Source organism: Lynx canadensis, chromosome D3, assembly GCF_007474595.2.
Source record: "Lynx canadensis isolate LIC74 chromosome D3, mLynCan4.pri.v2, whole genome shotgun sequence".
Classification (NCBI taxonomy): Eukaryota; Metazoa; Chordata; class Mammalia; order Carnivora; family Felidae; genus Lynx; species Lynx canadensis.
In genome coordinates, this window is record NC_044314.2 from 60436335 (window position 1) to 60507666 (window position 71332).

A 71332-nucleotide genomic window follows, 5' to 3' on the forward strand; every position below is an offset into this window, starting at 1 on the left:
ACACTCTTTCCACATTTAGCCAGGCCATTGACAAATTTGTCTTAACCTTCATTTCCTGCTTATCCAGAGCCTAATGGTCAGCCCGAGGGTGGCCAAAGTTCAGGGTCTTCTCAGGTCTTTCCTGAACACGTATCTAGTCCTGGGCATGGCTTTCTAAATTCCTTGGTACATGCAGGAGCTTTTTAAAGCCCTTGTTTCCCCATGGTGTCTCTTTCCGAGACTTTACTTTCTTTGGCTTTTTGGTCTGTCTGCTGCTTGCCCGTTGGTGGGTGGCTTCTGCTCATGTGTTTTCCTTTAAATGCATTTGACAGGGGCGCCTGGGTGGCGCAGTCGGTTAAGCGTCCGACTTCAGCTCAGGTCATGATCTCACGGTCTGTGAGTTCGAGCCCCGCGTCAGGCTCTGGGCTGATGGCTCAGAGCCTGGAGCCTGCTTCCGATTCTGTGTCTCCCTCTCTCTCTGCCCCTCGCCCGTTCATGCTCTGTCTCTCTCTGTCCCAAAAATAAAATAAAACGTTGAAAAAAAAAAAATAAATAAATGCATTTGACAAATGTTACCTAGGCATCCCTGAGGAAGCTCTAAGGTAGGAAAATAAAGGTTATTCACCACCCTCCACCACCCCCACCCTGGCACTGATGCTCAGGGAGCAAGCAGACAGATCAGTACCTGCAAACACACTTCTCTGATAACAAGGCCCACACTGCTCCCGCTGGTTGGCGCAAGGTACATCAGGGACTCATGGCTGCTGCCATGCTGGGGCATGGATGGTCATGGGCAGGTAAGTAAAAATACCCCCATTATTTCTTATTGAATTTCAGTGGCTTCCTTCTTCTTTAATCATTCCCCAGTTGTTGCAAGTTTTTAAATTATATTCCAGAGATCCAAAAAGTTTATTCCGACAGGTTTGGCTAGCTTAATTGTTGCTTTAGTGAGGGAAGGTAGTTTTAGACTTCTCTACACTACCATTTTTCAGTCATTCAATAATGGTTTAACCTAAACTTTTCGACAACGGTTACTTCTGTTTCATATGTAATAGCACAATTTATGCCGATCCCAGAAGGACTTTGCCAAAAGTCCAAAATCTTGCCACACCTCTGAATCAAATTTTCTTTATGTATTTTCTTGACGGACATTGACTTAGGATCGATTCCATATTTTTTAATATCCCTGATTGCCTCAAGGTAAAATCTATCCATTTATTGACCATGTCTTAAAAACTCAAGCCTTCCTTTCTTCTAAGACATTTTAGGATCTGGTTCACTGAAATAATATATTGTTTGAAAACAACAAGCTGGAGACGAATACTGCTTTATTATGTTCTATCTCTCAGAAAAGACTCAAGAATAACTGTTGGCAATGGGAACTTGGCTCTTTATAGTTTTCGTATTATTTTTGGCACATTTTGTGTGACTTGTGACTTCACAGCCTTGCCCCACAATCTGTGATTCTATCTATAGTCTTATTGCCAGGTACTCTGGCAAAATGAAAATAGCTCTCACGCAAAATTCTACCGCGCATACGAATATCTATTAACAAGTATAAATACGGTTATTCAACCTGTTCTTGTAAGGTCTGTGAAGTCCCGGCATCTTCCTCCATGCAAATGACATATCCTAACTGCTTTATTACTAGCAGCTGTTCCACAACACAGTGGTACATGCAGCTTAGCTAATCTTAGATGGCATGACTTAAATCAATTATCCTGGAGTTCACTTATTTTTATATGGCCACCATTATGTAAGCCAATCTCCAAGCTCTGCCCTTACACCATTTAAGCAACAGCAAATATATTGCAACAAATAGAGAATGTTATACACAACGAAACTTCGAATCTATCTAGTCCCACCACATATCCCATGCAGTGAGCCCCTCGATCCTGTAACTGCTCGGGACGTCCAGTGTTAGCTCAAACACTTTCAGAAACATCGCTCAAATCTCCCAAGGCTTCCCATTCCATTCTAAACACTTGAAATTCTTTTTTTTTTTATTCTTTTTTATATTGATTCATTTATGAGAGACAGCACAAGCGGGTAGGGGCAGAGACAGGGAGACACAGAATTGAAGCAGGCTCCAGGCTCTGAGCTGTCAGCACAGAGCCCGACGCGGGGCTCGAACTCACAAGCTGTGAGATCATGACCTGAGCCGAAGTCGGACACTTAACCGACTGAGCCACCCAGGCGCCCCTAAACACTTGAAATTCTTAAAAACTTTCTCATATTGAGTTAAAACAAATTTGCTCCTACCCATGGCCTTAGTTTTGTCAGAATAAACTATACTCTTCCTTCACTTGATACGCTTCCAAATAACTATTCTTTCCAATTCTGTTCTCTGGTAGTTTCTTCACACTTTCCTAATAGACTTGGATACAGTGCTAAAAATCACTTCTTTATTCTTTCTCTTTCAGTTGGCGTCAGTCTCACAAATTAACATTTCTCTTAAAATACTGAAAAGACTGTCATAGATATTTAGATGAATAGACCGATGAAACTAATATTAGTACCCATGTTTCCCCTATTCTAAGCCAGTTCTGGTGGTTATCAGTAAGTTACAGTTTTAAATATAAGACTTGCATTCATTTTTGGCATTGGTGTCCTTCAAGATTTAGAAGCTAGAGTTGTCTCTTTCGAGTTGTAGAGTGTAGAAATGTAAGGACTCAATTGCTCTGGGAATTTGAGAAGATTCCAAGTTGTTTCATACAGAAATGATGGATGTCTACATTTGTTCTGTCTCTCTAGAAGCTCTGCCAGTGCAACTCCAGCATCACCTCCTCTGGTCTGGCATCTGACATATGCACTATATGTCATATTTCATGAAGACAATGGCTAAAATATTTTACCTTTGACAGACTCCATGCTTATCAAAGCTCACAAACAACACTTAATTATGGTGGAAGAACGAGATGAGTGTGTGGGCCAAGACACTATCCCCGGAAGGCAGGACCCCTGAGTTCTGTTTCCATAAAGGATCAAGAAGTTTTAATGGGTCAAGAATTTGGTGTATTTTCAGGGGAAGACAAAACAGGGAACATCACCTTGGCCTGATAGCGACTGGTTGTATTTGAAGCAGGGGAGGGGTTATAAAGTTATATTTTGCCTATCTTAGTGCTTTATTATTTGTGCTTTTGAAGCTTTGATCTTACTGCATTACTTTAGTATGGTTAAATTGTTGGAGTTCCTTAATGTGCAATCAATGCTTCTTCATTTACTTATTCATATCCCACTGTATTCCCAAATGATTCAAGGCAGCTTACGAAATACCTACAATTCAACAAGACCAAATGAATATAAAAATAGCTGAGTGCATCTGAAGCAAACAGAATGTAGGGCTACAAAACAAGAACAATCCGGACGTGACAGGGTATTCTCAGGAGGTGCTGGCAAACCTCAGCTCCTCACTTAGAGGGGAGCCATATTGAATGCCAGGCTTCTAGATGCCAAAGAGGCAACATGACTTAAAGTCTCAAGTGACTTAAACAAGTTAATTGCTCAGGAAAAAAGAACAACTATTTCTGAAAGCAGAGATTCTTCTTTGGAAAACTTACTCAATAAGAAGAATCCACTTGTTTATTCCTCAGTCTAGTCATTTCCATTGAGGAATTTGAAAGCTAGACCATCTTGGTACCTAGTGAGCTGGCTACCTTTTTGTGTATTTTTTAGAAGGTGAAGTAAGGATGCCTGTGTTGCATACCCCAGGTCTACACACCATTTAGTCCCAGTATGGAAGCTTTCGCTTAATTTGAAGCCCTGGGTCCGTCTGAAATTAGCCTTCTCTGGTGCAGGGATCTTTAGGAAACATACTTCTCTTATTTGTGTGTACCTTTGATGTATGTGGCTTTCATGTTCAATTACTGTGTTAAACACAGTGGTCTTCCTTTTCAGGGCTTTGTGTAGCAAACGTTGACTTTCATCCTTCGGTTAAATCTAATTAAGAAAATCAACTGAAGGAACTTCCCTAAAAGTGAGATGTTATTGTGTGCTATGAAAGGCAGATTGTCCTCTGTTACCCCAGTCATAAACACGAGGCTGCATTCCCATCAAAGGGTCATAATTATCTGTCCCCAGAGCGGTCCCATAATTATGGCATTCTATTGTCAGGTGTCAATGAAGGCCCGAACACGCAGTCTGCATGCAGAGTACCTTCTGCTGAATAGTTGACATGACAGTCTTGGTTAAGCTTATCCAACTTTAAAACCCTAAATGGCTCTACCTCTTTATAGCAAAACCATTTATTGTGTGGCCTCCACGTGGAAGGGCCCTTGCGTTTTTATACATCCAAGGGTGTTCTTGGAAAAACTTTGGGAGGGTGGCGTGGGAGTAAGTGGCAACACAGAGTTCTGCTTACTTCCCCACAGCTGGAGGGGCTCAGTGAGGCCAGCCAGTGGGTCTTCTCTCTCCACCAGCCCTAATCGCATCAACCTTGCCCTCCTTCACCCCAGTTTTCTCACCGAACGATTGGCAGTTACGGAGTCCTTTTGTCCATCCCTCCTGCCTAGATAGTCTACCCCAGACCAATTGCATCAGACCTGGTGGTATCTCTTTGTGAAGAGTCAGCTGGATCTCAGAGCCATGGCATGGCATCCAAAACACTAAGGATGGAATTTTTCTTCACTTGATCACAAACCATTCTCTTGTCTTACCCGTAGGTGATGGGTCTTCCAGAGCTGAGTTCCTCAGATGCCCACTGTCCACCCTCTCTTATCTTGCTTTCTTCAATTCTCCTTTATCTTCTTGCAGAGGGTTATTTTTTAAGTCCTCAATCCAGGCCAATCTCTTCTCAAAGAAAACCCTGCTATCGCTAAGACAGGGATGTGTGTGTGTGTGTGTGTGTGTGTGTGTGTCTATATGTGTGTGTTTCTGTGTTTCTCTCTCTCTCTCTCTCTTTCTCTCTCTGTGTATGCATCTATGGGTGTGTGAATCTGTATGTGTGTGTCTGTGTGTCTGTGTTTTGCATCACAAAGCTTTTCCTTTGTCTTATAAAACAGTGTCCTAGGCTTTAATCAGCGGTGCTTTTCTTGGCTGGGTCACAGCTGCCCCCAAACAGCAGGAGAAGGAGTGGTCTCTAAGTGAGTTCAAAACCAGTTAAAAAGGAGCCTCCTTCATATCCTCCTCACCGTCTTCACTGGCATGAACTGGGGCAGGTTTCATCACCAGAAGCAAGCATTGCACCACAAGATAAGCTTTTATTTTGAGAGAGAGAGAAAGAGAGTGTGTGTATGTGTGTGAGTGAGGGAGAGGCAGAGAGAGAGGGAGAGAGAGAGAGAGAGAATCCCAACACGGGATCCTGACACCGGGCTCAATGCACAAACATGAGATCATAACCTGAGCCGAAATTCAAGAGTCAGACACTTAACCAGCTGAGTCCGCCCAGGCGCCCCTGAGCACTATTTTTTTTTTAACTGTAGCGTCCAACCCTTCCCTGGAATTTCTTCCGACTCTAAGAGTAACCCAAATTAGACTCTTTCCCTCCTTCCATTCCCTTCTACCCATAAGAGCATTTCCTCTGCTGGGGGGCACCTGGGTGGCTCAGTCAGTTAACGTCTGACTTCTGCTCGGGTCATGATTTCACAGTTCATGAGTTCAAGCCCCACATTGGGCTCTCTGCTGCCAGTCTGTAGTGCAGAGCCCACTTCGAATCCTGTCCCCCCTCTCTCTGCCCCTCCCCACTTGCGCTCTCCCAAAAATAAATACTAAAAAAAAAAAAGAGTTTCCTCTGTTCATCTTCATATAATTGTAATATCCACATATAAGTAATTGATCATTTTAAAGCCAATCATCTTAAAGAATAACTTTCAAATGGAAAAATACCAGAGTAACCGGAATGTGTCTTTCCCTTGAATTCTTCTATTATTACTTCTCAACCTTTTCTGCCAACTTTGCAGTATTTGAGAAGTAACCTGTGACATGCCGATGAAGCATCATGTATTCGGTCGATAGGTACTCAGTGCCTGGCTGCTCAGAGGTCCATATCCCACCCAAAGTTTAGCTGGGCTCATGGGCACCAGGGCCTGTCTCTGTGAGCTGCAGGGTGCTCTCTTCCCTAGAATCTTGTCTCCTTAACTTTTTCCTGAGCCGTTTGAGATTACGCCCATGCTCATCCCTCTCTCCTCTCCCACACCCGCCCCCTGGCAGGCTCTATCTCCTCCGCAGCTACTTGTAATTTTAAAAATATGTTATTTAGGGGGCACCTGGGTGGCACAGTTGGTTAAGCATCCGACTTCAGCTCAGGTCATGATCTCGCGGTCCGCGAGTTCGAGCCCCACGTTGGGCTCTGGGCTGTCAGCTCAGAGCCTGGAACTTGCTTCGGATTCTGTGTCTCCCTCTCTCTCTGCCCCTCCCCCCCTCATACTCTGTCTCTGTCTCTCAAAAATAAATAAACATTTTTTAAAAATGTTAAATGTTATTTAGTATCTGACACTTTTGCTACAGAGTGAGTTCCTCCAGGGTAGGGACGGTGCCTGACTGGCGCACGCTGTTTCCATATCAGCGGACCTTAGTACTTTGCAAACATGTTCTAGATGAATAAGTGAACATTGAATGTACCGTCTGGTTTCCCCACCAACCATAAAGCCTCGCTTTATTAAAAACTTCCCCAGAAAGAATTCAGGTCACAGAATGCTACAAAATTTGAAAATAAACAAACTTCATCATAGCTCTGGCAATACAATTAGCAGACCTCTAGCTTCAGAAACGATCTTTTGATTCAATTCAGTATGTTTAGTTCTGTATAAAACATACCGACTTTTTTTCCTAAGATGAATGTTATTCTAATTATCTATCTAAAACTATTGTCAAGAGCAACTTAATTATAAGTGCTCCTCTATGCAAAGACATCCAATGCTTGCCTAAGACAGAAAGAGAACCTTTATTCCAGAGGCAGAGAAAAGAATCTTGTCTGGGAAAATTACACACAGATAGTCCCAGCAACAATTGTGAAGATCTATGTCTTTTCCGTTCAATGCCTGGCAAGCAAGGCAGCTGAAGCTGGTCTCTGGGAGCCAAGAGCACCAACTTGGCTGACCTTGACCGGGACCCAGTCCAAGGCAGGGCACTGCCTGTAATGTAAGGGCTTCCAATGACAACCGATAAGTCTTGATACGTTCAACAAGGAAAACTTACTAAATGTATCCCTTTTTACAAATTTGTATTTTTAATAAATAAGGTATAGAAGACGATAATTCAGGAGCAGCTGGGTGGCTCAGTCGGTGGAGCGTCCGACCCATGACTTAGCTCGGGTCATGATCTCACAGTTCGTGGGTTCGAGTCCCACATTGATCGGGCTCTGTGCTTGATGACGCCGAGCCTGCTTGGGATTCTCTCTCTCCCTCTCTCTCTCTGCTCCTCCCCCACTAGTACTCTCTTTGTAAAAATAAATAAACATTTAAAAAAGAGTATAGGGGTGCCTGGGTGGTTCAGTTGGTTGAGCGTTCGACCTCAGCCTAGGTCATGATCTCATTCTTCCTGAGTTTCAGCCCCGTGTCAGGCTCTGTGCTGACAGCTCAGAGCCTGGAGCCTGTTTCAGATTCTGTGTCTCCCTCTCTCTCTCTGCCCATCCCCCACCCATGCTCTGTTTCTCTCTCTCTCTCTTTCTCAAAATAAATAAACATTAAAAAAATTTTAAAAAAGAGTATAATTCAGTTAGAAGGTTGATTTGAGAGCTGATTTGAATATCAAAGACTTACTCTGTAGTTTAAACCGTAAGTTGCCTGCTGGTCGATGCTTACTCAAAAGTGAAACCCATAAAATCAAAGTTCGACAATGGTAAAAGAGGACAGCTCTAAACGGTTGGCTCTGAAAATGAAGCTTTAGCAGGGCTACAAGATCTATTTGTTCAAGTGGATTGCTGCTATCTCTTCCCCCTGCTCCGAAGGGGAATCTTCTCTCGTTCCTCTGCAGGACCGGCACTGGCCCCTAGAAATGGAGAGACTTGGAGCAAATCACAGCTAATGTAAAAATGCTTCCTAGAACCACTCACAACCACCCTGCATTCTTATAACGGTCTGTCCGGGTGTGCAGACTCCCAGGGTTAAACCCGGAACCCACTAGGTGGAAATCACCAGCCCCCTTGTCTTTCTGTCCCCACTCTGATACTTGGTGGGTGGCAGAAAGCCAAACAAAGGCAAGAGAAGCCACACAGGGAGTGTCCTTCAAAGGTAATGAGGCCAGTGGGGAGAACAGAAGTGAGCCGGGGCTGTGTGCCAGGTCAACAGAAGAAATCGGGGTCAAGCCTGTGGGAATACTGGAGATGTGTGCTACAGCTCCAAAGGAAGAACTGAAAACATGAGCTCGTGTGACAAGAGAGACCGGAAACATGAGAAATAGAAGCTTGGTTTCTAAATGGGGACAGGGGAGGTCACAGTGGCCTGCGTGAGGGCCCTAAGGCAGAGTTGCATTCCTTGGGGAACAGAGGCGTTTGGAAGCATCAGTACGAGAAGTGAGGTGCCTGGTCCTCGTCTGCTGGGGAACACGAGTGCCTTCGCTGAAAGTCTCAGTTTTGCTTTTTGACTTTTCGATTTTAGCGAATCCTGCCTTTTTCCAAGCGGTTCCAAAGCACCGATGGGGACAGCACCTCACTCAGTTATTTGTTCCAATCCCGGTGATCTGAACCAACCTTGAGATTCCCAGGTTGAGGATCCAGGGGCGGATTGTGAGAAGTACAAAGTCCTCAAGCAAGAGATCCTCACCTCACCTCCCACCGAGTCATCTGCTTCTGCCACCTTTGGGCTGTGACCTCCCCACCTTCAGCCCCCAGTCCTCCCCACGTCCCCTCCTGTCTGGGGATGGGCAAAGCACTGGCCCTGAGCATCAGTCAGAGGCGGGTGGGGCAAACGCAGGGCCTGTGCCAGGAAAGCTGGCTCCCAGCCCTGGATTTGCTACATTTTCTTCTGTGTGAAGAGGAACTACTGAAGTCGTTGAAACAGGGAGTGGTATTGTCACACCGTGACCTGGGCTTCAAGAAGGCTGCCGGGAGGATGATGGCTTCTACAGAAGTCAGAGCGATGGCAGGATGACTGGCCGGTAAGAACAGGTTGGCCAGTCGTCCAGGCCAGAGAAAGGGCCAGTGGCAGCAGGGATGGGAATGTAGGCTCATGTGGGACAGATTAGGAATCAGCACACACCCTTCTTTGGGATTCTGAGTTCTAGAAGTTCACTGCACTAAGAATACTTCATAGGGGGGCCTGGGTGGCTCAGTGAGTTAAGTGTCAGACTTTCGCTCAGGTCATGATCTCACGGCTTGTGGGTTTGAGCCCTGCATCTGGCTGTGTGCCGACAGCTCAGAGCCCGGAGGCTGCTTCGGATTCTGTGTCTCCCTCTCTCTGTGCCCCTCCCCTGCTCACGCTCTGCCTTTCTCTCTCTCAAAAATGAATAAATATTAAAACAATTTTTTTTAATTAAAAAAAAAGAATACTTTCTATCCTAACATACTACCGCCTTGATTATCCCAGGAGGTCTAGTGTCATCACTGGGAGGATCCCCTAAATACCTGTGACCAAAAGATAAGGTCACTTGGAGGCCATGGGGAGGGCGAGTGCTTGAGAGACTCTCAGCCTGGCTGGCAAGCTCTCAACTCCTCCACGGACCTGGGCATGAGCAGCTGCATTTCAAGACAATCTCTTAGGGCCACCGTACCTTCTTTAAGCCCAGTTGGTTCGGTTGCCTACCGAAGTTTGGTCAAAGAGATTTACAGGAGAAAAGCACAAGGCAGGCACAGAGCTGCTCTTGCATATGCCGTAGCGTCCCTGGAATGTGGGGACAGCATGTCCTGCTCCCGGACGGAGCTCATGTTTACCAGAAGTGCCAGCAAAGACTGGACTCAGTGGCTCTCCTTGCGCCTGACTTGCTTAGACCGCGGAGGATTTGCAGTCCCGAAGCCCGTGGACTTCCAGACGAGTCAGCTGCGAGGGCTCTCAATGTCCTCTGTGAGCTCAGAGAGGATTTTCTGCCACCAGTCTTAAAAACTGTCCTTTGGAAAGGAAAATACAACCAGCAGTAATGATGAGGGCACTGTCTACCAAGCGCTCAGCCTGTGTCCGTTCTGGGCTAGGTGGCTTGGAGGTATTTTTGGTTAAACCGACAACAGCTTCGCAAGATAGCCTCAGTGTGCTTATCTGCTGCTGCTAGCAAACGATCCCGGAGCTCGGTGGCTACAACAACGATTGTTATTTATGTGTCTCATGATAGTGTAAAAAGGCATTTAGATAGGTACGGTCGGAGGACCTCACCTCTGCCTCGCGACGTGGGGGCCCCCGGCTGGGGTGGCCCACCGGGCTGGGAGCCGCCGCAGAGCTGGGGGCTGGCTGGGCATCTCCCCCTCCACGCGCACACAGACCATCTCCTGGTAAATTCAGGGGTCTACCCATCATGGTGGCCTCGGGGTGGTTGTGTTCAGGGCTCCAAGAATGGCAGGAAAGTAGTTGCTGCCTGGAACAGCACTGCCGCCTCCACGTCCTACGGGCCAAAGCGGCCGAAGCACACCTCCCCACCCTGGGTTCAAGGGAGGAGGGGACACAGACTCCACCTCCCAGTGGGAGGAGCGCCAGAGATTTGACTGCCATTTTGAATCCAACAACGCTATTATTATGCTTATTTCATAGAAGAGGAGACTGAGGTTCAAAGAAGTGAAATAATTACATCCTACGAGGAACACAGCTGAGACTGGCAGTGGGACTGCCTCGAAGCCTTTTCTTTTTCCAGTACCAGCTCTGTTCTGTCAACATGTGAACATTTGGTGAGCAGCAAAGAACTCTTCCGACTCGAATCTAGAAGAAAGCATAAGAACTCCCTTCGCCACCGCCACCTTTCACCCTCTGTCACTAGCTGTAGGCCCCCCGGTCCCAACATACAGCTGTAGAATCTAAAGTTTCCTTCAGTTTGAGAGGTGTTCGAGGTAAAAGACGAGGAAAAATTACCAATGAGCAAATCACCAATTGAAATGAGAACTACCTGGCGCGGGATAGGTTTCTCTCCACAGAGGACAGAAATATATTTACATTATGAAATACACTGGAATCCAATGGGAACCCCTTGTTATTATTAGATTTCCTCTTGAGAAGGATTCATAAGTGAAAACATAACTTGCTATTTTAGTATTTTGTTTTTCGGGGAAGAAAAAACCCTTTGCAAAAACAAATTTAAAAGGAAAACCTTATCCATTTCAAGCACTTGTTTATTTTTCTTATTTGCCATGCTAAAACCGTCTTCTTTCAACCTCTGATTTTGTTGGGAGCTGGGAGATGAGGTTTTGTTTTGTTTTGTTTTTTATCTTCTTCTTCTTCTTTTTTTCTCCCCCCCCCCCCCCCCCCAAATCTGGAAGGTCTCCTTTTCTAATGTGGGCATGACTAAAAAGCCTTACCAGAGTCTATTTCTGAGCCCACGCCTTCCTCTGGCAATGGCCGTGGCCCTAGAGCTCCCCCCAGCGGGAAGAACGGGAACCGCGAGCAGAGGGGAGCTTGGTGCGGGCTGTGTAGGTTCACCGGGATTGCAGGGGCCCTACTGATCCCTGTGAACATGATTCGTCTCTGGAACTTTTACGTCTCTTTACTGGAATGTGTCCCACCATAGTGTTATTCTATCTTCACAGCGACACGAGAATCTCGAGAAAAAGGCTGCTTTTGCAACTCTAGTGCACTTTGTGGGCTTGAAATTTTCATGTTTGAGTAAGCTTTCCATCATAGACTACAGGCACTTTTTTTTTGTTTGCCTTCTTTATACTATTTGTTCATTTCTAATCACACAAGCAGAAGGAAGCTGCCTGTATGTGATCAAGAGGCATATTCCTGAAGATTTGCAACCAAATCCAACTTTGCCTGGCTTTAGATGGGACTCGACGGAGGAGGGGTGTGTTGGCTCATTCACTCAGCAGTTGGTCTTCTGCACTCCGATGGGGCCTTGGCATTGCGGGTCCCTTGTGTTCCCTGGAATAGGCCAGGAACACACCCTGCCACACCAACGTGCTGCTTTGCTTTATCTCTCTATTAGCCACGCTCCTTGACCGGAGAGCCCACTGGCTCAAGCCATCGTGCCTGCGTGTCTTCATTCAGCTGTCACCTGCCCACTCAGGTAACTGCTCCCACCCTTGTGCGTGCACTGCTCCAGCTCTCCTCCTGCTTTATTTTCCAAGAAGCACAGATCCCACCTAGCATTCCAGCTGGTCGCCCAGGCCCCCACCCGCACCCTTCCCTCCCCAGCATATAAACTCTGAGAGCACCAGGCAAGTCTGCCGTCTGTTGTGTCCACAGCTGTACCCCCCAGGGCCTGGAACAGTGCCTGGCACACAGAAGCCAGTCCACAAATATCTCTTGAATGAATGCCTAACGAGTAAACAGCATAGGGGCGCCTGGGTGGCTCAGTCTGTTAAGCGTCCAACTCTCGATTTCAGCTCAGGTCACGATCTCAGGATTTGTGAGGTGGACCCCTGTGCCCGGCTCTGCACTGAGTGTGGCACCTGCTTGGGATTCTCTCTCTCCCTCGCTCTCTGCCCCTCCCCCACTCAAGCATGTGCTTTCACTCTCTCTCAAAAATAAACTTTGAAAAATGTTTTAATGTTTGTTGATTTTTGAGGGACCGTAAGAGACAGAGCGTGAACGGGGGAGGGGCAGAGAGCTATGGAGACATAGAATCTGAAGCAGGCTCCAGGCTCTGAGCTGTCAGCACAGAGACGAATGCGGGCTTAAACCGTGAGATCGTGACCTGAGCCAAAGTGTGACGCTTAACCAACTGAGCCACTCAGGCCCCCTCAAAAATAAATTTAAACAGGGGCGCCTGGGTGGCGCAGTCGGTTAAGCGTCCGACTTCAGCCAGGTCACGATCTCGCGGTCCGTGAGTTCGAGCCCCGCGTCAGGCTCTGGGCTGATGGCTCGGAGCCTGGAGCCTGTTTCCGATTCTGTGTCTCCCTCTCTCTCTGCCCCTCCCCCGTTCATGCTCTGTCTCTCTCTGTCCCAAAAATAAATAAACGTTGAAAAAAAAATTAAAAAAATAAAAAATAAAAATAAATTTAAACAAAAGGGTCAATAGCATGAACTCAGTCTACAACTCTTTGTTCCTGACAGGTTCAAATTGTGCAATTCTTGAGGAATTTTTAATGTGGAAGATGCATGCTATTTGTAAAATTTCATTGATAAAGTCAATGTTGTGTTACTTCAAATTTGTCTAATTTATATTTGCACAAAATGTAGCCACACGAATGTATTCTTTTGCAACAGTATTAAATTATTACAATTGAAGGCTAAAGTCATCTTTACAGGTATATCTTTGGGATGTAGTTTTAAAAAGAACATTTTCAGGATGAAATTAGGTTGTCTGCAAGCAGGCTAATAAAATATACAGTAGGACTCTACTAAGCCGATTTGGTAAATTGGTTTCAACTTTCATTCAAAGATAACTATCAGAGTAAGTTCTACATCTTTTCTCTTCTTACAAGTATTATTTATCAAAACAATTGTGTTGGTTAAAGGGGATTTTAAAAATCTGTTACTAAGCCCATTAATGCTGCAGATGTTTCTAGCTTTACTGTGCTCTGAACTCTTGGGAAACGCTGCCTAACTTTGTGTACAAAATAGTGAGAGGTATCACTTTTATGTGGAAAGTTCAGTTATGAAGGCAGCGTGTTGCCGGAGTCTGGCTCTGTACCAAAAGTAGCAAATCACTGCTGTTTGGATGGCCCGCGGCTCTAAACGCCTGTGCGAGTGGCGCCACCGTGTGTCTACTAGGGAGAAGTACAAGACCACCTCAAGGAGGCAATGAACTGGGAAAGTCTCTGTAAGGTCCACTTACCGCATCTGGCAGGGATGTTTCCTTCTCAGCCATTTGGCAACTTCTGTCAGTCGTATCTAATAAACTCCCCAATTTTTCAATGACTAGTGAAATTTCCAAACACTAACAGATATGTAGTAAAACGTGCTCCGATTTTTTTTTCTTCAGAAATATTTGAACATCTATAATTGATCCATGCGCCTAAGTGGGTGTATTGTGTGAGTTGTTATTAAACGACTACAAAACAGGTTCCATTTTTCAGTCCACTAGAGTGGCTCGGGTATAGATTTTGGAGTCTCATGGTTCTGGGTTCAAGTTCTGCCTTCCCATTTACTGATTGTGTGATCTTAGGCAAGTTACTTCGCTTCTCTGAGCCTCAGTTTCCTCATATGTGAAATGGGATCGTTATCGTGCTTCTGAGGTGGTGCACATGAAATGCTTTGTAGGGTTTCGGGCAGATTTTAGTTGTCCTATTGAGCTGTTTGTCTCTCAGCTGCCAGGGACTGCCAGGGTGGGGGTCTTGGCGGCTGGCCTCCATCCGGAGCCTGCAGGGTCAGGCAATCCGGACAGAATCCACTGTCAGCACTGCCAACACCCACCTCCTCCCCACTGAGGCAGGGGCGACTGTGGCATCGTGGCTACGTGGGAAGCTATGCTCTGGCTGAGGCCACACTGGTCTGCCGTCTTGTGCCGAGGTAAGAGGAACAGCACATAGGGTGTGTCTTTTTCCATTCTCACACCCTTGCCCTCTTGTTCTGTTTCTGGAATTCTTCTGAAGATATTAAGGCATTAACAATGATGCTTGCAACAGTTTCCTATCTATAAATCCATCTAGAAATCGCCCTGGGGAGGAGCCACACCAAGGCTCTGGAGGAAGCAGCGTCTAAACGTCCTAACTCGTCTTTCTCTTCTTCCGCAGGAACGAGAGAATTGCAGAAGAGCGCTGAGTGAGCTCTGTTCTCCGTGCCGCCCTGTACTGGGTCTTGCAGAAGTCAGGGGCCCTGTCCCCCAAAGCTCACAAGTGAAGGGCAAAGGCAGATACTGCAAACCCTCAGACAATGCCAGATGGAGGCCCTGCGGCCACAGGGACAGGGAACAATTCACCAGTTAACCCCAGGTGTGCACATTGTGTGCCTCTTAAGGGTCAGGCATTGTTCTAAACACCAGCAAACAGACAGTACAAAGAAAGCCAGCCACACAAGGCTTAACTTCCACCAGGAGAGGTGAACAATAAACAAAATCTTCATAAAACAAGAAAATGACATCGGGTAGGGAGATAACAGATGGTCTGGGGGGAACGTAGGGCAATGCTGAGGATTAAAGTGTGGGTTTCTTATTTTTCTTTTTTAAATTTTTTTTAATGTTTATTTATTTCCGAGGCAGAGAGACACAGAGCATGAGTGGGGGAGGGGCAGAGAGAGAGGGAGACACAGAATCCGAAGCAGGCTCCAGGCTCTGAGCTGTCAGCACAGAGCTCGATGCGGGGCTTGAACTCACAAACCGTGAGATCATGACCTGAGCTGAAGTCGGTCGCTCAACCGACTGAGCCACCCAGGTGCCCCAAAGGTGTGGGTTTTTGAGTCAAAATAGTCAGAGTTCATCAAGCAACCTCTCTCCCAAGCAGTGACAAAGACCCTTCATTTCCCTGAACATTCAGCTGAGGAAGGTGGGTCCAAGAATCCGGCTTTCTGGCAGCAGAGGAGACGAGGGGAGGGAGGTTTGTGCACATGAGGAGCCCAGGGATCGGGCATGGGCATGAAGAACTCTCCCAAGACCACAGCCCAAGACCGCAGCCCGCCATTAGAGAGCCGGGGGTAACAAGCTCTACCTCAGCTTGTTCACCCTTTAATGGAAATCACTGTAGTCAGATCCAAAACCAGGACAGCATGTGGGAAGGTAAATTTTTGTGGAGGCAAGATAAAGAAGGAATTTTTAGAATAAGAGGAAAGGATGACTTTGATGGGTCACTTGAACCAGCAGCCAGCCTGGGGAATGAGTGGGACATTGAGCATCTGAAATTTTTTTTTTTTAACGTTTTATTTATTTTTGAGACAGGGAGAGACAGAGCATGAACAGGGGAGGGTCAGAGAGAGGGAGACACAGAATCCGAAACAGGCTCCAGGCTCTGAGCTGTCAGCACAGAGCCCGACGCGGGGCTTGAACTCACGGACCTCGAGATCATGACCTGAGCCGAAGTCGGCCGCTTAACCGACTGAGCCACCCAGGCGCCACCAAGGGACTTGGAGCATCTGAAGGGGTTCGGGAGAGGAGGCGAGAGATGCCCCGGAAGGAAGCGAGGCAGCAGGTGAGTCGAAGGCAAAGGCCACGATGGCAACCTTTGCTTGGGTGCTGGAAGCAGCTGCTGTGATATCAAGAATTATTTTCATGGGGTACACCACCAGATTTAGCTTGAAAGACTACACTCTTTCGCCTTTCCTCAGTTGGTCCAATCTTTTCGTTTTTTGGCTCACCCAAGCTGGCTTCCCTAATATCCCTCCCTCAAGCCCTATTTCAACCCTAATGTAGGAAAGGATTGGTGGAGGTGGGGAGGGGGGGGAAGAAGAAGGTAGAATATTTGTGTACCCCCATTTACTGTCCCTGTTCTCCCTCCTCTTGCTCCCTTTCCTGTGAAGGAGAGTTAGCATGCACTTACACACCTTCCCTAGTCAAAGGTCTTTGGGAACATAGAACCCTCAGATGCCATGGGGATGTCCTAGCCTTCTTTCTTTTTTCCATTCTTTGTCGCTACTTAACAAAAGTAGGTTTAATATTTGTGTCCTCTCATAGACCACAAGTTCCATGTGGGCAGGCATTATGTCTTGATAGGGTTTAGAACAGGCTACCCCTAAATATGGCACCTTGGCTTAGTGAAAACTTTAAGATGAAGAAATTCGAGAAACAGAAGGTGCAGGATGTCTCTCTGACCTCGCCCTTCTCTGCCGAAGCAGGCCATAAGACCCTGCAGGAGAGGGAAAAGTTTTTCTCAACTCTCTTGGAATCTCTGGCTGGGTCTGCAAATTAAACAAAGATTAACAGGAGAAAAGCCTACAGGTATATTTCATGTAAGTTTTACATGGCATGGGAGCCTTCATAAGGAAACAAAGACCCCAAGATCCAGACCTGTGTACTTTTATCCTAGGTTCAGTGAAGAGTGGAAATATGACAGGTTAAGGAGCAGAAATAAGGGTATTAAAGTGGTAGACGCTTAGCAAAGCCTGTTTGTTCAGCTTCTTCTCCTCCGTCTTTGGAGATAAGGATGTTGTTTTCCTCCAGGTGTAGGGAGGCAGCTCTCACGTGAGGGTTTTATGACCTGTTTTCAGAGCAGAAGGGCGGTGGGCAGAGGAATTCAGAGTGATCTTCCTGCTTTTACTGTTTTCTCAAACTTCCTCAGCTTAAAACATTCAATACGCCAAGGTGACATATTTTGAGGATCATGTCCTGAACCCATCAGCCCTCCTATGAGATGTGCCCTCCTTATACCTGGAAAAGAGGACCTTCCTTATCTCAGAAGATGCAGGGATGCTGAGGGGACCCTGAATGATTAGTCCTTGCTAAGCTTCCCTCTGTTTACTACCCCTCACTCATACCCTTTGTCCTATTACGTTTTCCCGCAACTTTCCTTTCCTTCATCAACTCTAGCATCACATTCAGGTGTACCCACTTTTGCACATCTTCATTTCCTTGGGAAGGCTCTTGTGTCCTGTGAAACTTCCGTTAAGCAGATCTGTATGCTTTCCTCCTGTTGATCTGTCTTTCCAGTCTAATTTACAGTGCCCCAGTTGGAGACTCTAAGTTGGGTAGAGGAAGATATTTCTTTCTCCCCTATGTTCCCTTGCTTACAGTTGTATCCTGTGGGTGTGGGCACGGTGCCTTGTGCAGAGTGGGTGCTCAGAAAATGTTTAATAAATGAATGTGTGAACAAGGGAGAATGAGGAGAAGCCTTTTGGTGCAGAAAAACTTCTGGGACAGTCAAATGGTTTTAGAGGTTGATAATGCTGGGTGGATGTTAAGTCTAATTTCCCTTAAAAATGTAAGACTTTCCTGTTTTCTGATAAAGGCCCCAGTTCTCTTATACTGAACCAGTCATTCCGGAGCTGTGGTGAACTGGAAGTCAAGGTCACAATATTTTGCAACTCCTTTATTTCCCCACCTTTTGAATCTGGACTTGCCTTGTGACTTGCTTTAACCAATGAAAGCTGCGGAGGTGATTTTGAGTTGGTCCCAGAAGGCCTAGATTTCCACTTCCGCCCCCCTTGGAATGCTGTGCCTTCATATAGGGAAGCCCAGGCTAGATAATGGGATGATGGCGGGAAGCCCCATGTGTGGGTGGTACTTATACCCAAGAAACTAAGTGAGGAAGTGAGGATAGATGAGAGGGGTTCACTGGAGAAAAGGCGGACTATTCGGGAACTGATACAGATAATTGGCAGATGGGCTGATGAGGCCAATGCAAGATCTTTCTTCAATTTCTATTTCCTATTACACAAGAAGTTAAGAGTTGGCAGGCAGGCAGGATGATTGTGTTGGAATTTTGAGGAGAAAGAGGGTGTCAACAGCCATCCAAGTGAGTGGGTGAGTAATTTGACAGGAAAATAAAGAACAATTGCTTAGCAGCACCAAAGATCTCCTTGATGCTTATGATCATTAGAATGAGTAATGTTGGCAAGCTGGTTTGTTTTTTTTTTCTCCAGCCACATTTCCTTGCTCAAGAGCAGTTCCAGAGTAGGTAGAGAGTTGGGGGTTTTCTAGACAAGGAGAGAGGAGAAAGGGACGGCCACGGAGGTTGAGGTTTAGTTACCAAAGAGTAGCTAAAATGATAGAACACAGAATCTACGCTGGGTAAAGAGGGGGAAATGAGTAAGAGTAGAAGGATAGGAAAAGGTGAGCGTTCTGTTGAAGGTGAAAAATTCCTGGCACGAGGAAAGGTGATGTGGAATGGCAGGAGGAGGTTAAGTGGAGGTTAAGTACGCAGTTACGAGTAATTAGTAAGGTCAAGAGTATGATCCTGGGAATGGGTGGATGAGTTGGTGGGGTTAGAAACTGAGAGGCTGCCTAGGCATTGCAGGAATCGTCTTTGTGGATATTGAAATCACCGTGAGTTAGCAATTGAGCCAAGGGTGTTACTGGCTATTATTTCTGCTTGAACATTGCAAGCGATCCTAACTCCGTTTCATTCAGAGCGCTCACCGTAGTTTGTAGCGGCTGGGTGATTATTTGACAGTAACCAGGACGGACAGTCTGTTTTGCTTATTGACTGACGTATAGTTGGCGCTCAAAAGGCAGGATGAGTGAATGAATACTCTTTCAGCTATGGGACAAATGTAGTAAATTATAGCACCAACGTATTTTCACATGAAGAGAAAAACAAGGCTCCGCGAGGGCGGGGGTTTTTGTCTGTTGTACCCCCTGCTGATTTCCCGGTGCTTGGAACAGTGCCCGGCACATATTAGATGTTCAATAAATAATCATCGAACGAACGCCGGAACGAAACAACCACCGTCAGTGCCCACGGCGCCTGCGCTAGAAGCGCAAGGCTCACGCGAACCGTAGCACTCTGCGCCTGCGCGTTGTGTGCCTACGCTGCCGCTAAACGCCCCGCCCCCAGCCTGCTTTGCCGCATTAGGTTTGAGCCCTACAGGCCCCTGTAGCAGCCGGGCTGCCGCGTCGTCCCGGCTTTCCCCTCGGCGTTCCCACGCCTCCTCAGCCGGGCTCTCGCCCTCCACGTCAGGGCCCGGACCTTCGAGATGGCGGCTCAGAAGATAAATGAGGGGCTGGAGCACCTCGCCAAAGCAGAGAAATAGTGAGTGAGAGACACTGACGTGGGCCGCTGTCCCGGCGGTGGGTCGGTGCCCGCACCCCCGCCCGCTCCTGGAACCTGGGAGTTGGAGGGAGGGCACGGGGGAGCGAGCGGGGAAGGCAGCGGCCTCCCGGAGGGGCTGCGGCCTGGGCGGGGCCAGCTTCTCCTCCGGAAGCGGACTTGGTACCCCCCCCTGCCGGAAGTCGTCTCCTCTGTCTTTTGGGGTCGGTGGGCTGGAGGCTGTGCAGCTGCTTCTGTTCTGGGCTCTCTGGACTGGATGATTGGTTTAGGAGACCGTCTTGTGCACTGTAGTTTAGCAGCGTCCGTGGCCTCTAGCTACTAGATGCCTGCAGCACCTCTCCTCCCTGTTCGAGCCTACGAAACTGACCCCCTGGGAGATAAAATCGCCTTCTTGAAAACCAGCACTCTAAAGTAGAGTTGAGAAAGGAACTACAGATGTACCCTGAAAACTCCGCAGTTGTCTCTTGTGTCCCAATATACGGTTTCTGGGGGGTTGAGCTTCCTTAGTCATTTTATGTGTTCGCCCAGCTTCTGAGATGGTACTAAGTAGGCACCCAACAGACATTTGCGGAACTGAACTGATTCGTCCAGTCCTTGAACACTCTCCTCCTCCTCCGTGTCATTACTGCAACGAATTTTTGTCTAGCAGTTCTAGAACGTGAAAAAGTCTACATGGTGCCGTGTGTCAGATGCTTCACATACCTGATCTGAGATCTTTACAACTTTGGACGTGCAGAATCTCATTTTACAGAAGAGGAGGCGAGGCTTGGAGAAGCTTTATGGTGACTTGCCCGAAGCTGTACGGTTGAAAGATGGCAGCGCCAGTTTTTGAACAGTGGGAAAATTCAAGATCTTTCTGTTGTACCATATCACTGCTTCCAGGCAGTGTGTAAGGTACTGGAAATGACCACAACAGTCTTGCTTTCTACTGAGAGCAAACAAAAGTATCATTAGAAAAGTGTGTATACTAAAGACCAGAATAAAGCTGTGTTAACTTTGCTTTGGTAGCACAGGGAGAGAAGTTTATTCTGCCTGGGGAAATTTAGGAAGATTTCCTAGAGGTGATTTCTGAGCAGGGCGTTTTTAGACGGAGGGAAAATCCTGTGAGACAGCATTTATGCACAGGATGTAGTCTGAGCACAGCCCTGAAAATATGCTGGGAGAATAGTTAACGTAGAATAGTTGTAGTGCCAGGGGATGAGCTAGAGCAGAGAAATTGGGGTCGGACTTTGAAGGGGCTGCCCCTCTGATGGTCCTGAACCTTAGCTCTTCTAGGGATCATATACGGAGTGGAACGTGTTTAGGTTTATTTTTGGCAAAAGAGGTGTGGCAGCAACATGGAGAATGGGCAGGGAGAGAGAAAAGTGAGAACTTTGGCCTATTCAGTAAGCAAACATCTGCAAAGTTGTCCTGTGTATCTGTCCCAGCCACTGGGGTTATTGAGGTAATGAAAAGTGGTCCTTTGCTCAGGAGCCTAGACTTCACAGGTGGGCATATAAGTCAGATATTAAATGCTAGAATAGAGGTATGCAGTGGTTTCAGTGGATATACAAAGTAAGGAAAAGTTACTATCCTCGGGGTGGGGGAAATGGAAGAAGAGAGCAGGCAGGAAAGGTGACTTTCCCATGACAGGTTAGTAGACTTGACCGGGGTCCAAATTAAAGTAACTGTGCAGGGGGCAGGATTGGGCAACATCTGTCGGACAGAATTGGCAATCTTTAATGACTTGACCGGAGTGAAACAGCTTGACAAGAGTCAAGGTTTCGGAGAGTTTGGAGAAATGAAGTGGAAGAGAGATCTTCAGCTATTGACTCTTCTCTTTTTTTAATGAAAAAAAAATTTTTTTTAATTAAAACAATTTTTAATTAATTAATTAATTAATTTATTTATTTATTTATTTATTGAGAGAGAGAGAGGAGAGAGAGAACGAATCCTGAAAGGATTCTGCAGTCACAGCACGGAGCCCAATGAGGGCTCGATCTCCAGGACCAAGAAATCATCACCTGAGCCAAGGTCAAGAGTCAGATGCTTAACTGATTCAGCCACCCAGGCACCCTTCTTTATTGACTCTTTGGACCAAAATATCAAAAACACTAACAGGTAGAGCCATTAAATTAACCAGTGTGCCTTCTCTCTTTCTTATTAGTGGTATTTAGTTGACTGGGGATGATTTGCTGTATTTTTAAATCTCTAGCTCTTTCCATATGTAGCACATCAGACAATACATTCATACTGTGTTTGGATTGGGATTTAAGAAATTACGTTAGTATACAGAATATAACGAACCCTTTAGTGTAGGGTGAAGGATTAGAATTTTGCCTTATTGGAGTACTTCTCTAGTGTTGTGGATTAGACTGCAATTTAAACATTTTATTTTTCTGAGCAATAATATTCTTGGTGAGCTTAAAAAATTGCTCACACATTTGGATCTTATAGCAGTAAATACGCAAACACAAATGTTAAACATGCTTGGCAAAAAATATTGCTTAAAAGTTAGGGCTGACAAAATAAACATGTATTTCTGAGGGCTCTTGGGGATTCCCCCGTCTTTCAGTTAGGGTGCTCCTTTGAAGCACTTTACAGTGTTCTGTGTAAGTAGACTTTCCTTATTGAATTGAAATTTAGAAACTAAAATGACATTTATTTAGCAGTTCTTATGCACACCCAAGTTTGACAGTCACTTTACTTTAGTGACTTTAAAGTGTTACTTTAAAGTTACTTCAAAGTGTAAGTCTGAGCTTATTTTAAAATAAAAAAGGAAGAAAATATTGAAGAAAGGGCAAGTAAGGTAAGGACTCAAATTGATGGTCCTTTGCTTTGGTATCTAAGGAACCAGTGGTCATCCTGGAATAGCTTCTGTTGTTTTCATAACATCCTCATCTTTCTTGTTATCCTCCCTGTTCACTGGTGTGAGTTCTCAACCCGTGTTGCTGACTCCCTGTGTTGTTCCTCTGAATGTTTGTATTCTGTAGTCTTTCTGCTCATTCTTTAAGATATCCCTAGGGGATCTTACCTAGGCCCCTGGTGTGGCATAAGCCAGTGGCTCCTTAGTTAATACCTCTAGCCCCTCCTGAGCTTCAGCCTCATGAATCCAACTGCTTACTTGATGCTGTGCTGCAGAGGGTCTCAAGCGTTAATGCACCTCACGGTTTGTTATACTGTGATTGCTGCTGCCAGCCCGGGGTTTCTGGTTCTGTAGGTCTGGGGCAGGATGAGTTAGTATTTCTAGCATGCTTTCTGGCAGTGCTGGTCTGGGGACCCCACACTGAGAATTTCTGCTGTATGTGGATGTTATACCAACATTTCAAAAGAAGGAAATCCACATCTATGATAGTGAAAGGGAAAATGGCGAGGTTGTAGTTCATTGTGAATAAATTTGGGTAGAGGTGGGCAAGATGGGGACTTTGTACCTGGTGGCTTCCCCATGTTGTTGGTGTTTTGTTTTGTTTTTAATATGAAATTCATTGTCAGATTGGTTTCCATACAACACCTAGTGCTCATCCCAACAGGTGCCCTCCTCAATGCCCATCACCCACTTTCCCCTCCACCCTACCCCCCCATCAACCCTCACTTTATTCTCAGTATTTAAGAGTCTCTTATGTTTGCCTCCTTCCCTCTCTGTAACTTTTTCCCCCCCTTCTCCTCCCTGCTGGTCTTCTGTTGAGTTTCTCAGGATCCACATATGAGTGAAAACATATGGTATCTGTCTTTCTCTGTATGACTTATTTCACGTAGCATCACACTCTCCAGTTCCATCCACGTTGCTACAAAAGGCCAGATTTCATTCTTTCTCATTGCCACGTAGTATTCCATTGTGTATATATACCTCAATTTCTTTATCCATTCATCAGGTGATGGACATTTAGGCTCTTCCCATAATTTGGCTATTGTTGAGAGTGCTGCTATAAACATTGGGGTACAAGTGCCCTGATGCATCAGCACTCCTGTATCCCTTGGGTAAATTCCTAGCAGTGCTATTGCTGGGTCATAGGGTAGATCTATTTTTAGTTTTTTGAGGAACCTCCACACTTTTCCAGAGCGGCTGCACCAGTTTGCATTCCCACCAACAGTGCCAGAGGGTTCCCGTTTCTCCACATCCTCATCAGCATCTACAGTCTCCTGATTTGTTCATTTTAGCCACTCTGACCGGTGTGAGGCGGTATCTCAGTGTGGTTTTGATGTGTATTTCCCTGATGAAGAGCAATGTTGAGCATCTTTTCATGTGCCTGTTGGCCATCTGGATGTCTTCTTTAGAGAAGTGTCTATTCATGTTTTCTGCCCATTTCTTCACTGGATTATGTTTTTTGGGTGTGGAGTTTGGTGAGCTCTTTATAGATTTTGGATATTAGCCCTTTTTCTGATATGTCATTTGCAAATATCTTTTCCCATTCCGTCGGCTGCCTTTTAGTTTTGTTGATTGTTTCCTTTGCACTGCAGAAGCTTTTTATCTTGATGAGGTCCCAATAGTTCATTTTTGCTTTTAATTCCCTTGCCTTTGGAGATACGTCAAGAAATTGTTGCGGCTGAGGTCAGAGAGGTTTTTTTCCTGCTTTCTCCTCTAGCGTTTTGATGGTTTCCCCTGTCTCACATTCAGGTCCTTCATCCATTTTGAGTTTATTTTTGTGAATGGTGTGAGAAAGTGGTCTAGTTTCAATCTTCTGCATGTTGCTGTCCAGATCTCCCAGCACCATTTGTTAGAGACTGCCTTTTTTCCATTGGATATTCTTTCCTGCTTTGTCAAAGATTAGTTGGCCATACTTTTGTGGGTCCAATTCTGGAGTCTGTATTCTATTCCATTGGTCTATGTGTCTGTTTTTGTGCCAATACCATGCTGTCTTGATGATTACAGCTTTGTAGTAGAGGCTCAAGTCTGGGATTGTGATGCCTCCTGCTTTGGTCTTCTTCAATATCACTTTGGCTATTCAGGGTCTTTTGTGGTTCCATACAGACTTTAAGATTGCTTATTCTAGCTTCAAGAATGCTGGTGCAATTTTGATTGGGATTGCATTGAATGTGTAGATAGCTTTGGGTAGTGTTAACATTTTAACAATATTTTTTCTTCCAATCCATGAGCATGGAATGTTTTTCCATTTCTTTGTGTCTTCTTCAGTTTCCTTCATAAGCTTTCTATTGTTTTCAGCATACAGATCTTTTACATCTTTGGTTAGGTTTATTCCTAGGTATTTTATGCTTCTTGTTGCAGTTGTGAATGGGATCAGTTCCTTTATTTGTCTTTCTGTTGCTTCATTATTAGTGTATGAGAATGCAACTGATTTCTGTACGTTAATTTTGTATCCTGCGACTGCTGAATTCATGTGTCAGTTCTAGGAGACTGTTGGTGGAGTCTCTTGGGTTTTCCATGTATAATATCATGTCATCTGCAAAAAGTGAAAGCTTGACTTCATCTTTGCCAATTTTGATGCCTTTGATTTCCTTTTGTTGTCTGATTGCTGATGCCAGAACTTCCAACACTATGTTAAACAACAGCGGTGAGAGTGGGCATTCCTGTCGTGTTCCTGATCTCAGGGGGAAAGCTCTCAGTTTTTCCCCATTGAGGATGATATTAGCTTTTCATAAATGACTTTTATGATGTTTAAGTATGTTCCTTGTATCCCGACTTTCTCGAGGGTTTTTATTAAGAAAGGATGCTGGATTTTGTCAAATGCTTTTTCTGCATCGATTGACAGGATCATATGGTTCTTTTATTTTATTAATGTGATGCATCAACATTGATTGATTTATGAATGTTGAACCAGCCCTGCAGCCCAGGAGTGAATTCCACTTGATCATGGTGAATAATTCTTTTTATATGCTGTTGAATTCGATTTGCTAGTATCTTGTTGAGAATTTTTGCATCCATATTCATCAGGGATATTGGTCTGTGGTTCTCTTTTTTTGCTGGGTCTCTGTCTGGTTTGGGAATCAAAGTAATGCTGGCTTCATAGAATGAGTCTGGAAGTTTTCCTTCCCTTTCTATTTTTTGGAACAGCTTGAGAAGGATAGGTATTACCTCTGCTTTAAATGTCTGGTAGAATTCCCCAGGGAAGCCATCTGGTCCTGGATTCTTATTTGTTGGGAGATTTTTTTTCTTTTAATGTTTATTTATTTTTGAGAGAGAGAGAGAGAGACAGAGACAGAGCATGAGCAGGGGAGGGGCAGAGAGAGAGAGGGAGACACAGAATTCGAAGCAGGCTCCAAGCTGTCAGCACAGAGCCCGACACAGGGCTCTAACTCATGGACCGCGAGATCATGACCTGAGCCGAAGTCGGATGCTCAACTGACTGAGCCACCCAGGTGCCCCAAGGGAGATTTTTGATAACTGATTCAATTTCTTCACTGGTTTTGGGTCTGTTCAAATTTTCTGTTTCTTCCTGTTTGAGTTTTGGAAGTGTGTGGGTGTTTAGGAATTTGTCCATTTCTTCCAGGTTGTCCAGTTTGTTGGCATATAGTTTTTCATAGTATTCCCTGATAATTGCTTGTATTTCTGAGGGATTGGTTGTAATAATTCCATTTTCATTCGTGATTTTATGTATTTGTATCCTCTCTCTTTTCTTTTCAAGAAGCCTGGCTAGAGGTTTATCAATTTTGTTTATTTTTCAAAAAAACCAACTCTTGGCTTCATTGATCTGCTCTACTGTTTTTTTAGATTCTATATTTATTTCTGCTCTGATCTTTATTATTTCTCTTCTTCTGCTGGGTTTAGGCTGTCTTTGCTGTTCTGCTTCTATTTCCTTTAGGTGTGCTGTTAGATTTTGTATTTGGGATTTTTCTTGTTTCTTGAGATAGGCCTGGATTGCGATGTATTTTCCTCTCAGGACTGACTTCGCTGCATCCCAAAGCGTTTGGGTTGTTGTATTTTCATTTTCATTTGTTTCCATATATTTTTTGATTTCTTCTCTAATTGCCTGGTTGACCCATTCATTCTTTGGTAGGATGTTCTTTAACCTCCATGCTTTTGGAGGTTGTCCAGACTTTTTCCTGTGGTGGATTTCAAGTTTCATAGCATTGTGGTCTGAAAGTGTGCATGGTATGATACTTATGAAGGGCTGTTTTATGACACAGTATGTGATCTGTCTTGGAGAATGTTCCATGTGCACTCAAGAAGAAAGTGTATTCTGTTGCTTTGGGATGCAGAGTTCTAAATATATCTGTCAAGTCCATCTGATCCAATATATCATTCAGGGCCCTTGTTTCTTTATTTATTCTCTGTCTAGATGTTCTATCCATTGTTGTAAGTAGAGTATTAAAGTCTCTTGCAATTAACCACATTCTTATCAATAAGGTTGCTTATATTTGTGATAATTGTTTTATATATTTGGGGGCTTCTGAATTCGGCGCATAGACATTTATAATTGTTAGCTCTTCCTGATGGATAGACCCTGTAATTATTATATAATGCCCTTCTTCATCTCTTGTTACAGCCTTTCATTTAAAGTCTAGTTTGTCTGATATAAGTATGACTATTCCAGCTTTCTTTTGACTTCCAGTAGCATGATAGATAGTTCTCCATCCCCCCACTTTCAATCTGAAGGTGTCCTCAGGTCTAAAATGAGTCTCTTGTAAACAGCAAATAGATGGGTCTTGTTTTTTTATCCGTTCTGATACCCTGTGTCTTTTGGTTGGAGCATTTAGTGCATTACATTCAATATTATTATTGAAAGATACGGGTTTAGAGTCATTGTGATATCTGTAGGTTTCATGCTTGTACTGGTGTCTCTGGTACTTTGTGGTCCTTGCAACCTTTTACTCACAGAGTCCCCTTTAGGATCTTTTGTAGGGCTGGTTTAGTGGTGATGAATTCCTTCAGTTTTTGTATGTTTGGGAAAACCTTTATCTCTTCTTCTATTCTGAATGACAGACTTGCTGGGTAAAGGATTTTTGGCTGCATGTTTTTTCTGTTCATCACATTGAAAATTTCCTGCCATTCCTTTCTGGCCTGCCAGGTTTCAGTAGATAGGTCTGTTACTACTCTTATGTGTCTATCTTTGTATGTTAAGGCCCATTTATCCCTAGCTGCTTTCAGAATTCTCTCTTTATCCTTATATTTTGCCAGTTTCACTATGATATGTCCTGCAGAAGATCGATTCAGGTTATGTCTGAAGGGAGTTCTCTGTGCCTCTCGGGTTTCAGTGCCTGTTTCCTTCCCCAGGTCAGGGCAGTTCTCAGCTATGATTTGTTCTAGTACACCTTCAGCCCCTTTCTCTCTCTCTTCTGGAATTCCTGTGATATGGATATTGTTCCGTTTGATTGCATCACTTAGTTCTCTAATTCTCCCCCTCGTACTCCTGGATTTTTTTATATTTCTCCTTTTCTAAGCTTCCTCTTTTTCCATAATTTTATCTTCTAATTCACCTATTCTCTCCTCTGCCTCTTTAGTCCGCACTGTGGCCGCCTCCATTTTATTTTGCACCTCATTTATTGCATTTTTTAATTCATCATGATTAGTTTTTAGTCCCTTGATCTCTGTAGCAGTAGATTCTCTGCTGTCCTCTATGCTTTTTTCAAGCCCAGGGATTAATTTTATGACTATTACTCTAAATTCTTGTTCTGTTATATTGCTTAAATCAGTTTTGATCAATTCGTTAGCTGTCGCTATTTCCTGGAATTTCTTTTGAGGAGAATTCTTCTGTTTCGCCATTTTGGCTAGTTTTCTGTCCCTTATGCGTTTTAAAAGCTTGTTGTGTGCTCTGCACCTGTGAGCACTGCTATATTAAAGGAGGGTCGTACACTGTCCAGGGCCTGGCCCTTCAGGAGGTGTTTTTCTGGAGATTGTTACTTGATCTCTATTTTCGTGTCCTTGGTTATTTTATTACCCTACTGGTAGTAATAATTTGGACCCTCCACCAGACGTGCTTGGATTTGTTCCTTGGAGCAGCCCAAGAAGGCAGCTGGGTAAGAAGATAAATGCCGGTTTGTTTGTTTTTTTTAAAGTTTGTTTATTTTTGAGAGAGGGAGAGAGCATGAGCAGAGGAGGGGCAGAGAGGGAGACACAGAATCGGAAGCAGGCTCCAGGCTCTGAGCTGTCAGCACAGGCCTGACATGGGGCTCGAACCCACGAACTGTGAGATCATGACCTGATCAAGTCGGACGCTTAACCGATTGAGCCACCCAGGCACCCTGTTGTTGGTTTTTTAAAATCACCTATAAAGTTATTAAAGCAGGGTTCTGACTTACACATGTAGTTGGTAACTTGTGTCTTCATTTCATTTTAGCCTGAAAACTGGTTTTTTAAAATGGAAGCCAGATTATGACAGTGCCGCTTCTGAATATGGAAAAGCAGGTATGTGTGACCGTAGCCTTGTAACTCCAACATGTAATCTTAACATAGGCTGGTAACTTCTCGGCAAAGTACTTAACACTCGATGCTCTCTGTAAGATTTTAATAGTTAAAAAAACTAAAAAACAACAAAAAAATAAACCTGCCCAAACCCTTGCTTTGTTCTCACTTGTTATTTTCAGATGTGTTGAGGACTGAGTGAGAGGTCCAGTTCCCTGCAGCTGTCTGTCCTGACGGCAGAGATGGGGAGGGTTGGTGGCACATAGCTGCGAGGTTTTTGCATTGTTCTTACATGCTTGAATTTCAGTCAGTTGTTTGCTACTTCCAGGAGTTTTTCTGTATCTCTCTCTTGTGCTTCCTATAATTGAATAAAAATTTTTCTTAACTTTTTAAAATTTAGCCTTAATCTGAATAGATCTGCCAATCTTGTGTTTGTTTGGCACGTGTTTTTTTAAGAGCCGCACTTTTGAGATACGCTGATAAGTGTTCATGAAGTATGAAGCTGTATAAATATTTGAATAAATTTATCTGTACATTAGATAAAAATGATCTGCAATATGCAACAGAGAGGGACTTAATCAAAAATTTAGCATTCAGTTATGGAATGATAGCTTTCGGCATATCCACAATTATTTTGGATATAAAGCCTAATGCGGTTTTTGAAGTGCTCTGAATACATTTGCAGTTGTGTTGCAGCCACAGCTTGGATCACGTTTGTTAGCCGAATGTAGAGACCACCTGTGTAATGTGCTTTTGATAGACTTTAGTTTTAGTATATCACCAAAGAATGCAGAAATCCGGTAAGTAGGAACTAATGAGTCTTTAACACTTTCATTTAAATCCTGAGTAAATTCTCTCTGTTGACTTACGCCAGTTATTTATGTTATACTTAAAAGGAAAATTATTAAAATCAAACCTCGTGTGGATTCTGTGGATACATTGTACAAGAATGCTTTTGTAAGTGGAGGGCACAACGTTTTGCAAATCTCCTGAGGGAAATATAACACAGATTTGTTTTATATGCATCCGAGACCATGAGTTGCTTTCACAGATAACATATTTCAGGTCCTGTTTTGCCATTAAATCATCCTTTGTTTCTTTTCTTTAAGGGGTTATGCAAAATACATTTAATCATTAGAATAACTTTTTAAAAAAGCAAAATGTGGACGTCCAGGGATGAAAATAGTTCGGTAGTTTATTTTCAACATTTTATTGAAGAGAATTTTAAGAGTTTGATTTTAACAAATATTTTTTTTTTTTTAAACAGTATCCTTTTTTACTTATTTGTAAGCAACCCTTGGCAAGTTTTCCAAAATCTGTAAGATCCTATTTTAGGACCATTCCTAATTGTTTTACTCTGATGACACTTTATAACAGTGAGCAATATATTTTAGCTCTTTGGACAATAGAAATGTCATTTTCACAGAAACCTACTGAACAGTGTAAAAGCTTTAAAAGACATGCATTGTTAATGTTTTGGGCATTTATTTAAAGATTGTGACAAAAGGAGGGTTTATTACACAAATATTGAATGTGTTTATTGGTCTTCAGTTTCTAAATAACTTGAAAGATGGACTTAGCTATAACTACAGCACTGTTTTTATTATTAACTGTAAAACTGGTGAAGTAAGGTACTGTCTTTTATGACAGTACCTTATAAAGGTGTCAAAAAGTAGGTGTTAAAAAGACTTGGCTTTGAGTGAAAGTAGCACTGACTTATCGCCAGTAGTCTACAATTAAAAAAAAAAGCAAAAACAAAAACAAACTTTTGAAAGTACTTCTAAGTTACTGGTAATCAAAAAAGTGACAAGAAAATTGCTTTTTAAAAAGTGCTGTTTTATAAAACTTCTTAGGTGTTTGATTAAAATAAGTATATTTTCTAATACTTCCCACGTGATACAGATTTTAGTAATGATTCGTTGGAAGTTTTGTCATGATGGATTAGAACGTCTGTCTTTGTTGTTGTTCCGTTTCAGCTGTTGCTTTTAAAAACGCCAAACAGTTTGAGCAAGCGAAAGATGCCTGCCTGAGAGAAGCTGTTGCTCATGAGAATAACAGGGCGTATCTTTTTCAACCTTTACAAAGGAGTTCGGGAATTAGAATGATACAGACTGAAACTCGTTTTGTTATAAGTTGGCTATTTGTGGAGAGAACAATGCTATTAAGTTAGAAAATGATTAGAAAAGTTCTGCATTTTTAACTGAGGGAGCATTTACAGAGACTTCTCATAATGTTTACACTGTTTTGCAGAACTGTAGTTGAGAGTTTATTTCTGTTGTTTCTGGATTTGCTTCATGGTGGTTTTACTTGGGCTGAAGTGAGGGAAATACACAGGTGCTGAAGAGTGAGGCAGGTAGTGGAAATTTTTAAAATACAGTCTTCCTTAGGTATTTGAAAGAAGAGTAGTTTAAACAAATTTTTCTAAGGTATTTGAAAATTTACTCTGTAAAAAGTGTCTTTTTTATCTACTTTGAAATTGCGGTTGTAATAACCTTGCATTTTAGTGAAACTTTACAGGTAAATGGGCAGTGGAAAGAACTTAAAAATCTATGTGGTATTTTTATTTTTTCAGTGTTTTTTGTGAATTAGGTAGTTTTAAGCGACATCAGTAGGCATAAAATTACTGCTTCATCTGTTTGTAGGATTTGTCTTTTGGAACCAACTGGGGCAGTTGACGTTTTTTAAGTGGTAGATCTGTAGAAACTGTTGATTTGGTTTTTTTCCTTAATTTTAACTTTGTTACATCCATTCAGTCTTTTTCATGCTGCCAAGTAAGTAAATATTTTCCATGTTTTCATGTATTTGCAGTTTATGTTTTAAATGTTGCTGTTTTTCCATAGGTCGGTAAATTTTTCCTACGTTATAAATCCATAAATAGTGAATTATTCTGTATTGATTTAGATAAAATCATCATTTCCATTTGTTTCAGTCTTTACCTGACCCTTAGAAACTGAGTCACTCCTAAGATATACAGCGGTTAAGTTCAATTCACCAAATATTTTTAGGGCCATTTTGTTCAATGACCTATGAAAAAACAAGTATGTTTTCCCCCCTCTTCCTTGATAGTTAATAGTACTTGTGGAGAGAAGCAGGCTTTCTCCTGCTTTCGTGGAGAGTACATGTTGCAAAACTTGGATTTAGTTTTGTCACATAGAAAGTCCTTTAACCTGTCTGAGTTTTACTTAATTTTGCATCTGCAAAATAAAATCCCTTTAACTCAGATGTCAGTTGTTTCCAAGGCATTATTGCCCTCAAAAATAAAAAGAAGAAAAAACTGTTAATCAAGGCCTAAAGCAGCATATAGTGCCTGAGCCAGTTTTAGTTGATCTAACTTCTATCTGTGGTAGAAAGTTTCCCCTCCTCCTTATTTCATTAAGATCTCATCTGAGAACTTGTATTCTCTTTGCAGAGCTTATGAGCAAGCTGGGATGATGTTGAAGGTCAGTAATGTGTCACAACTGTTCTGTAGGTAAAATGAATTAACTAGGTGTTAAAGTAAATTTGTGTTCAGATTGAAAAGTCTCCTTGCTGTAAGGTGAGAGGTGCTAAGATTTCATTTCCAAAGTATATTCTGTGTGTCTTAAGATAGGGAGTTTTAAAGGTGAAATTTAAGAGAAAACTTAATGGAGGAAACCAGGAACACATTTCTATGCTTTGTAACCAGGAGCTTGTTAATAAACAGAGAGCTCTTTGGGAGATTTCCCTACTGCTGAGAGCTTCAGGACATTTTAATGCAGTAAAAATTTACAAATACATGTTTTTTGTTACTCTTGGGTTTTATTTTTTTTTATTTTTATTTTTTAACTTTTTTTAAAATATTTATTTTTGAGAGAGACAGAGACAGAGCACAAGTGGGGGAGGAGCAGAGAGAGAGAGGGAGATACAGAATCGGAAGCAGGCTCTGCTCTGTCAGCACAGAGTCCGACACGGGACTTGAACTCATGAACAGCGAAAGTCAGACACTTAATGGACTGAGACATCCAGGCACCCCACTCTTGGGTTTTAGAAAGGAGAGTTTTGCTTGTTTTATAAAAGCTGGCATTGAAAAGAACCTTAGACTTAAGCAATTGATATTTAATTCTGATTCTTGTTGAATGGAATAGTTGGCTAATGTGCTTGTGCTGCTTTTCATATTTCTGCCTCATAAAGCAGGTTGGGAAGTAATACACTGTTGTGGTGAGAAAAAACATGTTACTTTATGACACTTACAAAGCATGCCAAGTAGCAGTTGACATAGAACATTTCCTTTCCATTTTTATGTTTCCTAATACGGTAAAAGCTGTTTGAATTATTATGAAGCTTTAAGAACTCATGCTTTAGTAAAACTATTTTTTTTAATTTTAACGACTTTTATAATCTTACTGATTTTTTAAGGAATACATGCTCATTGTAGAACATTTAGAAACTGGAAGGACCAAAAAGCGTTAGTAATGAGTTTATTTTTTTCTTTTAGTCATTTTTCTATGTACATACGTATCTTACTATTTACATTTAACTTTTTCATGCAGATTTTCTTTTTCATGCCATTTAAAAAATTACTTTCAAAATATATATCACGGGCTTTAAGAATTTCCATATCCTTTGACCTAGGAATTCCAATTCTGTGACTCTGTTGTAAAGAGACAGATAGCAAAGATTTATGTGTAAAAATGTTTATTATATATTGCTTAAGAAAAATGGCAGTTATCTAAATTTTTAATAATAAGATATTTAAATAAATTATGGTGCTTCCTTGTGATAAACTGTTACGTTGCCATTGTAGTAAAGCTTTTCTGGATAAAACTTGCAACCAGATTTGGTGATGCAGGTCAGGTTATCAGCAGTTTCTTAGCAACTAGAATTTCTCTTGTAGCCGAAGGAGCTGGGTGTCTGCCCTGACCTTCTGCTGTCCCAGGTCCCCCTGAGAAATAGGAAGCTCCCAGGTGGCTCGTGTCATCTCATTTGTGGCTATTATTAGGATCCACTCTCTTAATACAGAAATGCTAGACCACTATAATTTATAATCCTCACAGCTTCAGTTTATATTCTAACAGCTGGGCTAAGACTTGAGTCTTCATAAAAATACATTATTTTGATATCATTTCCGTTGTGGTAGTATTGGTTTAATTTGAGGATTTGAAGGCACTGCTTTGAATGAAGGAAAAATAAACCTAGTAGGTAGGGGAAGAGACAAGAGAAAATGCTTTCTGCCATGCTCTTGTATTTAAATTAAATGCCTTTGGACAGTCCTTAGCAGCATTAGGGGTCCTGAGCTGCTTGGCTCAGTGTTAATTCCGTGGGTTGAAATTTCCATTCATACAGACCTTTGTAATCATCTGCCAGCAAGGCTTAGGAAGTGACAATATGTGGAAGGATGCCGAGTGGAAGACACCACTTACTGGAGTCGCCCCTGGTTCTGTCATTGTACGACTGTTAGATTTCATATCCTGGTTGTTCCACAGAAGCAGTAGGGTGACTCAGGCACAAAACCGCTGAAAATAAGCATGTTTTTATTTTCCTTTTGATTTTGCCATGCTACAAGAACATGGGGAAGAGTATAAAATAGTGTAACTTTTCAGATGGCAGCCTATCCTTGTTTATTCCTTAGCTAAAGAATGAAAAAGTTATATTTGGACATCAGTAAGAATGAGACCAACAGGTTTTGTATCCTAAAGAATTTGCCAACTTAGTGAGTGACTGAACAGGCAGATTTGAAAACAACCCATGAAACGTCTGCATGGAGCCTACTTTAAGATCTAAGGATGTCAACCCTAAGTAGGACAATGCCACATAAACCTTATATCTGGCTTGTAAATGATTATTGTTCTGTTTCTAAAAGAGTTTAGATTTGGAGATAATAGATGTAAGGACCACAGGATGCTGAGACCTATGATCTCCTAGTGAGGCATGGAGTTAACGTGTTGGTGGCACTCATTGTGGAAGAGGGCTGCAGACTCTGATGAGCCCAGGACAGTGGGGACTGAGGCAGGCCTGGGCGTATAGGACAGCAGGGAGTGTGGAGGGGAGTGCGGAGAGAGGAGGCCACTGCAGGAGACGCCACGCCTCCCAGGACATCCGCTCAGCCTCAACCCACTCCTGCCATGTGGGAATGAAAACCTGCTGACGCCAAAGCTTGTGATACTTTTTTAAAATAGGAAGCTGTAAAACAGAACCTTTGTGAAAGTTTCTGATTTAAAACTACTGAATGGTTCAAGCAAGATGCACTTGGAAATGAGGTGCAGCCCTTGAGCTGCTGGTTTGCAGCCTTTGGCATAGGCTTCGCAGCTGGTAGGGACTCAGTAAGTGTTCAGAGAATTATAAATCCTACAATACAGTCAAGAGCAAGGGTTTTGGTTTCTACCGTTGGTAGAGCTTTTCTGAAACTCTAAAGTGGTGATGAACTCTGTAGAACTCAACTGATAACGTTTTTAGTTTGGCAAAATGAACTTGATGGGGGAGAGTAACCACGTGAAGGCATTTCGTCTTTATCTGTTGTATAACGTATTCAGACGTTAAAATTAATAAATTCTACTTTCATGAATAAGGAATAAAATGAATTTCTGATTGTTAATTCTGTGCTTAAGCTGATGCATTTATCCTTTGCCTAAAGGAGATGCAGAAACTACCAGAGGCCGTTCAGCTGATTGAGAAAGCCAGCATGATGTATCTGGAAAACGGCACCCCTGACACGGCAGCCATGGCCTTGGAACGCGCTGGAAAGTGAGTGTGTGGAACACAAGTCTGCATAGGAGCCATTGGCTTTTTGTCTTAATAAAGTCCTTGGAAAAACAAGTTTTCTATCTCTCATAGGAGTCCAATTTTCTTGTCTCATAGGCTTATAGAAAATGTAGATCCAGAAAAGGCTGTACAGTTATATCAACAGACAGCAAATGTGTTCGAAGTAAGTCTGAATTTTACTTTTTTCCTTTAAGTATACTTAGAATGTTTAGGCTCATTTTCTGTAGGAAAATAGAGAAATGCAGTGACTGCTTTTAAAGTTTTCTGTGCTCACAGTTGAACTGTAGTTTTTTATTAGACAGTTAATAAAATGGATTAACAGCTTTGGCATTTTCCCCCTGCCCACTTTGATTGAGTGCTGTTACTTTTTTATCAAATAATTATTGGGAGGAAACGAAGATTCCTAGATTAAAGCAGCCAACTGTCTCTTTTCTCTGATTCCTTCAGAATGAGGAACGCTTACGACAGGCAGTTGAATTACTAGGAAAAGCCTCCAGACTGCTGGTCCGAGGACGCAGGTAAGATTTCCAAAACTGTGTTGCTGTGTGTCCATGTAAACCTTCAGTCCACATTTGGAACCGTTAAGTAATGTGGGGAATGGCTTGTTAATCTATTTGGTGTAAGCCACCGGCACACCAGGCCACCGAGTAGAAAGAGTAATGTCTACAAGATGGAACATGGAATTAAATATTAAAAGATCTGCTGTTTTTGTAAATCTGATGCCAAAATGTATCATGCATTGTGGTTTTATTGGTTAAAACCTGGCTCAGCAGTGTGGGAGAGCACTTGTCTTGATACGTTATTTGGTTGGGTTATAACATGTTTCTCTTGAGGAGAAATTGCTGTGCAGGCATAAATAACAAGATCCCCCAATGTTCACCCAGGGAAATTGACCAGTTCTTGACAGTCAAATATTGTGATTAAATAGGGTATTTGCTTTTTTATCCTTTAAACATATGACTTAATGCATAAATAGCTGGACCCCAGAAACCTAGAATGCTACTGGATTTTCCTTTATTTTTATTCATTTACCTTAATTTAAGCTTAGTAGGCACTCTCTGTCATTAATAAAATTGTTTGCCAAGACACTGTTTAGTACTATTTAAGATGAACACACTTAGAAAACTGTAAATCTGAAGGTAGATAACCTCATTAAAATTTGCCCCTACTTCCCTCGTGACAGAAAAGACCCAAGATCTATTCTGTGAAGGAATCAAAAAACAAATGACTAAAGAATCAGTTGACCTTTTTCTGAGACTGAATTAAATGTTTTCTTCATGAAGACAATAGATTGTAAAATATAATTCAAACAGGTTTAAAGTAGCATTGGAATAAATTAATATAGAATTAATAACTTTGGTGTGTTTTCATTTAGATATACTACTTTATAGGACCTTCTTTCATTGATTAGGATTTTTTTGTTGGGCCAAACGGCGTAGTATTTTTGTTGTGATTTTAAATTAAGAGTTTTGTATTAAACCGTGAGGCAAAACTTAACATATACATAAGCCTTGGGTCATTACATTTATTCATTTTACTTATCTAAGCTTCCTAGAGATCCAAACAACTGGAATGCTAACTCCAACGATTCCCAACTTATAAACGGTGATATAGTAAGTTGAGGTCAGTCCCTGAAGGGGTTTCTTATAGAAACAGAGCTGTCTGTGGTGATGGTCCCAGGTGGTGCAGCATAGCTGAAGTGTACCTGGATTCTGATTCTCTGAGCAGAGCCTCGCACTTGGAGAGACAGGCAACGGTGCCCTGGACTCTTCTCATCCCAGGGCAGACAGGCATGCCCTGGCATACTTTGTCCTCTTCTCATCCACTCCCTGACAGTCCTCCCCGCAGACCTCCAGAGGCTTCTTAAGGCCCGACCGAGGTCCCTTAACCACTGAAGGCATCCGAAGCGAAGTTGGAGCTAGGGACAGAAAGTCAGGCCTGCTCTGGGCACGAGTGCGCGCTGCTTCAGTCTCCCCAGGGTATTTCTGCTTTCATATCTGCTCACCTGTTGTCCAGACTGAGATTATCTAAAGCTGGTTTCTAGGGGGTGGAGCAAAGGGAAGGAGGGGGCCAGGAGGAGCTCCCCAGGAGGGCAGCTGAGCAGCCTTTTCTAGCTACATGTACATGGTCCCCGGCCGAGCAGTAGCCACCGCCATTCCCAGAAGTTACTAGTCAGCTGTAGCGTGTGTGATGAGAACCATTATTCTAGAACAAATACAGAGTTTTCTTCACAGTCCGAGAAAGTGGTATGGAGATGCTGGAAGGGGGACATTTATATGTCTAGGGCAGCCAGTATGTCTTTTATTGACTTCATGAATGTTTTATTGCTTTTTTTCTTCCTTTTTAGTAAAGGTGCATTGAAAAATAGTATTTTATGTAGTATCTTGAACAAAAATTTTATGGCAATACTTTCTTTAAGTTTTATAAGAACAGAAAGATTGACTTGAATTTATTCAGGAGTGGTAAGGAATTTGATGTTTTGAAAACTATCCCTGGGTATGGATAGTATGAAAGAGTTACAAGTCAGCTGTCACAGTACTGCCGTCAGAATTTCTGTAGTATGGGATGAGGAAAACCTGGAGGATATATGTTAAAAAAAGATAGCTGTGAGAATTTATGTGATATTTGAGTATTTTGAATATATACTTTGATTCTAATCTCAATTGGGGCTGTCAGTTGTCCAAAAGAACTAAAATAGCAATTTTATATAATGATGGAAAGAGCATCTAATAGAGTATAGCTTGCAATTTTAAATTTTATGTTTGTTACATTTAGAATAATATATTTTTACATTAATGTGATTCTGCAATATTTAGTCATAACTTAACAGTAGTTTCTAAGTACAGTGACATTAAATATCCTGTTTAATATATTGGTATTAGTCTCGTGCTCTTCCCACATTTCTGGAGAGCCATAATTCAGAAGTGAGTCAGAGTTCATTTAGGTTCCATCTGTGAGGCCTTAAATCCGTCCACACCAGTGCCCGTGTCCCCTCCCTGAACAGGCCCTTCCAGTTGGTTTGACTTAACAGACCATTCCTGTGCCTTCCAGAGAAGTTCTGAGGCAGCTGAGCTGGTTGGTAACACTGTGTGGTTGGTGTTCAGTAAACCAAGTCAGAGTGCTTTCCAGAGCTTTGTCATAATTCTCAGTGAGGAGGATAATCTGACTTCTGTATCACTTAACCACCCCCACCACTACCTGACTCCCCACTTCTAAGGCTCTCTCTCAGACTCTCCCCTGGTGGCTGAGACAGTCACGAGATTATAAACACAGGGAGAACTGGGTGTGTGTATGTGGGGTAGGTACTAGTTGAACATAACTAGTTTCCTGTCCTTGTCCTGTCCTGTCCGTTGTGATACCAAGGTTTATTAGGGTGATATTAAGCTTAGTTGGCAATGTGATGAATTGGCTGAAAGTTTTGTAGGTAGTTAAAAATACGTTCTGGATTTCAGGAGGCCGTGGAGGAGTTTTGAGTTATTGTGAGGGAGATGTCCATTGAAAACTGGGTTGAGTGAAGTCCTGTGACAATTTCCTGCCGTATGCACATAATTTTTGTGGGGCTTACATTTTATTTTATTTTTGAATTGTAGGAAGATCAAAAACAGTTTATTCTCTTTTCAGCAAAACCAGATGCATTTTATTTTGTTAGGAGTATTAAGAATTATCTCCATGTTCCATTATAATTTATGAATAATTTCCTGGATACATTTGAAAACAGTTGGCTTTATATGTCAGTTTCATGGACTTTTAGCCAAGTTGATCATTTTTTTAAATCACACATAAATAAACAGTATTTCTCTTAGATGGCTGTTTTGCTAACTAGCTGTTAGCACATGGAAATGCTGTTTTTATGCCAAGGAGATAAGTGAGTCACGTGTGAAGAATACAGCCTTTATCGTTAAATATATGAAAAACTTAAAATGTTAAGATTCCTACTAGAGTGGTGTAATCTGGTGTGATGTTCACCGAATGTCCTGATGTAATATGTTTTATAAAACAGGATCTGGGATAAGCTCATGTCGTAATTACAAATGATACAAACGTATGTTACCCAGCATATTAATTTCCTTTTCTATATGACAAGTAACCACAAACCCAGCAGCTTAAAACAACAGTCACTCATTCATTGTCTCACAGTTCTGCAGGTTAGAAGTCCAGCTCCAGTATAGCTGGGTCCTGTGCTCAGAGTCTCATTAGGCTGGAATGAGGTGTGCAGTATGGCTGTGAAGTCATTCTGGGCTCATTGGCTGTCGGCAGGATTCCTTTCCTTGTGGCTGTAGGACGCACACCCATATTTTCTTGTTAGTCGTTGGCCTGGGGGCAGTCCTCAGCTCTGAAGGTACCCATAGTTCCTTGGCATGTGCCCTCTGGACGGTTCACAAGATAGTAGTTCTGTGGCTTCTTCAAGGTTGGTGAGAGCATGTCTCTTGACTTCAGTCTCTGACCTTTTAAGAGCCCTTCTGATTAGGTCAGGCCCATCCAGACAATCTCTCTGCTTCCCTCAAAGTCAGTTGATTAGTCACTGAGTCACTCCTCATAGGAGTGAGTTCTATCATATTCAGAGGTCATGCCCACATTCAAGGGAAGACTACATAAGGGTATATATAAGGAGCAAGAATCTTGGGGAACAGTCTTAGAATTCTGCTACCATGTGCAATTTATAAACTGGCTTTGTTCCCCAGATTTATCAAGTTGGGCTTAAGAAATTCAGAATGTATTTGTCCAGTGAGCCTTATTTTTTTTAATTTATTTAATTTATTGTCAGATTGGCTAACATACAGTGTGTAAAGTGTGCTCTTGGTTTTTGGGGATAGATTCCTGTGGTTCATCGCTTACATACAACGCCCACTGCTCATCCCAACAGGTGCTCTTATTGTATGAGGTATTAAGTTGCCAGGGTAAGGCCCACAGAAATTCAATTTAATTTATAAGAATTAAACCAAGCCAATACTGTGTGTGTGTGGTGTGTGCACGCATATGCGACTCAACTATTCAGGCATAATTTTAAAATTATCTTTTTAAAAAGATAATTGTTAACATTTTTATACGTTAATTTGGGTTACGAAACAGCTCTTTGCCTCTGCATCCAAACAGTGCAGACTGCTTGCCCTTTTGGCTTTTGGGGTGAGGCCTGCACACTTTCTTGAGGCACGGGTTAGGTGCCAGGAAGGGAGTCCCAGGACGGGGCCATGGTATGCCTGTAGAAAGAGACGAGGAGCTGTGTACGGTGTGCTGGGATTGAGGCTGCGGAATGGGAAGGGCGAGGGCCTTGGAGGATTCGGGGGAACAGTGTTAGCAGTGCTTTTCCTCTTCATCCTGCCGTCTGAATGGGATGGAAGAAAAGGAAAACGGATGAGAGTTCATTGAAACCGGTGAATGGTGAGGACGAAAGGGACATTTTTCCTGGCTCACTGAGCAGCAGTGGAGCGTGTGGTGGTGAGGACAGAGTTGGGGAAACAACTCTCCAGCTGTGAGGCACTGCCCTTGGGGTGTCCGGATGGCCTTAGTGGAAGGAAAGAACTCTGGGGTGATTAAATCAGGGCTTGTCTAATGCTTTTCATGGAAATTCACAGAGCAGTTTGTTGAATTGGATAGATGGCTCATTAATGGGTGATCTTTACCAGACTTAAACTTCTCTGTTTGAAGTAACTTATCCTTACGTGCTGCTTTTTGTCTGTCTGCTTGATGCCTGAACGGGTGAGTGGAGTGTTTCAAAGATAAGCCATGGGGCGCCTGGGTGGCTCAGTCGGTTAGGCATCCGACTTCGGCTCAGGTCATGATCTCGCCGTTCATGAGTTCGAGCCCCGCATCGGGCTCTATGCTGACAGCTCAGAGCTTGGAGCCTGCTTGTGCTCTGTCTCTGTCTCAAAAATAAATAAACATTAAAAACCAAACAAAAACATAAGCCAGATGTGCAGAGCTCATGGAAACTGGGTTACTGAGCTAAAAGTGCTTTATGTGTTATTTTCGCTAAAGTCTGTGCTATCAAATACAAAGGCGATCTTCCCTTTAGGTCATTTAGAGCTGTGCCTTGTTTGACATTTCTTTGTTTTGTCTTTAGGTTTGATGAGGCAGCACTTTCTATTCAGAAAGAAAAAAATATTTATAAGGAGATTGAGAATTATCCAACTTGTTATAAGGTATGCTTTGAAAGTGCTTATTTTGGCTTTATATTTGTTAATTTTTCATATTGGTGTAACTGTGTACCTAGGACTGGATTCCATGGATATTTTTAAAAATAATTTTGGGCAAGATGGAGTAAGCCCCCTATAGTCTGTCTCTCCTGCTGATTACAGCTAAAACTTCTGGACAAAATATAAAAATTCCTGGACTCTGAAAAATAAAAGCAGGGGGTGAGTAAGCACTTGGACAGGCAGCCAGTACAGGAGATGGTTTCCAGAGTTTTCCCTATTTTTCTTGTGGCATTGCTTGAGAGAGGCCCCCAGTCCTGGAGCTCGGCAGCAGAGGCTCCAGCAGCTAAAACCCATCAACCCCATGTTTCTAACTGGAGGGACCCATCTATCCCGTGTTTCTCCCATGGCTTTGTTCTGAGGGTGAGTTCATCGGCTGTGACGATGGTGCAGGCAGATGAAACACCGCGAGAGGCTTATCAGTCTCTTTGGCCAGAGGAGCTGGGACGATGAGCTAAGAGCAAGGTAGAACGCCCAGGAAGGAGAAGGGAATCCCGAGTGTGGGTGTGAGCAGGCGCCCACACAAGTCCTGGGTTTACTCTCCAGCTCCGCGTGTGCCGGACAGACCAGAGCAGCAGGGCATAGGCTTTGGGAGCTGAAGTAAGATTTGACCGCTGTCCAGGGCCCACAGCACCCTGGCAGGACTCTTGCTTGGGGCCGAGCCGCAGCGGCAGGGCAGAGGCGCTGAAGACGAGAGCCACTGCCCGCCAGCCGCAGACGGAACCTGCAGTCTGAGCCTGCCTGCGGTATTGCCTGCTGAAAGCATCCATGCTCCCCTGAGAACTCTAGGAGAGTCTATGCAGCATAACATCCACAGTGTCCAGGATACAGCCCCAAAGCACTCCACACAGAAGGAGCCAGGAAGTCGGCCAGTTTTCAAGAGAAGACAGTGGACGCCCACCCAGAGGTGCCCCAGATGTAGGAATTACCAGGTCACAACTTCCCAACTTTTTTTTTTTTTTTTTTTAATGTTTTATTTATTTTTGAGAGAGGGAGACACAGTATCTGAGGACAGGCTCCAGCCTCTGAGCTGTCAGCACAGAGCCCGACGCAGGGCTCGAACTCACAAACCATGAGGCCATGACCTGAGCCGAAGTCAGACGCCCAACTGACTGAGCCACCCAGGCGCCCCACAACTTCACAACTTTGAAGCAGCTGTTGCAACTGGCCCATGAGGTGGAAAGGCAAACAGATGAATAGACAAAAGGACTGTTGTTTCCTCTTCTCTTTCTTTTCTTTTCTTTTCTTTTCTTTTCTTTTCTTTTCTTTTCTTTCTTTTCTTTCTTTCTTTCTTTCTTTCTTTCTTTCTTTCTTTCAATAAAAACTAAAGATGAGCTAAATGAGAATTTTGGAACTGAAAAGGCAGTGTCTGCAGTAAATATTGGATGAACTTAATCTGATAATGGAGATGATAAAAGATACAGTGAACTTAAAGATGGATCAGTAAAAGTTGTCTGAAGAACGGAAGAAGATTGAAAAACCCGTTTTGAAGAGCCGTTCTGCCGATAAGATCTTATCAGTCATATCTTTGGTCTTCGTGATGCTTTTGTGGGCTTATAGATAGTATTGTTCCTATTACCTAAAGTTTTTATTCATTCATTTGTCTTTTTCCTACTGTCTAAGAATTCCAGAGTATTATTGTGGCGTCACAGGTCTCCCCTCTTTTTCATTCCTTTTTTCAAGATTGAGCCTATGTAGATACCTAAGAGACGTTTTCTTACAGCGTGTGGTAGTTGTGTTCTAAGTTGTGTTATTCAGTGTGGTCCTCAGACTGGCAGTGTTGGGACACCTGGGAGCAAGCGGGATTGCAGGCTTGCCTCGGACCCCCTAAATCAGCCTTCATTTAGCAAGACCCTGCGTGGCTCGTGGGCACAGTACAGTTTGACCTGTGCCATTGTGTGTTTTCCTTCACGCGTCCTGTGGAAGCTACTAAGAATTTATAAGTCTCCGTATGACTCCAGATGTCAGGGGATTGACTTTGCTAAACAGATGTAAATTTGGGCCGTAATCACCTCTTCTGTTTTAGAAGACAATCGCTCAAGTCTTAGTTCACCTGCACAGGAGTGACTACGTGGCCGCGGAGAGGTGCGTCAGAGAGAGCTACAGGTAAGACGGAGGCAGCGCTGCCCGGATGTGCGGTGTTAACGTCTGTAGTTCTCAGTGTCAGACCACTGCTTAGACAGCTGCTATTGGTCCTGAAGCCATTTTTGGTTTTTAATACATTTCATAGTGGTGGTGGGACTTCCCTAACCACTTCAGCAGGATTTTGACAAGTTCGGATCTTCCCTGTGTTTTTCTCCTGGGGATTTCGTGGGAGTGAATGACTTCAATGATTTTGTTCTGTTTGCCTTCTAAGAAAAAAAGAACAACAAAAAAAGGAGTAAAGAAATGTTCTCAGATTATATGTTACAGGAGGATCATGTCTTACTGAAGGTAGTTCAAATGAGTGGTCTCAGCCTGGGCACTGCTGACATTTTGGGGCGCATACATAATTCCTTGCTGTCTGGCCTGTCCTGTACCTTGTGGGGCGTCTGGGGCATCCCGGGCCGCCACCCACTTGTTAACAAAAATGTCTCCAGATATTGCCAAACATTTGCTGGGGGGCAGGATGGCCGGGGGGCAGGTGGAGACGTGTGACTCGTGCTTGCCGCAGCATTCCAGGGTTCAGCGGGAGCGAGGACTGCGCCGCCCTGGAGCAGCTCCTTGAAGGCTATGACCAGCAAGACCAAGACCAAGTGTCGGAGGTCTGCAACTCGCCCCTTTTCAAGTACATGGACAATGATGTAAGTGGCCTCTTTTCTTTCCCCTTCAAAGGTGGAGGCTTCTAGTGAGATCATTTTTCTCCTGTGGGCGTGTGAGATGTTCCCCCTCTATTTTTCACCTCCGGCTACTGCCCGACAAGGAATGCGGCAGTTGCCCTGAATTTCACCATAGTCTTAGACTGTTGAGATGTCAGCCATGTGGGTTCACAGCCATTTATCTAGCCTTCTAACTGTTGACCATATCTGTAGTTTTTAATTCGGTTCCAGTTCTCAGCTTTGCCTTCCTCCCGTAGACCTCTGCAGGTCGCTTAGTTTGAGTTTCTTTTAGGCTTCACCGAAAGAAGCTCCTCAGGTAGTGGCCTTTGTAATTCAGGGGCCTTGTCGGAGGCCCACTTCCGTGACAGCTGGTTGTGTGACACGGGGTATTACTGAACTCCTGAACTCTGGAAGCCTCACTTAACTCATCTGTAAGAATGGAGCAGCAGGTCCCTGTCTTGCCCACCTGTCTCGAAGAATAGATATGCATGTGGGAAACAGCCTCGCACAGGGCCGTATACAGAGCGCGAGCCGTGTCTGTGGGTCTCCCTTGTGTGCTTCCCTTTTCAGTAGATTGATGAGCCCCTGTTTATTTGATTTGATGTTAGAGCAGCTTAAGACCTTCGGTTTTTTGGAATGATGTATATAGGTTTTTTTCTTGATAAATTCTTCTGTAGGTTTTTGTAAGTTTGATGATTTTTGAAGAATTTGTCTCTAGCTTAACTTCTCATTTACTGCACAGATCTTTATTTTGTAGGTACCTGCCAGTATTACTTAGCGGGTCCCAATGATCTCAGATTCCTAGGTGTGGCAGAGAACTGATGTTTTTACTGGTTGCATACCTGTCACGTCACGGTCATGAGCCATCCGCTGGCAGAGCAGTGTGGGTTGTGCTGTGGGTGTTCGTCCATCTAAATGGTAGTATTGGTAGAGAACTAAGATCTGTCTCGTATAGATAACTACTGTTGACACGTGGCACACTGAGATTCTGGTCATCCAGCTCCTGAGAACATGTTTTGTCGTTGACAGTATGCTAAGCTGGGCCTGAGTTTGGTGGTTCCAGGAGGGGGAATCAAGAAGAAATCTGCAGCACCACAGGCTAAGTCTGAAGGCGCCACTGCCCCTGCCACCGAGGAAGACGAGGACGAGTACGCCGGAGGCCTGTGCTAGGGTCTTGGCTCCGCGGAAAGGAAGAGGAAATTTCTGACGTGCCGTTCATGGACTTGGACCTTGTCTAAGGGGATCCAGACTTCACTGCAGTCATGGTTTTGAAAATGCTAATAAAGACTCATCTTTAGTCATCATTTTGCGAAGTCACCCATTGTACCCACTACCTGAGAACATTTTTTTTTTTTCTGTCCGTAAGAGCCTTTCTGAGACACCCAGCAAGAATGAACAGGTAAATGTATTGTCACATTTTAATACAGTTGATTTTGAAATTTGCAGGCCACAAATGATGTTCTAAACAAAAGGGACAGTAGACATAGAAATTCTTTTCTCTTGGGCTTTTTTAATTTATTGTTAGAGAATTTTCTTTGCATTTTATTTAATCATTGCTGCTAAAAGTAAAGTTTACTGGTTAAACAAAGTAGTATTTTAAACTTTTGTTTTGAAAAGGAGATTTATCCCCAGTGATATCAGATACATTTAAATTATTAAATCTAAGTCTTTTCCAAGGCAAGACTGGGACAGGATGCTATTTTGAGCCTTACAATATTGTTTAGCCCAATGACAGTTACATTTAAAGTCTTACACGTAAATTGAATCCTTTGAAGACATATTTAGCTCCTCTTTGAAATGCATTTTTTCCACCTAAAAAAACACAGCGGCTCTCCCCAAATCCACTTGGTTTTGACTAAATGGGAATTAATGAGGACTGTTTTTATGCATTCTAATTCCCAGCAGTCTAGAACATTTCTTCCCTCCAAAATAATTTTCGATTCACTTAGAGCTGTAACCGGACGGTAACTAGACGTGGGAATGCCATATACCATAGACATTTAGCTGAGAGGGAAGAATGGTTTCTGAAGTACTTCTGTTTAAAGGACTGACTGCCAGCATTTTAGTCCTGGTGGGTATTCCTAAGAGATTATTTTTGAAGCATTCCTTTTTCACCTCTGTCTCCTAGTCTGCTAAGCGGAAAGAGGCACCGGTCAGCAGCAGGGTGCCTTCTGCGGGCAGGGTGGTTTCCTGTCCGCGTGTCCTGTCTTCACAGAGCCCGGCCTTATGCGAGTGCAGTGTGTGTCTGTTCGCTGCTCCCTGAAGACCCCAGGGCCGATCCATCACGATGTGTGGTGTTTAGCCATGGTTTTAGCCGAGGGAGAGGAGGGCTTAGCCAGGACGTTACCTTCATGTGGCAGGTGCTCTTGGGTGGGGGTGGGTGGGAGGGGAGACAGATTTATTGAAGACCCTATTTAAAATACTAACAAATACAATGTTTGGATTCCCCAAGTTGCTCTCCTAGTTCTGGTAGCAGCCCATTTTCACTGACTGTATGGAGATTAACTTTGAACAATCTCAGTAAAGCTGCACTTAGACATTTGTACTGAAGGACATACTAGAATGCTGCCAAGATCCCGCCATTGCTGCTGTGCCCTTTAGATCTAGTTGGAAACTTCGGGAGCCTCATATTAACGCTCCTGTGAGCTCAGTCACCATCTGTCTAAACAGATTTGGCAGCACTTAAAAGATACTTTAGACTATTTGTTTAAAGACCATATTACCCATCGCAGCCTTGGAAAAATCGGTAACTTTTACATTCTAAAAACGAGGAGTGATTCAGTGCATTCTGCATCCGCAGGGCAGCTGACCCTTAGCAATGTAAAAGGCTCTGTTTCTTCCAAGTGCAGCCTCCTTCCCCCTCCCTGCCCATGCTCAGGGACTGACGTGCAGGACGCACGCTGTGGTGTCCAGGAAAGAGCCCTTGTTCCATCCTCATGCAGTTTAGTGTTCCACGCACGGAAGTCTGTATCCTGAGTGTGGTCCGAAGTGGGAAACGTGTGTTTACAACAACAGGAAAACCTTTTGCAGAGCTCGCGCCATCACTTTTACCAAAGTGGAAGTCTGCATGAGTATGCTCAGAATTGAATACTTGGTGTTCTGTTATATTGTAAGTGAAGTCGATCTACAAATCTATTTAATATATTGAATTTGTTTGTACATAGAGTATGTATGGTATTTGTGTATGGAATCTGTGCTTCCTTCCTATTTTTTCCAGTTCTTTGATGAGAAAACATTAAATGTGTTGTTACAGAAATGTAGATTATTGCTTCAGTGGGAAGATATTATGAAAATAAAATCTGTAACTATGATATATATATATATGATATGAAAGTATGATTATTACTGTTACTCATTTCGCTTTACTTATTTCCTTTCTTCCAAGAACATAGTCTCATTTATGTGATTTCCAGCCATACATATACAAGAACAATATTTTGTTAGGTCTTGTATTCTGCTCTTTGGGAGTCAGTTAAGTACCTTTAGGAGTTAAACTATTTGAGTTTTTAAGATACTGATCCTCCAGTTAGTATAATACTGTACTATCTGCTGCTTGTTGAGGTGGAAGACTTTAATACCTCTTCCAAGAGAGTAATTCTTTCACGAAGGGAGGCGGTGGAAGTCAAGTGCATCATTTCCAGGCCAGACCACTTACTGCTGGGGGGACACTCACGAGTTCCCTTTCCCCTGCCACTCAGATCCGGAATGCTCCCACGTCCCGCCCTGAGAGCGGAAGCCGTAAGCAGAGCCCTCAGCTGACCTGTGATGCACACAAAGCAGGAATGAACTTGGTTTCCAGTGCATCTTTGTACGTAAAGACTGTCCCAGGATTTGTGCAGAAGTTGACTAATTATTCAAGAAATTTTTCTTGAAAAATGTTACTACTTCTGTAAGAATATAAGCCTGGAGTAAGGCACGTTTTGTTGTAAAGTGTTTTAGTTGGTCTTCGAAAAGCGTGTATGACTTTACTGTTAAGAGTTGACGGAAGCTATATTGTGTTTTTTGTGCGGCGCTGGTGAGCCAGGCTCCTGGACAAGCCGGCCCGCGGTGCTCCCAGCTGACTTGCTGTGGATCTTGGGCAAGCTGGCTTCCTCACTTAACCACAGGAGCCTCATGGCGTCTACTTAAAGGGGCTTGGGGGATAAAGTGAGTTCTCAAACGCAAAGCACCTCACGGAGTAATTGACAAATAGCGGGTGCTCAGGGATGAATGAGATCATGAACTCTGGGAGAGAAAAGGTCAGTTAGTCGTTCCAATTTTGACAGCCAAACTTCCTTGCGAACTTCTGCATTTCAGACTCCGGTGTAAGTCATTTGATCTAAGACTTCATTTTATTCTCATTGTGGCCAGATGACAACTGAGGCCAAATCTCTGCTAGAGACTTGTGTCTCTGTGCCTGTTGGCACCTCCCTGTTAGACTGACTGATGGGCCGCAGCCCTCGGGCTTTGCGTACCCAGGATGCTGCCTGCCGGCCTCTCCCACAGTTCCGTTTGCGTCCTCTACTGCCCCGTGATCTCTTGGAGGCTGACCTCTGCCTGCCTTCAGACCAGGACCAGTGGCTCTGAACTTGGGGGCGGAGTGGGGGGACAGCCCAACATCTCCCTCCTCCCTCTGCAGGCTGTGTGGTGGGCCCTCAGCAGTCAGGTTCAGACACTGTCCCCACCCTCCTGGCCACAGTGGTTTGGTCCCAGACTTGGCTTCTGACTCCAGCTGAGCAAATTAGCGTTCGTTCCCTCCCAGAGAATGTGGGATTTGTTCTCACTCTCCAGATTGCCCTTTCTTCATCCTGTGTTATTTTGCTTCCTAGTGCTTCTCAGTACTTGGAATTACGGCATGTGTGCATGTGTTTTTTGTGTACGAATTGTGAAGAAAATGTGAACTCCATTAGGTTAAAATACGGCCGCCATGAGAGCAGGGCCTTCATTCTCTCCCTCACCTGTGAGTCTTTCAGAACAATTTCCGGCACATAGTGGGCACTGAATAAATATTAATAGATACGGGAACAAAAGCACTCAGCAAATGTTATTCCGTTTGCTCTTACTGAAATCGGCTGGTCTCAGGGCGCCTGAGTGTCTCAGTCGGTTGAGTGTCCGGCTTCGGCTCAGGTCGTGATCTCACGGTTTGTGAGTTCGAGCCCCGCGTCGGGCACTGTGCTGACAGCTTAGAGCCTGAAGCCTGCTTCTAATTCTGTGTCTCCCTCTCTGTCTGCTCCTCCCCTGCTCATGCTCTGTCTCTCTCAAAAACAAATAAACATTAAAAAAAATTAGAAAAAAGAAAAAGAAATTGGCTGGTCTCTGGTCCTGTTCTTTGTCACTCTTAATTTGTATTAGCCAATATTTATCCAGTGCTTTCAAACCCAGTAGACGTAGCATTTCTAAGGTCATGAAATGTTAACTTAGGAGCTTCTCTGTTTTCCCTGTCCCTCCATGCCTCATTTAGAGGGACTGAACATTCCCTAGATCTTAGACCAAGGCACTCGTAGGACACAAGCCTCCTCAGGGAGGCTCTGAGAAATACCTGAGCACACGGAGATGCGTTCGGCTATTTGCCTTCCAGAGCCCAGCGAGGCCATGTTGGGTGAGTCTCAGGCTGCAAGTTCTCCAGATATCAGAGCCAGACCCTGAAGTTGTTTTATTGCTCGAAGCTGAGGTCCAGTCTGGCTTTGATTTCACAGGGGCGATCCATCAGAGGGGCGGAGATTGGAGAATCTGAAAACAAAATTGGTTCGAGCTGTGCTGTTCAAATCTTAGAACTTGTACACAGAAACCTTGCCTTTCCTCTTCAAGCCTCTCTGAAGCTCTTTCTAGAACCTGGGCTTCCCAGTTCAAGAGAGCGGAACATCCTGCCTCCTTTGCACCTACGACCTTGATGGTGAGAACAGGCGACATTCCGATAGCTTATTGCATGGGCGGCTTGCAGAAGTCCCCCTGCAGAAGATTTCTGTTCAAAATGAAACCAGTGTTTCACCTTTTTGGTGTGTTTAGGTTTAGTCCTTTGGCCAATAGCTCCTTTTAACTGTGATGTTAGCAAATGTTTCTTGAGATTTGATTGAATATGATTTTGATGAGGGAGGCTTTATAAAATGTCTGGGGCAGAGTGATACCTCCCAGAACCGTGCAGATGAATATTTCTAACTTCAGGGCTGACGTCAAGCATGCTACGTGAACTCACTCACAAAATTGAACTGTGATGTGTAGAGCGTTGTAGAATGAGCAACACGTTTTGATCTCTTCCCGTATTTTGGAAGTCGCTTTGTAGCTGTCTTGCGTTTTTCCAGCATCTTCCACGGCTCGGTCTCTGAATGTTTTCCTCTTCATATCCTCTGCTGTCTCATCCACACCTCTACAGAAGCCGCTTAGCTCCGGGGCCGTACCCGTGGCTTCTGTGGGCATATAGACAGATGAACACCCCACCGGAAGCTGGACCGTCCTGTCACCTGGCAGACGTATGAGAGGCACGTCCGGACTTGTATCTTCAGAGCTGAACATTGGCTTAAACGTTGCAATGCGATAATCCTAACCAATTCTCTTGGCAAAAGCAATGGGTTTCTGTAGCTGTGTTATCCGAGAAGGGTGCAGAAGGCACGAGAAGAAAGATGAATGGGACGGAAGTATTAAGATTTATCAGGACCCAACTGCCATTGTGACGCTGGCGACTTCTCCCACCGCTGGTGCTTACTCAACCGGGATGTATGGGTTGGCACGTTACCGTGTGGCTACCCAGGATGGTGAGCGGTGGCCCTGCCCCCCCTTTCCTGCATCCCCCTGCATCAGTGGTGTGCCTGTGGACAGCTGCACAAGGGAGGAAATGCAAGGATCCCCAAATGACCTAGAAATTCAAGGCTGCCGTGAGTTGCCCCACAGCTGCTGGCTACCCATACCCAGCCCCAGTGAGTCTGGAGTTTGGAGGCCTTCTCTAGCTAGGGCCAACTCGATTTTTCTGGGCCCAGTGCCACATGAAAGAACAGGCCCCTTTGTTCAAAAACAGAAAAAAAAAAGTTCTGTTTCTTTGCGTGTGTGTGTCTCTCTCTCTCTCTGCCTATCATAGTGTTTGCATTTGCGATTCAATGTGGGTGCTTCTGGAGCAGACCCTCATGGGGCCTTGGCCCTGCCGTGCACCTCTGCACAGGGATGCATGCCTGACGCCGACCCTTCCCACACTCAGGCCGCCCTCCCAGCAGAGGCGGCCCCAGGTCGGTGGGCAGGGGCAGGGAGCCGGCTGCTGAGAAGCCTTCCCATGACGATGGGGAGGCGGACCCCGCATGAGCCAAGGCGCCAAGGCCCTGGCACATCCCCCACTATCCCATCAGATTGGCTTACAAAAGACACCTCCAAAGACAAGATTATTGAGAAATTCAAGATGACCCCAGGCGTGGGGCCCTTTGCGCGTGGACCCTGTGCAATCGCACCGGTCGCCTGCCAAAGGCCAAAAGTGCCGGAGCCCAGCCCAGACCCGTGGCAGCTGGGAAGCAAGGGCTTCAGGTCAGGTACGCATTTCTCGCTCTTGGCATCCCAGATGTTATTCCATCCTGGAGGAGTTCCTCAGGGGCCCTGTGGATCTTCATTCCAGAAGGGGGCTGACGATGGACCCATAGGAGTGCAGATGTTGTCACTGTCATTAGCGGGAGGGGGCCAAGGCCTTCCAGGCTCTCGAGTGCAGAGTAAATAAACACAAATAGCACTTCTCATGCTAATACCGACCCCTTCTCATGATCCATCTTCCTTGAATTATTAAGCTAAGAGACACCCCTGGGGGTGAGGGAAAAGTGGGGAGGTCTAAGGGGACCCAGACTTTATCAGTCTGCCGTAGCCAAGCCCTAGACCCAATGGGAATGCCAGGGAAGGGCTGCTGGGGACAGGATTCTCGTACTTTACCAACAGACCCTCGGGGGCTTCTCTGCCGGCTGTGATTCTGGCTTGCCTGTGTCCATGGTTTTCCCGTTGTGATTTCTCTTCCGCCTTCTCAAGTGCGGGGCACACGTCGGCCTCTCTGGGTGCCCTCTAGAAATGTCCTCAGACCGGGGCCCCTTGGGGGCTTAGTCGGTTGAGCGTCCGACTTCGGCTCAGGTCGTGATCTCACAGTTCGTGAGTTTGAGCCCCGCATCGGGCTCTGTGCTGACAGCCCGGAGCCTGCTTAGGATTCTGCGTCTCCCTCTCTCTCTCTCTGCCCCTTCCCTGCTCACATTGTGTCTCCGTATCTCTCAAAAATAAACATTTTTAAAAAATAAAAAAAGAAATAAAGAAATGTCCTCAGACCCAGTCTCTGCACGCCGATTGTCTGATAACTGACACAGGAGCCGGAGGCCTCCCACTTTAGAGATGCAGTAGGGGAAGCAGGGCAGGGAGAGCACATGGCCAGTCCATCTGGAAGGAGCCTTGGAAAATTGATGGAGAAGCAGAGAGTGAAGAAGACCTCCAACCAGGGCTGAGGGAAGCCATCTACCCACGTGAGAGGCAGGAAGCCCGTAGACCCAAGTCAGACCGAGCCACGGTTTTTCCCCGGACCCTGGGGGTAGGGGGTGGGGGGCCGTGTGTTGGAGGTGAGGACGTCCTCCTGGGAAAGGCCTGCTGCAGGGTTCGTGCTCTCATGAAGACGCTCCTCTCAAACCCTCCCCAGATTTCACCTGGGAACAGAGCTCTGAAGACACGCCTCATGCCATTTTCCGCGAGAAAACATTTCTGGAATGGAACCTTTATTTATTGCTCATTTCTCTCCTCCCTTTGGGGGGCATAATAATTTAGGTTTATCAGGACAGTTCCAGGGCTCCAGGGTTAGAATTTTCCAGCCACCAGGTGGCGCTGCAGAGCAAGCTTAGAGCGGGCCTGAAGGGAGCCTGCCGGTGGGGGGGGGCGCCTGGGTCTGTGGCCGAGGGCGGGCCGTGCTTCGCACAGATCAACTCCAAAGTTACTGCTCACAGGGACTGTGAACAAACTATAGGATGGCTGATTAGGATTCAAAGTTACCACTCAGATGAAAACTTGCAGCTCTGTGTCTCTCTGAATCGTGCATTCTGTAGGCAAACCCTTGGTTATATTTATTTACGTGTCGTTACTCTTTTAGCATAAAATTATGTAGTCGACGTGAACAGGACTGGGACTTCCTGAAGGCTCTGTCCTGGGCTACTTTCAGTTCTTCCGGTGGTGGTGAGGGGAAGGGTGGGGGGGGGGGGGCGGTGGAGAGTAAGGAGGCGTTAACTTTGGCCAGGGCAATTCTTTGTATGGACCTGTTCCCCTCGCTGCAGGTCACTTAGCTTTCCTTGACTCTCGCCCGCTAAATGCTGGCTGTGTCCCCCACGCATTGTGAGCAACCAGTAATGTCCTCCTACATGTGCACGTGCCCCGCCCAGGGTTGGGTTAACGTCCCTTGTTGTGAACCAAGACCGCTTTGAGAATACAGTATCTCTCTGCCTTACCTTCTAAATAGACCTACCGTCAGAGCATCAGCAACACGGATCTAGACCGTATTGCCCTACATAATCCCCACATGGGCTGCTCAAATGGAAAGAAATCAAAAGGAGATCCAAGTAAAATTCCTCTCTTCGGCCGCGCTAGTCACACCCCAAATGCTCGACAGCCCCAGGGTCCAGTGGCTACCGGACCGGGTGTGCACAACAGAGCATGTATTTGGCTCCTCCCGTCCGACCCCCCTTGAGTTTCACATACGCCTGATGCAGGGGACCTGGTATCCAGGCCCCCAAGTAACTGTTTTCGGTCTGACCCCACTGGGTTTATTCCTTCTCCCGAGAGTCACAAAGTTGCCTAAATGCAAAGTCCTTGGCCCCTCCTCTTTCTCCTTTCAGACTGGATTACTGGATTAGAGGAAGGTTTCCCAGGCTAGCAACCCGGAGACATTTAAAGGTTTCTGACAGAAATTCCCTCTTCCCCAACAGAGGACACAGGGGCTCAGTTCCACAGCAGGCACCAGGCGGTGGCGGCTTGGGAGCAGGGAGCATGGACCCTCCCCAGGGAGGTCCTGTGAGCGTGGGCTTCAGCTCCGTGTTAGGCGGGCTTCTAAGTTGGCTCAACAAGTAAGAACTGTTAGCAGAGAGAGACATACTTTAAGTAAAATAAACATCTCCTCACCCCAGAGAGGAAGAGACACTCTAAGCGGCATCCTGGAGAAGCAATGAGCCCGTCCGACACTTTTCCATCTCAACTAGCGGTTTCTGAAACCCTTCCAGCACGTAGCATCTCCCAGGGTGTGTCTCAGACCATGTTCTCGTGAGATGCTCCTTGAGAAAACAGTTCTAAGAAAACAGCTCAATGTTTAAGAAAGTCTACATAGTATTTTCTGGAATGCACTACAGCATATTAAAGATTCAGAGAAGTTCTGGGGCTCCTGGGTGCCTCGGTTGGTTGAGTGCCTGACCGGCTCAGGTCACGATCTCACGGTCCGTGGGTTCGAGCCCCGCGTCGGGCTCTGTGCTGACAGCTCAGAGCCTGGAGCCTGCTTCCGGTTCTGTGTCTCCCTCTCTCTCCGCCCCGCCCCATCTCAAGCTCTGTCTCTGTCTCTCAAAAATAAGTAAATGTTAAAAAAAAAATTAAAAAAAAAAAAGATTCAGGGAAGTTCTGGGCAAGGAAATAGTTACAAATCGTATACCTCCGCGTTTTCCTGATGCATTGACCCTGAAGACCTTCTCTCGTCAAACCACAGCCAGCAGACGTGGTCCCTCAAAGACACAGCTGTGAGGTGGAAGGTTCTCTGCAGGTGGTCAGGCTCGGCCCCAGCCCACAAAGGCAACTCAGATGTCCATCTGAGCTCAGGCTTCCCCTTCTGGGGGACCATGCTGAGTGCCAGCCTGCTTGAGTGCTGCCCCCAGAAGCAAATTCCGCCAGAGTGAGAAACAGCCATTTTAGAACCTCACAGCCCTGGTGATAAAAAGACATCTTCTTGTCACCGATGAGCATGACAGCAGCAGCAATGATAGCACATTTTACAGTAACAAAAGGTTTCGTTGTTTTTTGTTTCGTTTTTTAAACTATTTATTTTTGAGGGAGAGCCTGCAAGCGGGGGAGGGGCAAGAGAGAGGGAGACACAGAATCTTCTGGTCCAGGCGGTGGTGGTGCATAAGCTGTAGCTAATTCTCCCCAACTTCGTCATCGATAACTTGACCTTGGTAGCTTGGAACCAGCCATGGTGGGAGTAGCGCCACCATGGAAATTGACAAAAAGCCCTAAGAATCAGGGCTTTTTCCGCTCTCTCGACTCTTTCTTTTCTCCAAAGAGTTGATGTCAACCACTGTGCCAGCACACCCCAGGGGGGGGCCACCAGCTTTTACCTGTGCAAATGCAGTGGCCTCCTGGCTCCCCGCTCCCGTCCATTTTCTACCCAGCGGCAAAAACGGGGCTCTGGAAATACAAGTGGACCCATGCCTTGCTCTTCCTTAAAGCCTTTTGATAACCTCTCCCTGCACTTGGAAGAAAATGCAGGCTCTTAAGATGCTTTACGAGGGTTGTCCATGTGTCCCACCTTATTCTGTGCCAATTGCTTGCAGAAGTCAAGTGCATTTGGACTCGGATGAGTCAAGTCCATCTGGGCGGGCTTTGCCAGGAGAGCTGAATAATGAATGCCTGTGTTGTGAGATTGAATTTTATAGGCCTCATTCCCAGGGTGCAGCACTGACACTTTCTATATTTTGCTTTCTGACTTTGCTGCCTTGTTAAGTCTGATGAGGAAAATAATCTAGACCAGCGCTGTCCGATAAAAATATAATCCGGGTCACGTATGTAATTTTCAACGTTCTAATGGTCATATATGTGAAAGAGTAAAAGGAAACAGGTGCAATTAACTCCAATAAAACGTTTTCTTTGGCCCAGTTCGTGCTGCTCCAGATATGACTTGTTCCCACTGGCCCTCTTCTGTGCCCTGGTTCGCTTCCACCCTCCCAAGGTGCACGGTTACCCTGGCTCGGACTTGGGGCATTTGCCTTCTGTCCTGTGGCATCCAGGGAGCCCTCTAGGGTGCCATCCCTGGAGACAGGCTCACAGGTCACTCTGGGTGGCTTCCCAGTCCTGATGGCTAGCCCTTCTTCAGGACAGCCGGTTTCCCAGCTCCAAGGCCCTACTACTCTCACACTCCCAGCAGACTGGAGACTGTTACCAGGCACTTGCTGTGATCATTCCTTTGTGGCAAAGCAGCAAAGGCCAGGGGTCAGGACGGGCCACGCGAGGCCAGACTCCAGACTCCCCTGGGCTCTTGCATCCTTCATCCGGTTTGGGAAACCCTCTCCTTCCATGTAGCTTGGTGGGGGGGTGGGGGGGGCAAGACACCTACAGGTGGGGTCCAGGTTCTCTCGCCTCCCGCTTCCAGGTAGGGGGATTTATCCTGTCCCGGGGGCGGTCCTGGAGGGGGTCGGGCTGGCACTGGCTGGCATCTTCTTTCACGTATTTTCGCAAGGGCAGCCTTGCTTCCGGCTCCCCTTTTCCCGGGGGTGCTGGCTCGGTTGGTGTCCAGGGAGACCTCTGCTGACACCCGTCCCCACAGGGGTGCCCAAGGCACGGATGGGAAACAGGGTCAGAGATGTGCAGACATCTGCTCAAATCTTCTTATATTCTTCCCTTACGCAAGTTTTCACACACGAGTCAACGTTTTCTCACATGAGTCTGCCTGTGCCTGTGCCTGTGCATATATACGGACATACCTGTGTATATATCTGTATTTACACCCATCTGCATGTATCTGAAAGGAACAGTACCAATAACCAGGGCAGTTATTTTTAATGTCTATTTATTTATTTTTGAGAGAGACAGACAGAGTGTGGGAGAAGGACAGAGAAAGAGGGGGACAGAGGATCTGAAGCAGATTCTGCGCTGACAGTAGAGAGCCCGACGTGGGGCTCGAACTCACGAACCACGAGATCGTGACCTGAGCCGAAACCAAGAGCCGGACGCTCAACCGACTGAGCGTCCCTTAACCAGGGCAGCTTTAATTAATTAATTTACTTTCCAAACACTCATATAGCCCCTGCTCTGTGCCGGGCACTGTTCTAAGTTGTTTACAAATATGGCCCCGATTAACTCTCCGATCAACTGTATGAAGTAGATACTATCACAGCTTCTGATGGGGACACTGACTCACAGTACCGTTTCTGTTACCCAATTCATCGCTTACTGCTTGGTTATTGTTTTAGAAAAAAACCTGACTCACCTTGAGGCACCCTCTACTTCCTCCAAAATGTAAAAAGGACCACTTTGCATGTGTAAATAATGCAAGCTAAGAGCTTCCCTAGGATATGGTTCAAGACGACCTCATTGATTTTCCTGGGTGAAGATACGATGCGGTTTGTGGCAGAGTTTCATTACCATTGTAATTTCCACCAGGAAGCAAACTGTACTTTGATTCAGCAGATGGAGTAATTGACGACTGTTCTCAGTGCTTTCTCTTGGATTTACACATTTACTCATATAGATGCCTGGGAAGCAGTTTAACCATCACCCTGACAAAAGAAAATAAAAGTAGGGAACAACAAATAATCCAGAAATTATCTGAAGCGTTAGGGTGACCAACCAAGTCGATTTGCTCAGGTCTAGAGGTTACCTGAGACCTGGGACTGTCTGTTCTAGAACCCCAAGGGTCCCAGGCAAATAGAGCAATTGCTGTCCTGACTCTCGGCATAAGGCTTCTGACAGTAACAGATGCAAAGCAGTGAGAAATCGACATCAGTGAGGCTTATAATCCGGAGAATGTGCCCCTCGGACTCTTCACTTGGGACCCTGCAATGAACTCAAGAATGAGACTGTGTTAAAAATGGATTTCCTGTTTTATACAAAATTTTCCTGGCCTTTGCTGTATTAATGTATTAATGTAGCTGTATAATGTAGCTGCTCTGTATTTTAGATGCAACGCATTTTTTAAAAAGATCTCTTCTTAATTATTTTTAAGCCTCTTGACATGATTGCCCTTTAATATGTGACTTTTTTTTTTCTTCAAAGTCTGTTTTTTTCAATGTCTGGTCTGCCTCTTGGTAAGAAGGTGGATCTCACCAAATAGAGGGGTATAGCTTATCTGGGAGGATTTCTTTTAAGTCTTCTGACTTAAAGCTTTATAATTTGGCTATCCCAAGAAGAAGGTGCAATTCTCACCTTTCAGGGAAGTTGTTTTTAATGTTTATTTAGAGAGAGAGAGAGAGAGACCAGGGCTTGAACTCACAAACCTCGAGATCCTGACCCGAGCTGAAATCAAGAGTCAGATGCTTAACTGACTAAGCCACCCAACTGCCCCTCAGGGAAGTTTTAAGAGTAAATTTTTCCACTTTACATCTGATCACATGCATGAAAGCCTATATGAAAAGAGTTCAATTAGTTGTTCTTCTAGAAGTACAGCCTTTTTTTTTTTTTTTTTTTTTTTTTTATGAGCAGCAGACAAAAGTTTATTAGGATATAAGATCAGAAAGTAAGAATAGCATGAAATCTCTCTTTACGGAGAGGGGGCATTTGAACATGAATGCCCGTAGAAGTAGAGCATTTTTAAGTTTGCTCAAAGGGAGCCAGGAAAAGTGAGCCACTAAAATCTAGATTAAAGATGACGTCCTGTCCCCTTATCACCAATGGCTCCATATTTCCTCTCCATCACTCTCTTCTCCAGGCATCACTTGCTTAAGACAAAGGCAAGTTCTATGCCAGTGATGGGCGCATAAAACTAGAGCAGCCAGTCTCACTAGACAAAGAATACAGTCAAAGACTCACTGCATAGAGACCATCACTTTCTAATTTTCTCTATTTTTTTATCTTTATTTTTGAGAGACAGAGACAGAGACAGAGTGTGAGCAGGGGAGGGGCAGAGAGAGAAGGAGACACAGAATTCGAAGCAGGCTCCAGGCTCTGAGCTGTCAGCACAGAGCCTGACGTGGGACTCGAACCCACGAACCGCGAGTTCATGACCTGAGGCGAAGTGGGACGCTGAACCAACTAAGCCACGCGGGCGCCTCTGATTTTCTCCATGTTAATTAGTTGTTTTGGCCTCCTGCTGGTGCGGTTTTAGGTATTACCACATCCCCACCCCTACACCCCCTTGTCCTTCCCGACAGGGAAGCCGAACCGTCTTGCCGTCAAAAACAAAGCCAATTAGTTTAGTCAAATAAGTGCACAGCCCAGGGAAGATGCTTAGACTTCAGCTCAATTAGTGAAATGAATAAGGGATTCAAACTGTGTTTTCACGGTGCCAGAATAATTGTTTTAAATGAGGATAGTCCAAATCCACTGGTTGCCTTTAATTTTGTGTAATTGATTTTATTTTTTTCTTGAAGGTTCTTGTGCGGATTCAGTGGCCATATTGCTTAATTGTGAAGACCTAGCTTCCGATGTCACCTTTAAAGCTATTTCGGGGGCGCCTGGGTGGCTCAGTCGGTTAAGCGTCCAACTCTTGTGTTGGGCCCAGGTCATGATCTCACCGTTCGTGAGTTCGAGCCCCACCTTGGGCTCTCCACTGACAGTGTGGAGCCTGCTTGAGATTCTCTCTCTCCTTCTCTCTCTCTCTGCCCCTCCCTCACACACTCTCTCTCTCTTTCTCAAAATAAATAAATAAACTGAAAAACATGCTATTTCGTGCAGAGTCAATTAGGATCCAAATGTTAATTAATGGTTAAATGATTAACCATTTCTCTCCTGGTTAATCAAGCAATGATTCAGTGTCTCAGGGCAGCCTGGTGTGGCAGGAAGGCAATGGCCTTGGGCAGTGCACCACACTCCAGCTGTGACAGTGGCCAGGCCACCACACCCCTGGCTTTCATTTCCTCTGCTGTGAAAAGAGGGGCTGGGCCCAGGTGCACTCAAGGTCCCTAAATGTTGAAGACTCAGACTTTATGACAAAATGACCTAATGCCCTCTTTCCTCCAGGTTGGCCTTAATTTATTTTCCTCCTCGTCACAGGTATAAAAATTCCATTTCTTAGGTCTCACACACTTACCACACCTGTAAGCCCTGCGAAGGGCAAGTAAGGTTGACATTGGGCGTCATGCCAAACTTCTCATCGTTGATGGCTATGGGAAGCCTGCTGTTAAGTTCGCTGCCTGGAAAGCTCCAGGCTCCCGCGGTACGACCGGGCTTCCGAGTGGTGGAAACACTCGGTTCTGGGTCAGGCTGGAGGAAAGGTCTCAACACCTTCGGTTAAAACGTTACGATCTTTTAAGGTCCTGGACTTCTGCCACTTTTTCCATGAAGTATCCAGCATCTACTTTCCACGTCTTCCCCGTCCTTCCTTGAGCTCCGAAAGCCTCTACCAGCCACTTAAGGACAGGGACTACGCTTTCCGGGCAAACTGTCTTTTCATTCACTCATTCCTTCGCTTGCTCTGAGCATCTGTGTTTGTGGAGGATTTTACATTTGAAGGATGTCATGTGAGTCCTGACAACCCCAGTGCCTGACCTGTGATGTGAACCTGGATGTTCCTAAGAGAAGGGAGCTGGGTTCCCGGGCCGAGGGAACTGGTTGGTTCTGGAAGCAGCTTGTGTCTCGGGGTCTCTCAGGACTGGGAAAGGGGCCAACCGATGAGCTTATGTAAATTTTTGTAAGGTATTTTAAATATCTAAACCTTTAGATAGAACCTTTAGAGGAAGGTTTAGAGGAGTCAAGGAAGGGCAAATACAGGGGCGCCTGGGTGGCTTAGTCAGTTAAGCATCTGACTTTTGATTTCGGCTCAGGTCATGATCTTGTGGTTCATGAGTTCGAGCCCCGCATTGGGCTCTGCGCTGACATCTTCTCTCTCTGCCTCTCTCCCGCTCACTCTCTCTCTCTCTCTCTCAAAATAAAGAAATAAACTTTTAAAAAAGATACTTTAAGTACAGCTGTGTTGGGCAGTGTCTTTCAATCCCAGCCTCCCTTCCCCTTCCCACGTGAGGAGTGAGTGGCCAGTGATGGAGTCCGGATAAGGGGACAGTTTCCTAGTTTGTGCAGGCTGCTGTGACGAGGTACTATCAATGGGTGGCCACAAACCATGGGAATCTATTCTGTCAGTTCTAGAGGCTAGAAGTGCAAGACCCAGGTGCCAGCAGGGCCGCCCCTTCCTGAAGATTCTAGAAGAGATTTCGCCATTGCTCCTTCCCACTTCTGTGGCTCCTGGAGATCTTTGGTGTTCTTGGGCTTGTGGCTGCTTCACCAGTTTCTGCCTCCATCCCCACGTGGCCTTCATCTCTCCGCACCTGGACCTCCCTCCTCCCCTCTTCTCATAAGGACGTCCGTCATCAGATTTGGGACCCACCCTGATCCAGCATGGCCTGATCTTAACTAATCACAGCTTCGAAGACCCCGTTTCCAAATAAGGTCCATCTGAGGCTCCTCGCGGACAGGAATCTGGAGGGACATGTTCAACTCGGTATAGGTTGGCTCTCCAGAAACCAACTCCGGGATGGGGATTTGTGTGTATGAGTTTGGCTGGGGAGGCTCTTAACAACACCTTCCCGGGCACGAGGGAAGCTGGGGAGAGAAATTAACAGAGGCAGCCGCGCACGAAGAGGAGTGGAGAGTATTAACACACTGGAGAAAGATGTGGGTTTCTTGCTGACTTGTCAAAACACTGACGTCATCCATGGAATCTGTAACGCCCCGTTACGGTGAGAACGTCAATTACATTAATGAACGTGGTTATTTTAAAATGTATTTGTGAAAATTTGAATTATCCCGAAATCTTACGGTTAACACGTAGAAGAAACATGACAGAGGTTTCCTCAAATTTGACAAAAATTCAACCCACGGAAATATTAATAGTGAGCCGCTAACGCAAAAGAAACTTCCCTAAATTGTCAACGATAGAAAACAACATTTGTTCGATCACATTAGAGGAAAGCGGAATTAGCTTCTTCATAGAAAAAGGACAATATAAAACTGTTGTCATATAATAAAAGATGAGAGAGTATGAAACCCCAGAATATTAGGAAAATTAAGTATTATAACATTACGACAGAAGGTAAGTTAATTAACAATTTTTTTTTCCCCTGGGGTTTGGAATGTTTATGGTATTTGCCAGCTTTCAACATTTTTAGAGTGCTGTGGTTTCTTTCTCCTTCTAAATAAACATGCACTTCTTTTTTTTTTTTTATAAAGGTATATATATATTTTTTCAACGTTTTTTATTTATTTTTGGGACAGAGAGAGACAGAGCATGAACGGGGGAGGGGCAGAGAGAGAGGGAGACACAGAATCGGAAACAGGCTCCAGGCTCTGAGCCATCAGCCCAGAGCCCGACGCGGGGCTCGAACCCACGGACCGCGAGATCGTGACCTGGCTGAAGTCGGACGCTTAACCGGCTGCGCCACCCAGGCGCCCCAATAAACATGCACTTCTAACCTAATTTTGTTTTCCAATTTTTCTTAAGGAAGGCTCTTTAGACTGTACGCGCTTCAGGTTCCACGAAGGCTGGATCTGCCCTGGCTGTTGGGACCAGGAGGCTGTCCAGCTTGTAAGCAAGGGCCAGGAGGTGAATGTTTATGCCATGGGAACTCAGGACTCCCGGAACGCTACAGCACAGAGGCCCGTGCCGGTGAGGTGGCCCGTGAGCACCTGGGGGTCTGGCCCAGAGCAGAGCTGTAGGAATGGCCCCGAGGTCCCCCAAGGTCTGTCCCCTCCAGGACTCTGCCCAGCCCACTCTGGGAGGGTGAGGTACTACTTGACTTCTGGGCTTGGCTGCATTTGGGTCGCAGGTGTGAGGCTGAAGAGCAGGGGGAAGGGATAGCTTTTCTAGAAAGACTTCCCTGGAAAAATTACGATCATATCCATCAAGATGGAGGCCCCAGAGGCACCACAGAATGGCAGCTGCGTGTCTGTAGGGTCACACCTCCCAGCAGACATTGGACCTCTGGCTAATGTGGGGGCCATTTTGTTCCCATCACTTCACCAGGGAAAGAAAAACAAGACCTGTGACCCCCTCCAGATGGGCAAAGGCCAGAATAATGTGTATTCCCAGCATATCATGTGATCACCAGGAAAATCTGGGTCCATCTCACCTATAAGCTTAAGAATTCAGCCTCCTTGGGTCCCAAGGGATTCCTTTGGAGAACAAGGTATAATAGAAGCTCTTTGTTGACACTGGCAGTGGGAACCCAAGAGCAGTGCGTGTCTCCACATCCGGGAGAACATGAGTCTCAGTAGGGGCAAGAGAGCCCCCCAGCACTCCTGGGAGCACACAGCCCTCCACCCAGGTTTCCTAGAAGCCAGCGCTGAGGATGGAGGGAAACTTCTGCAGGGTCAGGGAGGCGCCACAATTCTCTCTTCAGCCCTCGCTGGCCATGCTCTTGCCCAAGCCACTGACCTGCCTCTGGGAGACTCAGAATTAGTCCCTGCAACAAACCAGTCCCTGCTCCTCAAAGGGGCAGCGCCATTATCCAGTGACCCCGTCTGTAGCCGGGGATGGATTGCAGGTGTGGATGCGGAGGTCCTTCCGTTGGGGCGGACCAGGATGTGTGTTGCTGGCTGCACATTTTAAGCCACGCGTGCAGCTCCAGATGCGCAGGGACTTGGAAAAGAAACAATGGGCCAAGCACAGAGCTTGATGCCCCTTGGGCCCCCTCAAGCTCTACTCGATTAGGTAAATATAATCTTGAGCTTTCTTGTCCTGAGTCGGAGGTACAGAGACTCGCTTTGACGCCGATCTCCCTTCTTGCTGGGAGTATTGAAGGCCCCCCCCCCCCCCCCGACAGGCCCTCTCTGGTCTCAGGTGATCTCCAAGTGGCTGCCTCCCACTCACAGGCTGGTTGTGCAGTGACACAGCCGAAACAGGGAGGCGTCAGGCCTCACATGTCTGCGTCACTAGACGTGGGCACCATGGCTCATGGCGTTCACCCTGGCAGCAGCCTTGTTCCTGTCTCCTCACTGTCTGGGTTGGCAAAGTCAGCAGCAAGTGTAAGGGGCCCGGAAGTGGACGTGAAGTAGCGTTGGGCTCCGATTTGCACGGTGGCTGGAAGAGCACGGGTGACGGTGAGGCGGCCCCTGGAGGTTCCCCACTCTTCTTCCGGTTGGTGCTGTCCCCCGGGTGTGAGCTTTGGGGCAATGTGCCTTCCCCTCCCGCCCTACTCCAGCCCCATTTCTCTTCTGGCTCGATAATAGTCCTTGTCAGGGGGCGCCTGGGTGGCTCAGTCGGTTGGGGGGGAGGGTCCCTTCCCTGTGGGTACTCCCGCCCTGGCATGGTCCTCCCACAGTGAAGCTGGGCTGACCTGGAGCCATGCTGTCTGCCTTTAGAGGCAAGGTCTTAAAAGACACTGTGGCTTCCCCCAGTCGGTCAGAGGCCACTCAGGCGGCTTTGTGGGGAGGCCCACATGTGTTGGGGTGATGGGGGGGTTCGTGGGGTCTGGAGCCAATGGCCGAGAAGGAATTCTAGAAGATGTCTTTGGTGCAAAAGGTGATTTTATTAAAGGAGGGGGACAGGACCCCAGGGGAGGAAGAACTGTGCTGGGGATGTAAAGAGTGGCTCCTTATATATTATGCAGTTGGGGAGGTAAAGTCAAAAGAGAGGCCTCCAGAGCGACTTTGATATGCTAAAGAGGACTCCTAAGATACCTGGGGCCTAGCTATTGTCAGGCTAAGGTTGTTTGCCCTCTGGTAAGGCACTAACATTCTGATGGCAGGGGGTTCCTGGAGAAATGGGATACTCTGTATTTGCCTCAAGTATTTGTCAATGGGCTGCAGGTTATGAGGAAATTTAATTTGACCCGCCATTTCCTTCTTGCCTTTGTTCCTCCTATCACTATGGAGGGGTGATGTCGGGGCTCCAGGAAACCGAGTTTATAGGTTTCTGGAGATTAGGCTATTGATAAGAAGGTCTGTTTCTTGTAATTTACTAAGGTATTTGCAAATTGATGGAGACTCCTGTCCCGTATGCCTGCGATCTCTATCGGTGAACCATTTGTTTTCTTTCCTTTGTTCTTGGACAGCCAGGAGTGCCCGAGGAATATCACACATATCCCACCTGGGGCGGGGGAGGGGGGTGGGGTGGGGGCGGTGGTGTTCACAGCTTGCATTCTGTCCTCACCCATCTCACGCTCCCTCATCAAAAGGATGCCTCTGCCCACAGCCTGCACGAGCCTTCCAGTCACATGAGTGAGCCGCCTTGGAACGGAACCTTCACCCCCACCCAGGCTTCAGACCTGCAACACGGCAACAAGTCAAGAATGTGAGAGCAGATAGGCAGAGGGAGCCTGAACCCTCCGCGATATTGTGAAGCCACCGTTTAAACCCATTCTCACTATGCCCAGACTTCCCCGTTACACAGAGAAATCAAACTAACCAGTTTGTTTAAGGCACCACAGAACTTGTTTGGCCTCATCTTTCCTGCAGTTCAGCCTCTCCTTCTTCCCTAGGTCCCAAATAAAACTTCACACCATTAGACCTGCCAAGGAGTTGCCTGCTTCTACCTTAACGACACCCACCTTTGCACTGCGTTCTCGGCTCACCTGGGCCGCCCTGCTGCACCGTGGAAAGTGCAATGGCCCTGGGGTGGGACAGGAGGAAGGGGCTTTTTTCTGGGGCGTTAGGGTGGATCTAAGTCTTTAGGGATTATTGAGAAGGGCAGAAATCTGACCTAAATCTCTAGGAGTTGTTGAGAAGTCCCCCCCACAAACAAGTGGCTGTGCCCTCCTGGGAAAGCACTTTGTCTTTCCCCAACTTCCACATAAAAATATTGATGGGGGTTACCACCTTTGGAAAGGGAAGACACATGGGCTTTCAAACTAGCATTCCTGGAAGAAGAGCCTGTATGTTGGCATCTCAATAATTCATCCACTTCATGTTCCATGCTGACTGGGTAACATTTACTGCTCTGTGTCTAGATGAATGTGATTTCTTGTGTCTGTAATGTGATACAACATGGCCAGTGTGCAAGAGGCTTTAATAACACACTCCCCACGAAGACACTTTAAAGGCGTCGGCCTTCCACTCCCTCTGATCAGAGAGGCAAATATGTGCACCACATACAAGGGCAGTTGTCAGATCTTTATTGCTTAAAGCTCTGACTTTGGAATAGAATGAGCATGAGGTCCTGGACTCCCACGAGAGAGAGAAGACCCTTTATCTTGAACAACTCAGAATTCAAGGGATACAGATGAACACAGAAGATGCCAAGTGTAAAAAAACAAATGCCGATTTTACTTCTTTGGCCCCTGGAGCCCATCACAGTGGAGGGAACTTGCTAGAGCAGCTGGGTGTATGCCTGGGGCCTCAGCAAGGGCTGCCTCCTCAGCACCTGCTCGCAGCCCTTTGACCCTGGTTCTATCTTCCTTTCACAGGTGAATGGTAGTGATAGGTTGTAAAGGTCCCTCTGTCTGAAAAACTAGGCTTCCTTTACACATGTGTAACTTAGCTAAAAAAGAATAATAGCCATTTCCCCTGCAATTTGCAGATCGTACACTCTTTTAAGAATCTTTATCAAAACCATCCAGTATATCCAGTTTGAATATTAGCACATTTTTTTTTTTTTCAAATAGAACGTGGGATAATGAATGAAGGAACTAGAGAAATATCTTAACAAATCATAGCACCCAGGTAGGGGGGTTTCTCTCTCCCTGAGCTAGACAATATGGTAACATCCAGAAAATCGTCTTGCTTTTTTATTTTCCTTACTGAGCAAATCTATGATAAGTAAACTCAAATGCAAAAGTAAGATGTTTGGGTTATGCATTGCCGTGCTATAGGTATTTCTTAATCTATTGGGCTTACTAGTGATGTATATGTACATCGTGCGTCTGTATTATTTCTCATCTATTTATCTCTATATACTAATCTCATCACCATCACCACCATCACCTCTGTCTCTAGCTAAACTGCACAGAAAGACCCCAGGAACCTTTTGTATTTTCCACAGTGCTTACGTGTGGCCAGGGCTCAGACACAAAATAAGTACCAGTCAATAAATATTTCCTTTTAGGTTTTGTTTTATGGACATGAGATAACTTTTTATTTATTTTTAAAAAAAAGAAGAAGAAGAAGTACAGCAAACAACCATAAAAGTACAAGGTAAGGGCGCCTGGATGGCTCAGTCGGTTAAGCATCCGACTTCGGCTCAGGTCGAACTCGCGGTTCATGAGTTCGAGCCCCACATCAGGCTGTGTGCTGACAGCTCAGAGCCTGGAGCCTGCTTCGGATTCTGTGTCTCCCTCTCTCTCTGCCCCTCCCCACTTGCTCTCTCTCTCTCTGTCTCTCCAAAATAACTAAACAAAAAACTGTTAAAAAAAAGTACATGGAAAAGGCAAAAACGAATTCTTGTAAATCTTATTCAGAAATTCATGTTTCTTTTGTGATGATCATGCCAGTCCTCTGCACAACTGGTGAAAATACAAAAATATATAAATTATTTTACAGGATAGGACCTTATTTACTATTTTGAAATAAAATTGTTAATACTTAAGCTTCATGGAACTTAGTGAAAGGGAAGAAATTCAGATAAATGTTTCTTCACAGGAGAGATTTATTTCTACAAGATTCCTCCCCCATTTAAAATGAATCAGATTGTTTATGCTTTTATGCCTAACTCAACTGCAAACATTTTCTGTTGATTTCTTGCTTGGAAATGAGATCATTGGCATTCCTGGGGGCCTCACACTGTTTATTTTTTAAAATATGCCCTGATTTTTGGGGCGCCTGGGTGGCGCAGTCGGTTAAGCGTCCGACTTCAGCCAGGTCACGATCTCGCGGTCCGTGAGTTCGAGCCCCGCGTCGGGCTCTGGGCTGATGGCTCGGAGCCTGGAGCCTGTTTCCGATTCTGTGTCTCCCTTTCTCTCTGCCCCTCCCCGTTCATGCTCTGTCTCTCTCTGTCCCAAAAATAAATAAACGTTGAAAAAAAAAAATTAAAAAAAAAAAAATAAATAAAATAAAATATGCCCTGATTTTTTAAATGTATAGGATTAACTTTCCATTTTCAAGGTTTAGAATATTTCCATTGTGTTCTTTTTAAAATGTTTATCTATATTTATTTTGAGAGAGAGAGGGAAAGAATGTGTGCAAGGGGGGAGGGGCAGAGAGAGAGAGAGAGAGAGAGACAAAGAATCCTAAGCAGGCTCTGAGGTCTCAGCACAGAGCCCTAGGTCATGAGATCATGACCTTAGTGGAAATCAAGAGTCCCACACTTACTACCCCTTCAACTCGGCCACCCAGGCACCCCTACGTTGATTCTTTAATGACAATTTCCTCAGTTTTCTACTCTTATGTATGCATGTATTTATTTAAACGTTTATTTATTTTTGAGGGGGGCGGAAAAAGCAGAGACAGGGAGTCAGAGGATCTGAAGTGGGCTCTGTGCTGACGGCAGAGAACCCTGAGATCATGACCCGAGCCAAAGTCGGACGCTTAACCGACTGAGCCACCCAGGCGCCCCAGGTTGTGTTCTTTTAATCTGTAGAGTTAACTATGTCATTATCTCAGGAATATTTAATTCTATGAAATGAATTTATTATTTTCATCAAGGTAATATACACACAAAACTTAAAGAGTCAAAGACACGCTGCCCCACACTTCCCCAAGCCCTAATCCTGTTTTCCAGAGCCGACCGAATTCAAATTTTCTGTTTCTTTTTATATGCACCTCTGTATTTCTAAATAACACACTTATTTTTTATTTTTATTTTTTAACGTTTATTTTATTTTTGGGACAGAGAGAGACAGAGCATGAATGGGGGAGGGGCAGAGAGAGAGGGAGACACAGAATCCGAAGCAGGCTCCAGGCTCTGAGCCATCAGCCCAGAGCCTGACGCGGGGCTCGAACTCATGGACTGCGAGATCATGACCTGAGCCAAAGTCGGATGCTTAACCGACTGAGCCACCCAGGCGCCCCTAAATAACACACTTATAATGCTGTTTCTTGATTTTTAGATTTTAGAAGTTATTTAATAACTTCCTTTGGTGGAAGGTAAGATTTTTCCTCCTACTCTTTCCACCTTTTCTCAGCTAACATAGTTTGATTGATTAATGCCTTATGATTTCATTATTTTAAGTGTATAAATAATGTTTATTGCCTATCTGATGTTGCCATGACTAACACAGAAATTTTCCTTGAACATCCGAGAGCTGTCCTCATGTTCCTTACCCTGAGGTTTCTTTTCCATAACCCTCTCTTGTCCTTCCTCCCCTCAAGAATGCAAGGATTAATCTGTGTTGTTCCTGCTTTACCCCAGGGCTAAGAACTAAGCCTGTCCTGAAATTGCTCCTCATTAAATCCTTGTTAAGTAAATAAATGCTGAGAAAATTAAGCGCTGTGATTATATATCCTATTTTGTGCATTTTTAATTTTTTCCCCTGAATGAATAATTGCCTAGAATTAATCATTGCCTCACATTTTACTTCCTTATATGTTTGGAATTATAATCAATCCTTTCCAGAATTTCCAAAAGAAATTGTAACCTCCATGCCTACCCCCGAACACTGTTTCTTGATGTTGTGATGCTAGACCCGGGGATCTCTCCCCTACCCCACAGCCTCTCTGGTGTCCAGACTGCTATAGCTGTCTGCCCGGGACCCCCGTCAGCACATAGGGCGCTCCTTCCGGGTCCCTGCCTCCTGATTCTCCGTCTTCCTCTTCTTGGTTTCCTCCCTCATTATAGTGGAGCACATCTTCCAGCGATTCCCTGAAAAATGCCTCTGTGCACTGTTTTGAGCTAGTGCATGTATGAATGAACTGTTTCGTTCGAATATTTGTGATCGGGCTGAAACTAACATTCCAGGTTGGAAACCCTTAGACATTTGAAGACATTGCCCCACGTTGCTTTTGAGAAGTCCATTGCCATGACGGCAGCTTTTCCTCTGTATCTCTCTCTTTCTCTGGAATTATTTGGGATGTTCTCTTTAGCTGGTATTCTAAAATATCACGATGATGTGCCTTGGGGGATTCTTTGCATAGATTACACGGGGAATGCCAAGATCTTCATTTCTTTTATTTTTCAAAATAATTTCCACTCTTCTGTTTTTCCCTTTTTAGATTTTCTCTTTTCGATCTTTCTCTAGTAGTGGGGTGTTGCACATCCTGATTTAGTTCTCTGATTTTTATTATCCTTTCTCTCCTGTTTTCATCTTATTGTTACATAATGGAGGATTTCCTCAATTTTATCTTTCAAATATTTTGCATGCATTTTTCATTTAAACTCTCATATTTTTAATTTCCACCGAGCCCCCTTCTCTTACCTTGCTTTCCAATTGTTCTTCTTCTCCCTCCTAACATGAACTGTTATTTCTTGAATGCAATACCGTGTACCGTATTATCTTTTGGAGGATGTTACTGTGCTTTTGAAATTCAGCCCCTCAGTTCCATTTGTGTGTGTGTGTGTGTGTGTGTGTGTGTGTGTGTGTGTGTGTGTCTGTGTGTGTTGGCCTCTGCCTTTCCTGTCAGAGGCGCTCCCCACGTGTCTGGTGATACTCTGAGACCCTCAGTTTGAGGGGGAGGGGCTAAGCGCTTAGTAGGAGGAGCTATTTGTGGGCGGGCCTTACGATGAAGGGGCTGTGCCGCAGGCTGGTGTGCACAGGTGTTCAGAAGTTTCTTGGGAGGATCCCCAGATCGCCGGGAACTGAAGGTCTCTTCTCTAGATCTATCCGTTTTTGCGGAGAAGGCACCTCCAGCTTCCGTGAGCAGGTGGAAGAAGGGGCCGGCCGTCTCGCAGCAGCCCGTGGACTCTCCTGGCCTTCCAAGACAGGCCATCCTGCCTGCCTCGCACCAGACCCGGGGATCTGGGGTCTCACTGCTCCTTGGCCAGATTTGGCCCCATGTGCCTGTTTCCACCCTTCACCTCACTTCTCTGATTGCCAGCACCTCCAGCTCTCCAGACGCCCCCGGGGGTCCACAGGCACTTAAGGTGTAGCCTTCTCTGTGCTTCTGTTTCTTA

At 44.9% G+C, this 71332-nt stretch overlaps 1 protein-coding gene across 1 annotated transcript; it reads left to right on the forward strand.

The window, feature by feature from the left end:
- Positions 1 to 19412: 19412 nt before the first annotated feature.
- On the forward strand, positions 19413 to 47866 carry NAPG (NSF attachment protein gamma). Its single transcript, XM_030336224.1, has 12 exons — positions 19413 to 19546; positions 28777 to 28844; positions 30818 to 30902; positions 31595 to 31612; positions 32251 to 32281; positions 35431 to 35540; positions 35655 to 35721; positions 36006 to 36076; positions 41620 to 41698; positions 43776 to 43855; positions 44403 to 44532; positions 45577 to 47866. The coding sequence occupies exons 1-12, from the start codon at positions 19491 to 19493 to the stop codon at positions 45715 to 45717; spliced, it is 936 nt and encodes a 311-aa protein (XP_030192084.1). The 5' UTR covers positions 19413 to 19490; the 3' UTR covers positions 45718 to 47866.
- The last annotated feature ends 23466 nt before the right edge of the window (positions 47867 to 71332 follow it).

Excerpts from the sequence above, each read along its gene's own strand:
- NAPG (XM_030336224.1), top strand. The coding sequence starts at position 19,491 with ATGGCGGCTCAGAAGATAAATGAGGGGCTGGAGCACCTCGCCAAAGCA. Across the intron at positions 19,547-28,776 it reads CTCGCCAAAGCAGAGAAATA|CCTGAAAACTGGTTTTTTAA; the intron begins GTGAGTGAGAGA and ends ATTTCATTTTAG. Across the intron at positions 41,699-43,775 it reads ATTATCCAACTTGTTATAAG|AAGACAATCGCTCAAGTCTT; the intron begins GTATGCTTTGAA and ends CTTCTGTTTTAG.